The sequence below is a fragment of the Eubalaena glacialis genome, chromosome 6, assembly GCF_028564815.1.
Source record: "Eubalaena glacialis isolate mEubGla1 chromosome 6, mEubGla1.1.hap2.+ XY, whole genome shotgun sequence".
Classification (NCBI taxonomy): Eukaryota; Metazoa; Chordata; class Mammalia; order Artiodactyla; family Balaenidae; genus Eubalaena; species Eubalaena glacialis.
Window position 1 is genome coordinate 10,894,188 of NC_083721.1, and position 72,089 is coordinate 10,966,276.

The following is a 72,089-nucleotide window of genomic DNA, read 5'->3' on the forward strand; positions in this document are numbered from 1 at the left end:
TCAGCATTCCTGGCTTCAGAAGACATGCTGCACCTTTTCCCCTGTATTCTATTGGTTACAAGCAAATGGCCAAGGACAAGATTCTCTCCAGACTCAAGGCGAGAGGAACCAGACCCCATCTCTTGGTGGCAGAGTGGCAAGGCCATGTTGCAGGAGAGTATGCAGGATATGACGTGTGTTGCATCTGTTTTGGTGCAAGGCCTTCTCGAAAAGAACAGCTGATGTCTGTGGAGATGCTGATATATAGGCCTGGCATTACCAGATCTTCTACTTCTTCAGGAGTAGCCTGCAAAAATCTTGATTTTTATCTGAAATCTCTTTTTTTTAATGTTGACAACTAATTCTGAACACTACAAAGCCATTGTCCAATGTCACTTCATATAGTGTCTCCTTTTATCTCCTTATGAAGGTGCCTGTCCCTTCTCTAAGTGGTAGCATTTTTATTTACCACGGTAAAAACAAGTTTTCAACCTTCAGTATGGAATGGGGGGAAAGGTGAGAAGTAGAATGTCACTTAAAGAGTCTGTCACACAGAGTGAAGTAAGTCAGAAAGAGAAAAACAAATACAGTATGCTAACACATATATATGGAATCTAAGGGAAAAAAAAGGTCATGAAGAACCTAGTGGCAAGATGGGAATAAAGACACAGACCCACTAGAGAATGGACTTGAGGATATGGGGAGGGGGAAAGGTAAGATGTGACAAAGTGAGAGAGTGGCATGGACATATATACACTATCAAACGTAAAATAGATAGCTAGTGGGAAGCAGCCACATAGCACAGGGAGATCAGCTCGGTGCTTTGTGACCACCTAGAGGGGTGGGATAGGGAGGGTGGGAGGGAGGGAGATGCAAGAGGGAAGAGATATGGGAACATATGTATATGTATAACTGATTCACTTTGTTATAAAGCAGAAACTAACACACCATTGTAAAGGAATTATACTCCAATAAAGGGGTTAAAAAAACAAAAAAGAGGGATAATGCTGAAGTCAAGAGGAAGATGAAGTTGATGATTCTAGAAAGTAAACCAAAGAAGGACCAGGGTTCTAGAGGAGAGAATAACAAAGCAGGTGAGGTCATCTCTTACGCTCTTCCTTGACTGGAAGAGGGGCCATGTCTTCTTTTCCAAAGGGAAAGAAAGGAGGAGGAAAAAGGAGTGAAGGAAGGCTCATCCCACGTGAAACAACACTTTGCTGAGTGCAGATCACGTTCCAGGCATCGTTCAGGCACTCTTTCAGACCTGGGGGCATCAGGAAGCCCAGTCAGGTGCCTTCGTGGTGCTTATCTTCTCATGGGCTGCCCTGTCTGCTCACAGGGCCCAGGTATGTGCTGAGAATGAGATGGGAGGTGGTGAGGGCACTGAGGGCTCAGAGGAGGCCAAGGGTAGGAGCAGCTGCTGGGGACAGAGGGCCGGGAGCTCTCTGGAGTTGATCACCTGCCCTGCAGAGATTCCCAAGACCACCCTGCAAGCAGGCACCCACGAGTAGGGATCTTCTGAGGCTTGGGAGCAAGAACACGGGAACACTTAACATGATCCTGGGTTGAAGATTAGGGCAGAGGAAGGTCAGTGGAGTGCGGTTTGAGTGGCCTTTAAGTGGTGTGGCTCCAGGGGAGGCCAGTGGAGCCCAGGGTGGGGACGGATGCTCTGGGGCACGGCTCCTCTCAGGAGGCCAGAGGGAACAGCTATGACTGAACCCAGAGGCCACGCCCATCTGCCAGTTCTGCCAAAGGTCAGCAATGTGCCTGTGGCCCTGGCTGGCCGAGTGATGCGTCCACCTAGTCATGAGACAATGGGTGCTTGTATCTCTGAGAAGTTAGCCCCCCAAGTGATCAAATGACACTTTAACATACAGAATTGATGATGCTAACCAACTCTTCATTTAAAAGGAGAAATAAACTGTTCATGTGACCTTTGTATTTATTCCAATTATTAAGGACCCCAAGAAAAATTAAAAGCTGCAATTTAACTGAGCAGAAATACATTCTGCAGCCTTATAACAAGCCAGGGCTTTATTGAAATTCCTGTTTTTCTAAGAGATGAGCAGTTAGAACCAGGCTGTAACAGAACAGGCAGAGATTCACAGGAAAGAATATTAGAAAGCATCACTAGATGAATAAAAAAGGACTAAACATACAATAAAGCTCAAAAGCAAGAGAATAATTTTTCTGAGCCTACAGACGGTGGATAATCAAGTCAGTTCTCTCTTGGATGCCTTATGTAAAAATATTCAGAAAGTTGCTTAGTTTCTGTAAAATGAGGTGTACCTTCCGAAATTTCATTTCCAAACTTAAATTTGAACCTGGAATAAAATTTAATTCCTCACTCTCCATGCTATGCATCTGTTGGAAAAAAAATTTGAAACCAATTTTCTATTGTACAGCAAAATCAATGCCAATTCATCCTGATGTTTCTAATCAACATGTCTTATTTTCTTCTCTGTTCCCATAACTTATAATTATTTGTGGTACTCTCCAAACAAACCCTTCTGTTCTTCTGCTTATGCCTCCTTCTGGCTTGCGATTTATATATGTGGAAGTAATTTGAGGCTGGAGATCACCAATCTATTACTAAGCAATCTGGGGGGTCTTCAAGACCCCCCAGACATTTAAAAATACAGATCTCTGTCTCTTGGTCTCTCATAGTTCAGGTACAGTATTTTAAAGAAAAGGTTAAATCCTTAATCAGAAGGTAAACACAGAGCCATGCAATTTCTTAATTTGGATTTTGAGAAAACTAATCATTGTCTTGGTGCCACCACTGTTCCCTGCTAAAATAATTTCCACAAATGCTGGAGGACTAAAATATTTGATTCTTGCTCAGAAATCTCATCCAATAATTTGACATTGGCACACTCCCACCTGGGCCTTCAGCACAAGGCTGCTTCTTACCCAGCCCTGCCATTCCCCCACTCTTGGTCACTTTGGGGTTGTTTAAAATATATGGGCATATTTTCAGCTTGAAAATATTGAAAGCATTTCCAATAAGTTTTTATAATTACTGAGGCTTGAGTTTTGGAGAGCAAACTTCTTAAGTGGGCATCAGCCCGTGGAACTTCTTGAGAAACCAGCCAGTCTTCATGTACCTAAAATACTGGGGGCAGAGTTGGGCTGACACTAAAAGTTATGTCCATGGCAATCTCCTCCAAATTGAGGGGTGGTGTTTAGGAACTACCACCTGAAGATTTATTTACCCACTTGGGAGATGTCAGGCTTAGCAAATGGACTCACCACTGGAAGGAGGTGCAGATGGAACCTGGTAAGGAGGAAAGGCAAGCTACGTGCTGGGAGCCATATCAGGAATGACTTTGAGGTAAGAAGGAGGCAGGTGGAGGGCGGGGATGGAGTTTTAGGAAAAGAACATTCTTCAAAAATGGAACCATTGTGGTGTTAAGACTATGAAGAGAGTGTTAAAGGATGCTATATCCCTTCTCTTAATTCAGGCCACCCAAAGACCTTTGAGAGGGAGCAAGCTTTGTCAGTCACCCCAAAATGTAGACACATTAAGCCACCCCTTCCCCATATCCTTTCTCCATTATTTTCTTCTGCAGATGGAAATGATTTATAAAGAGAAGTTTTACAAAGAAGTGTTTTAATGCATAGACTATAATTACAGGAAGATCTAATGTGGAAAGCCACTTTATCAAAGAAGACAAAGACAGCACAAGTAGCTTAACTTGAGCAACACTTGCTCTGTGTCACCTTCAAAAGGGTTTCTTGGAGTCTGACTGGTTGGTGCTGACAGCAGGGCAGATATCCCACCAGGATGTACCCAGAAGGCATAGCAACCATAGTCCATTTTAATTGGTTGAAACCAGTCATTAAATATTTGTATTATTGCTATTGTGGCTTCACAGTCTCTTTGAGATGGTGAGGCTTGAAACAAAAGAAAATAAAATGAAGGACATTTGAGTTCCAGGAAGTTGAGTTGGAAGCGCTGTTCCACTACTAACAGTGGAAACTTAAGCTTCAGATTCTTTCCTTCCCCCTTCCTCTTACCCACAGTGATACATAACATCTCAGGTAACTTGAACAATATCAACCAAAAACCTCCTGAACTGAGTGCCAACAGCCTCTCTTGTCCATTGGTCACTTTTCAAGCACTTTTCAAAAAGAAACCAAGCAATAAACATCAATCTAGTAGGGGACGTGTCTCCAGAGGCCTTTACCTTTAAGATAAATTTTCTTAAGTCAACATTTAGATCCCTTTGTTAGCCCACACGGGGCATTGAAGTTGGCAAGGCATTGCTACTCTCATAAAATATACAATGTCATTAATAAGGAGATAATGTAGCTTCCTCTTATGTCTGTTGAGGTATCAATTCTTAACCAGGCATCCAGTTCCCCTTTATATCTTTGCCCTTTCAAGTCTGATAAGGATTGCTCATCAATTATGTACTTCTCCCTCCCAGGGGGAACTCCATTGCCTCCAAGTCCAGAGAAAAATTCACTACCTGAGGTGGGCGGAGATCTCTGTGTTCTCAGGTTAGTTTCTTCCATGTTCTCAAAGAGAATTTTAAAAGTTCAAATTCACAGCCCATTTGCATTGCATGGTGATTTGTATTTTAAGGTGATGTTCCCATGTGATGTTCATATGTATTTGTGTAAAAAGCCCTTTAGATTTCTGGATATAAAAACTTATAAATGCAGGATGTCTGTCTTCACATTTTGAAAGACTTTCTTATTAAAGAGGCATTGGATTTCATCTCTGTTGCTCCAGAAAAAAAGAAATGAAACCAAAGAGCAGAGTCTACAGGAATATAATTCTTTTCAAAAATAAGAATTTTCCTTAATAGTTTAAGGTGTTAAAAATGGAACCACTTGCTTCAGGACAGTGGGGCCAGTTGCTGTTACTGGAAGAAGACACCCCTACCACAGTATTTCAAGAGACTGGAGGCCATTCATGAGGGAAGTAAAACAGGGGTTCAGCACCAAATGTCTATACGGTACCTTCCAACTCAAAAGCCATTGGGAACTCCTAACTGTGAGGGGTCTGTTGACGGTACCGGGAATCGCCCCACTCTCTGGAACATAGCATACTCAGTATCACACTTTCTTTCATGTGTTCAAGTCTTCCTTTACCTCCCTTAGTACAGTTTTATAGTTTATTATTTTATTTGTATAAATACTTGGTTTTTTTGTTTTGTTTGGTTTCTGCTTTCCGAGATTTAAAAGTTACAGTAAAATAAAGGAATAACTTAAACTTCCATATTCCCACAATTTAGAATCAACAAATGTTAACTTTTTTTGTCATATCTACTTTTTGTCAATTTTTAGGAAGAGAAGAAGAAGGAAGAAAGGAAAGAATGAGGGAGGGGGAGGAGAGGGGAGGGGTGAGTCGAGGATGAATGTTAGCTAATGTCCCCTAAGCCACCAACCCCCCCACCCACTCCTCCCCACATTCCCCTGGAGACTAAAGTTGTCATGTATCATTCCATTTCATTAAAAAAATTTTTTCTAGGTAGATATGCATCCATTAAAACACACACACACATACACATTGTATGATTTTGTTTTTTAACTACATATACAAGTACATTATCTGTATATATCCCATAAATCTGCATCTTGCTTTTTATACTCTACCTTAGGTTTTTAACATCTGTTAATGTTGATGTATACCAGCTCTATTTATTATTTTTTTAATTGTTTTATGGTATTTCATCATAGGAAAATACCACATTTTGTTTGTTTATTCCTATATTGAGGGATATTTCAGTCATTTCCTTTTTTTTCTGCTGTTGCAAACAATGCTGTAACAGACATCATTGCATATAGGATGCTTATGAAACTTCTCAGGAGGTTGTCTACTGTGTATCTCAAAGCATAATTTCTAAGACACAGGGCAAGTACATTTTCCTAAATGCACCAAACTTCTCTCCAAGATGTCTTTACCAATTCATATTTCCAGAAACAATTTACCATTTCCCCTACAACCTTGCCAGCAGTTGAGATAGCTTGACTACTTAATCTTACAAATACAATGGCTGGGAAATTGTCTCTCTTTGTTCTTTTTATTTGCCTTCTCTGAATTTCAGCATCTTTTGTTTGTTTGTTTTTTTCTTATTTGTTGACCATTCACATTTCCTCTTTGGATAATTCATTTTTTTCTACTTTTATTTTCCTTATTATGTGTTTTGTGTACTAATTCCTAGTCTATTAAATATGTCTCCCAGTCTGTTTTTTCACCTTTTGCCAACAGAAGTTTATAGGTTTTTCTGTACAGAGTTTTAAAATTTGAAGCAGTTGAATATATCTATCTTTTTCTTTATTGTTTGAGCTTTATAAATTCTTCTTTTAAGGTTTTCTCTAAAATCATATAGATGTTGTTCTTTATTTTCTTTAATAATTTTTCACATGTAGATCTATAATCCATCTGGTGTATGTGTAAAGTATATGGTTTGAGGTAGGGATCTAATTGCATTTATTCTGCTCTTCCCCCTTGCCCCACCTACCACTTCCCAACTTCGTGAGATTTTTCTGAGATAGTTTCTGCCACTCCAGAGTTGACCTGTCACTGTCTTCATGTAATCTTCTCTGGAACACATTTTCTTGTGCATCAGGTGACAAGTTGATACAGTTCCAATTGGTTCACAGTGTGGTACACTTGAGCATATCAAAAGTGGAATGAAGCATGGAATTATAGACAGAGGTCTGCACGTGTCACTCAAGTAGTGTGCACAGGTTTATCTGCCTGGCTGGCACAGACCCTCTCCCACGTGTACCCAGTGTAGAAGTTATGGGCTGAAATATGTCCCTCCACCAAATTCATATGTTGAAGCCCTAACCCCTAGTACCTCAGAATGTGACTAGAAATGGAGCTTTTATAAAGGTAATCAAGTTAAAATTTTCATTGAATTTTAATAAAATTTAAAGGTAAAGGTTAAGGCAAAATTATCTTTAAGTAATTTTAGGGTGGGTCCTAATGTAATCTGACCAGTGTCCTCATAAGAAGAGGAAATTTGGACACAAAGAGACACCAGTGATGTGTGTGCACAGAACAAAGACCATGTGAGGACACAGGGAGAAGGCGGCCGTCTGCAAGCCAAGGAGAGAGGCCTCAGGAGAAACCAACCTGCCAGCCCCTTGCACTTGGACTTCCAACCTCCAGAACTGTGAGAAAATACATTTCTGTTGTTTAAGGCACCCAGTCTGTGGTACTTTGTTTTGACAGTCCTAGAAAACTAATATGGTAGGATAATCCCCCACAAAGATGAATGAAGATCCTTGTGATTAGATACAGATAGATTTAAACTTCTCAACATGGATTTTTCATTTAGCATACTGAAAAGTAGATGAACAATTGATACCATAAGTTCACCCAAACAAAGGAATGCAGCCAAGGAAATTGTATGACGGTCCAGATGGAGCAGTACTGTATTTGTCAATAAGTCAGTCCTCCTTCAAGCTAGCACACAGGATCTGACCAATCACAATAGATGTATTAGTTTCTTATTGTGGCCAAAACAAATTGACACAAACTTAGTGGCTGAGGACAAATTTTTTGTCTCACAATTGAGAAATCCTAAAATCCGAAAATCAAGGCAAGGCCATTCCTTCTGGAGGCTGCAGAAGAGAACATATGTCCTTACCTTTTCCAGCTTCTAGAGGTCACCTAGATTCCTTGGCTTGTAGCCCCTTCCTCCATCTTCAAATTACATCACTCCAACTTTTGTTCCTGTCCTCACAGCTCCTTTTCAGACTCTGACTCTCCTGTCTCCCTCTTACAAGGATCTTTGTAACTACACTAGACCCACTTAATCCAGAATAAAGTCCTCATCTCAAAATCCTCAACTTGATCACATCTACACAGTCCCTTGTGCCATGTAAGGTAACATATTCATCATGTTCCAAGATGTGAACATCTTTGGGAGCCATTATTCTGTCTACCACAGTTGCAAAACAGGTCAGTAAAACAATTTTAAAAGAAAATAATTCTATTATGTTCAAAAGGAGAGGATTTTAAAAGAATGGAAGTATTGAAAGCCTTCCTGCTTTTTAACTCAACAGAAGAGTTTTTAAACTAACTTTTTAAACTGTCTATTAGTACCAGACGTTTTTCAAAATCGTTTTTAAGTCCTTGTTATACTAAAATCGTGTTGTTTCACTTGATTTTTTGTTTGGTTTGAGCCCTCTGTTGAGCTTTTTTCCACATCCGGTTGGATTCCATCTGCCAACGAGCACATGGGCCTGTTTCTACTCAGAAGATCCTCTTCCATGTGCAGCCTCGAGGCAAAAGTGTTCCGAACTACTGAAAATGCTTTCCTACCCTGGATTTCTCTAGGCAGCTTATGCAACGCTGAGTCAAGCTCCAAGTCAGGAGGGCAAAGCTGCGGGGCTGGAGAGAGACAAATGCTCCTCTGGCCCAACATGATTCAGTTCCTTCAGGCCTCCTGTTACTGACCCTCTCAGGCAGCTTCAGGCAGCATGTTCTTGCCACCAAAGACCTCCAGTGTCATGTGGGGGACTTGAGTGTCATCCACTGACAACACTGAATTACAGCCTGCCTTGGGCATTGAAGAAGGGTGAGTGGGAAAGCCCCCTGCAGGCAGACCGGGATGAACACGTGTATGCATCTGCCAGAAACCTATGGGAAGTTTCAGATGCTGGCAGAGCTCATGCAGCTGAGAGAGGAAGGAGGGCTGATTGTTCTGGAAGGCTGTTGCACTCCCAGGGGACATGTGTTAGAACAATTCATGCCCCAGGCGATCGAGAGAGCAGAGCATGTTTTTCAGCAGCTATTGCTTGTTTTCCAGAATGGCAAGCTGCCCTGATCATCTGTGTCTCTGTAGTGGATAGACTCTGCAGGTGTGTGCCACATAGGTGTGCATCTGCATGTGTCTGTCAGTCTGCCTATGTCTGTGCATTTGCTCTTGTATATGCTAGTGTCTCCATGTATAAGTTCTGCTTTTTACTAAGAACCAAGAGCTGCCAGAGGTGGAATCTTCTAACTGCCCTTCCAGCCTCTCTCATCTCTCTTTGATGCTCCCAGAGGTGCAGGCTTTTGACCGACACACCAGCCTTCCCAGAAAGCCACCCCTGCAGCACTTGGGAAGGCAGGAAATGCCCAGTGGCCTCAATTCCTTTCCTGCTCCCCCTCATAACTCTTTGGGGGGAAGTCCCAGGCCTGTGGGGGAAGGTCCAAGCCCCGAAATGCCACTGACCCTGTCTCCCTCCCAAGGCCCATGCTCACTCCCTCAGCCAGGCAGGGACACCCAGAGGTGCAGGCACTTTGGCCTAGACCCTGTGTGTGACTGGGTGGGCTGTTTTTCTCAGGAGGTAAGAGCTACTCCGAAGAAGAAGCTGAGGCATGAACTCATTACACTTTGCAGGCTCTTTTTTCTTTTTTTAATTCATAAACTTTATTTTTTGAGCAGTTTTAGGCTCACCAAAAAATTGAGCAGAAAGTTCGGAGAGTTGCTATATACCCCCTGTCCACACACACACACACACACACACACACACACACACTCATACACACACACACACAGAGCCTCCCCCATTATCCACATTCCCCCACCAGATTGGTGCATTTGTTACATTCAATGAACCGAAATTGACATACCATCATCACCCAAAGTCCACAGTTTACATAAGGTTTGCTCTTGGTGTTGTATATTCTACAGGTTTGGAAAAATGCATGACATATATCCACCAAAATAGTAGCACTGCCCATTATATACAGAATAGTTTCACTGTGCTAAAAATCCTCTGTGCTTTGATTGTTCATCTGTCTCTCCCCTCTAACCCCTGGCATCCCCTGATCTTTTTACTATCTCCACAGTTTTTCCTTTTCCACCATGTTATATAGTTGGAATCATATAGTATTACTCTTTTCAGATTGGCTTATTTCACTCAGTAGTATGCATTTAAGATTTCTCCTTGTCTTTTCACGGCTTGGTAGCTCATTTATTTTTACTGCTGAGTAATATTCCATTGTCTGGATATACCAGTTTGTCTGTCCAGTTCACCTGCTTGGTTGCTTCCAAGTTTGGGCAATTATGAATAAAGCTGTTGTAAACATCCTCGTGTAGGGTTTTTGCATAGGTATGTTTTTTCAACTCCTTTGGCTAAATACTATGGAGCTTGACTGTTGGATCATATGATGAGTGTGTTTAGTTCTGCAAGAAACTGGCAAAGTGTGCAGACTCTTTTTAAATGTACAATTTCTGCCTAACTTTATTTTTCACAAAGCTATTTATTAATATGTAGTAGGCGCTTGAAATCCTCATGGGATGACACTTTTGATTCTTCCAGAATTCCCCAACTCAAGAATGTGGAAGATTTGTACAGGCTCCTGGCATCTTCCCGAATCACATGTCCACTGGGGATTGTGTTTCCTGCACATCCATGCACACCACAGTCTAACTGCCTCTTTGACTTTTACAAAATGTCTAGCTTTTACTTGGTGACCATTTTTTTACACACAAGAAAATTACTTTTGGTTGTTCTATACTTTCAAGAGAATTACTTTGTAGCATTAGGTCAAGGAGAGGAAATCAACCCACCACCCTGGGATGAGGATGCTGGTGACCAGCTAAGGACATTCATGAAGCCACATGATCTGTCCCCAGTACAAGCTTCACTGCGTAGTTGGTTCGTATCGGTGACTCAGCAAAATGACAAAGTGCAACTTGCTGTAGGCCTTCTGAATCGTTCAGGGAAACTCAAAACTTCAAAGAATAGGTCCACAAATCCAGTACAGCTTCTTTTCCAAAAGGTCTTATGAAACAGATTCACATGAGTAACCTGGTCTAATCTGAGGAATATTTCATTAGTCTGTCCTCACATTGCACAGTTAGCGTAATGACAGTATAACATTAAGACTGCTGAGAACAATAAAAAAAACCACTGATCCATTCATTGTAAAAAATGAATTGAGTCCCAGTTCTGTTGGCTTCTCCATTGAGAGATGAGAAGTGGAAATTGGAAGTAGTTACCTATCAATGTCCCTGGCAATATGGTGACAGCGCTCCTAAGTAGACCACTTAACAATGCTGGAGATGATAGTAATTAAAATAATGTTTGTAAAGCACAGCTGAACAAGCATCAGAACAAGAGATTCCTAGGAGGTCAGAAACCTTGAGAAAGCATGAAGCCATGAAGCAGAGCTAAAGTGGAGGCGGCAGTTGCCTATGGGGTCACAGGCCAGTTCTTGGCAGCCTAACTCAGGTTATAAGGGGTCGTGAAGGCACCAGGGACAAGCAGGGTGATGCCTGGAACACCCTCACGTAAAGCCAAGACCACCAAAGTGCAACCCCCTGAAAATTGAACCAGGGTAAAACAGGGGCCTGGAAGAGAATGTTCTGTCTCCTCCTTGGCTCTGGGTGGACCTGGAAAGAATTGTCCCCTCTGAATTTCTAATAGCAAGCCAAAATTCATACTACGTGGGAAGCTCTACCTCTGTTAAAGGTAGGTAGAAAGTATAAAAGTGGTTAAGAGACATGGAGGATAAAGTGAGAATATCTAACATGTTACCAGATCAGAGTTTCACAAACAGATAACAGAAACAATGTGGAAGAGGCAATATTTAAAAAGATAATAAGCATGAATTTTACAGAGCCAATGAAAGATATCAATCCTCAGATTCAGAAAGCCTTAAGAGCAACAAACTAGATCCATAAAAAGAAATCCTCCCTTACATGCATTGGTAGTGAAACTGGGCAACAGGATTCAGCAAATTATGGCCCATGGGTCAAATCCTGCCTGCCATCTAAATAAAGTTTCATTGGAACACAGCCATACCATTTGTTTACACATTGTTTATGGCTGTTTTCATGTTACAATGGCAGAGTTGAGTAGTTGCAACAGAGACTGTGTGGATGGCAAAGCTAGAAACATTTATTATATGGTCCTTTCCTGAAAATGTTTGCCTACCCTTGTTGTAGAACATTAAAGGAAAGAGAAGATATTAAGTGATTATTTAAATTTATGGAGAGTTAGCACAACTAGAATTTTATCTCACATCTCTTGACTAAGGATTCTCAAAGCTGGTCCTAGAACAAGGACCAGCAACATCAGCATCACCTGGAAGCTTGTCAAAAATGCAACTTTTTGAGCCCCACAAGTTGTCCAAAAGACTCCAATGCATGCTAAGTTTGAGAACCACTGCTCTTGACTAATTTACTAGACCAGAGGTTCCCAACCCTGGCTGTACTTTTTTTTTTTTTGGCCGCACCGCACAGTATGCAGGATCTTAGTTTCCCGACCAGGGATCAAACCCGTGCCCCCTGCAGTGGAAACATGGAGTCTTAACCACTGGACCGCCAGGGAAGTCCCCCTGGCTGTACTTTAGAATCACCTGGGAGTTTGTAAAAAATATCACTGCCTGGCCTCACCCCCAAAGATTCCCACTTAATAGGTCTGGAATGGGGCCTGGGTATTGGCATTTTTTCAAAGCTCCCCAGGTGAGTCCAGTCTCCATTCAGGTGAAAACCACTGCATTATAGACTTCTGCCTTCCTTGTTTTATCACTGGTGAAGTAGACACGGAGAAAATTTGACAAACTCCCAAAGCTTTGTCCGTGCAGTGTGTGGTATTCTTGACTATGCAGACTAAATAAGAACACTTGGGGTGGGGAGGACTGTTTTGCTGTCTTATTCGAACCACCTAAATAAGCCAGAGTTAAGTCTTACCCTCCCTTCCTTTCATCCCCTTCATCTCTCTCGGTAGAGGAACTATTAAAAAGTGAAATGACCAAATGTCAAGCCATGTGAGTGGGTGGAGGGTCAAGCTTCATGAACCCTCAGTTCTGTTGTAAACAATTTTAGAATAATGAAGGGTTTTGGTAATGCCCAACTACACCAACAAGGGAAGGAACTGAGAAGAAGGAACTGAGATTTGATGAGTTAAGAAACCAAGGAGTCTTCTGTAGGTATGTGGGTTGGGGAAAGTGGGAGACGGAGCATTCATGCTAAAGTTCTCACAGACGTAGGGGCTAGAAGAGGAAGACTGACAACTTCTTCTCTATTCACCCCCAACAACATTGACTTCTGCTGAAGGACACACCTCCTGGACATGATGTCTACTGAAAGCCTGCCCCACCTGTACCCACCATCTTTACATTGTCACGGCAAGGATAGCCCTCTGGAAGGCAAGCCACAACCTAAGAACTAGATGGCATCAAATCACCACCATCGTCTTAGCTTTTAGGTGAAAGGAGCTATTTGGATCAAGAGCTTCTCTGACAGAGGATAGTGAAATTCAGAGAGAAAGGAAAACGGATTGACATTCCCAAGCTTGGCAAAATTCCATTTGCATAAAATGGAATGCTGAGAATTTATCAAAATTTTAACTTAAAATTTCAAAATAGCATAATGTTGAACCATCATGAAAACAAGTGGTTTTTATAATAGGAAAGCCCACAAAATGGCCACAGTAATTTGCATCTTCATGGTTTACAGGCAAGAAGTCTTCAACTGGAGTTGAGGGAGAAGTAAAATAAATAGCTAGGGTTCTTTTAACCACTCACCAAGATACTTATGCACTTAAGAGACTGATGCTGGAAACCACATTCTCATCTACTCTGAGTTTCCACCCATTCCCTTGGAGCTATATCTGGTGGACATTATTGTAATGCCACTGTGAATATTTGTTTAAAGCTCACCACATATTTATGGGGAACAGATTTGTTTCCCCACGGAAATCTTGGATGAGGCAACTGAGAAAAATGATTTTCATGACTAAGGCTTGGGCAGCAGGGGGAATGAGAGATTTGGGAGAAAACCAGAACCAGAAGACAAGCAGACCCCCAGGGTCAGGGGAAGCCATGGCAAAGTTTCCACTTGGGGTCTCCACATCAGGAGTCAAACTCAAGTCCAGGAGGCCAGGGAACCTGAGTCCAGATAGCTGACCTGAAATTAAGTTTTTTGGGTCTAAGGCAAAGTTCAGGACAGCTGCAGGAATTGTATGGGTCATGCAAGGTTAGGGTTGGGAAATGGCCAGTGTGGGGAGCAGGGTAAAGGGAGAGAGTTTGAAGGTGGGTAAGGAACCTCCTTGCACAAGGCCTGGTCAGGTAGAAGCTGGGGTTGGTTTCCAAGGATCATTGCTGCCAGGGGAGGCCAGTTGCCAGGAAACCTATCCTTGGGAGACTAGGTACTTGCCTTGACAACTCCACCAGGAGTCTGTTCTCTCTGGAGTCCATGGTCAGGGACCTGGTGTTCTCTTAGACTGTTTCTCAAGCACTGGTACATCCTCAAGGCATCTGATGAATACCTGATGGGGAAGAAGACAGGCACAGACTGGGGGTGGGTTAGACCAAGCAATGGACACCATGGAGATGTGGCCACAGGGACTGGCAATTCATTTTCAGAAGTGTATTCCCTGGGAGGCTGGAATACAGACTGACAAGGTTCAATGTTCTCACCCTGGCTGGGCATTAGAATGATACAAGGAAGTTTTTTTAAAAAAAACATTGCAATGCCCTGGCCCTATGCCCAGAGATTCTGACTTAATTGGTCTGGGGAGGGTCTCTGGGATTGATATCTTCGAAACAATCTCTGGGTTATTCTAAGGCTCAGTCCAGGCTGGGTTAGGGGAAGGTGGGGATGGGAAATAGATGACCACTTCCGCACTTGTTACCCACTCTCTCCCTTCTCTTTCTATGGAAACGCCATCTTGTGAATGTCTAGTATTTGACAACCTTTGAGTTTTTATTCATGCTGCCTCTGGAAAGAACAATAACCATTGGGTTTATTTATTACTTTTCCACTAAATTACTTTAAAATGGGAATTTTTAAAGAAGTCTTTTACTTATTTAACAATGACTAATCACTATGTACAAAGTATTGTTCTCCGAGGGAGAGGCACAAAGTGACAGGAGGTGACAGGAATGGGGAGCAGAAATGTTCAGAGCCCAATCGGGGATGCCTGTGTTCTCACCTGCCCACAGATGTGCGGGAGGAGCTGCATCGATCTCAGCCTCATCCAAGATGTCACCCCATCTGTTGAAGGTGGATGTTTCCCCAGGGACTGAACTGTTTGATAATAAGCCACAGCAATGGGCACCATCTGAAATGTTGTAGCTCCAGAGCAGAACTGGAATGACAATGCAAGGAACTCACATCTTTGCCCTGGGCTTGGGCTCCTCAACAAGATACACTTTTGAAGATCTCTAGGGTGCAGACCAGCTGGCCTTTCCCAAGCAACAACTCTTCCTGGATAAATTTCCTTTGTCCGCGACTTCCAAGCCCAGATGGGAAATATCCACAAGTTTCCTCCTCCACCGGATGCTTCATAACCTTGGCTGAAATACGGCAGCACATCCATCACAACCTCTCCAGCTACCAAACCCCTGTCTGCCGTTCTGGGGACTTTAGGCTCACCTGAGTTTTCTCTATTGATCAGGGATACCCAAGGTGACTCCTAAGTCATCCAGAGTGAAAGAAGTCAGACAGAGAAAGACAAATACTGTATGATATCACTTATGTGAGGAATCTAAAAAGGTGGAACTGGGGGCTTCCCTGGTGGCAAATTGGTTAAGAATCTGCCTGCCAATGCAGGGGACACAGGCTCGAGACTTGGTCCGGGAAGACCCCACATGCCGCGGAGCAACTAAGCCCGTGTGCCACAACTACTGAGCCTGCGCTCTAGAGCCCGCGAGCCACAACTACTGAGCCTGAATGCCACAACTACTGAAGCCTGCGTGCCTAGAGCCCGTGCTCCGCAACAAGAGAAGCCACCGCAATGAGAAGCCTGAGTGCCGCAATGAAGAGTAACCCCGGCTCACAGCAACTAGAGAAAAGCCAGCGCGCAGGAACAAAGACCCAATGCAGCCAAAAATAAAAATAAATAAATAAATTTATAAAAAAAATAAAAAGGCGGAACTTGCAGAAACAGAAAGTAGAATGGTGGTTACCAGGGCTTGGGTGCTGGGGTGAATAGGGAGATGTTAGTCAAAGAGTGCAAACTTCCAGGTAGAAGATGACTAAGTTCTGGAAATCTAATGCACAGCAGGGTGATTATAGTTAATAATACTGTATTGTATACTTGAAAGTTGCTAAGAGAGTAGATCTTAAATGTTCTCACCACAAAAATGTAATGTTAATTATGTGACATGATGGAGTTGTTAGCTAACTATGGTGGTAATCATTTTGTACTATATAAACATATCAAATCAAAGCTGTATACCTTAAACTTACACAGTTTTTTATGCCAATTATATCTCAATAAAACTGGAAAAATAATTTTAAAATATAGGTGTCTATTGAAAATATCAGGAACTGTTCTTGAGAATCCTCCTCTTCTACGTTCAGTGCCACTGAATCTATTTGTTGTAATTCTGTCCCAGTTGTACAGTTGGCCCTTTATATTTTTGTATGTGTCTTCTGGTTTTTGAGTCAAATGGATATGCATTTCTATATTTTTTTAATCAGTGGAATTGAGATATATTAAGGTTGAAGAAATGGAATTAATTTTTATGCTTTGTATGATTTATTAAAAATTTCCCATTTTCAACCGTTGGTGAATAAGTATCAGCATTCTTGTTTTGATAGATCAGGGAAATTAAATAAGTCACCCAAGGTCACAGAGCTAGTCAGTGGAAGAGCTACAGTTCAACCAGAGTTAATTTGGTTATTTATACATTAAGTGAATTTTTCTCTGCTTTGTTCAAAAGTAAGCCAAAATAAGTATTTAATTGATTTGTTTTCTTTTATATTGAGGGCTCTATTTTGTTGGTTAGTTTGACTGTTCTTCCTTTATTCCTTTATTAAAAAAAAATTTCTTGGGGACTGTGGTTGGCAGAATAATGGCCTCCCAAAAATGTCCACATCCTAACCCTGGGAACCTATAAAAATGTTGTCTACATGGTAAAAGGGACTTTGCAGATGTGATTACATTAAGGATCTTGAGATAAGGAGATCCTCCAGGATAATCTGGGTGAGCCCAATAGAATCACAAGGGTCCCTATAAGAGGTTGGCAGAAGGATCAGAATGAGAGAGAGAGAGACGATGTAAGGACCGAAGCAGAGTAGAAGGAATACACTTTGAAGGTGGAGGAAACCTCCATGAGCCAAGGTAGGTAGGTGGTCTATAGATGCTGGAAAAGGCAAGGAAACAGATTCTCCCCTGGGGCCTCCAGAAGGAAGGCAGCCCTGCCAACACCTTGATTTTAGCCTAGTGAAACTGATTTCAGATTTCTGAGCTCTTGAACTGTAAGGCAATACATTTGTGTTGTTTTTAAGCCACTAATTTGTGATAACTTGTTACAGCAGCAACAGGAAACTAGTACACTCCCCTCCCCGTCTACACTACGATCTTTTGTTCTTTGACCTAGCCAGTTCCACATTCTACCCCAGGAAAATGTTACTTTTAGGTGTGTAGTGAGCTCACTTTTCCCCTTAATTTTTTCACCATGTCCTAGATCCTAAAAATAACAGTCTTGTTGTTTGGGGTTGGGGCCATGTACAGGGGACTTGGATATTTTCTTGGAATTCCTGGCTTTGGGTTGTACTTGGTGGATCAGGCCAAGTTGTGGGAGGTCCCAACCCTGGCGGATACTTAGGGGAGATCTCTCTGCTCTTCTTCCCCTGCTCCAAGACACACCACCCACACTGGCTGGCTGAATTGTATCTGAGTGTTTGTGCAAAATTCTGGAATGCAGAACTGTTCCAACCACAGAGGTGGTCAGACCCCCCAGATCCTCCCATTCCTGCTACCATTCCATACTTTCTTTTCATTCTTTCATTTATTCATTCATTCATTTATTCAAGTGACACTAAATAGCCACCTTCCAGGGCCCACTGCTGTGGTAGGTACTGGGATAAAACACTGAACAGACACAGCCTCTGTCTCTGTGCGGCAGGGCGATGGATGGTAAGAGTGCGGTCAGTGTGTGCTAAGAGAGATGTATGATACCAGACGAGGGCGATCCACACTGCTGAGAGCTGGTTGGAGTTGGTCTCAAACACAGCCTCTGGGAGGATGGGACCCTTGAGCTAGGTCTTGAGGATCAATAGGGCTCAACAAGCAGGCAGGGAAGAATGGGGGAAGGTGTTGAAGGCAAAAAGTAAGCGCTGCAGCTCTAGAGGCTGGATGTCCTGGACTGGCTTGGCCCAGCTCAGCAATGCAAGTAGTTTGGTGTGGCCACAGCAAAGGGTATAAAGGCAAGTGGAAAAGAGGAGGTGGAGAGGAGGGCCCAGCCCCTTGGAGACTAACAAGAATGTCAAGGGCAGCATTTGTAAAACGGAAGCTTATTTTCCTGCACGTTTGAATTGCACAGCCATGACCCATTTGTTGGATGGTGGAATCGTCTGAGAGCATCTCCTCACTGGATGATGGATACTTGTTGGCTGATTTAACTAATTCAAGGGTTATGTGTGGGATTGTTTCAGGATTCATGTACAGTTAAAGAGGAAAGACGGGGCAGCGTAATGGTTAGACCGTGGGCTTTGGCGTAGAATAAACATGGGCTCTGACTTTCTATCTGTTTCACTTTGGGCCAGTTAAATAACCTTCTGTCCCTGAATTTTCCCCAGTAAAGTTCAAAGGTTGGAGTGAAGATTAAATCAAATAATGCATCTAAAGTGTTCAGCCTTCTACCGAGAATAGAATCAGTGTTCATAAATCATAGTTGTTTATTATCATGTCCCTTTATGTCAATTTAACAATGTGTCACTCTATTTTCCTACCAGAGGAAGATAAGAGGAAGCTGTCAATGGCTTCAAGAAGGGATTTTAATAAGAAGCTGTGAGGAGAATGACAGAAAAGCCAGAAATACAAATCCTACATTATAAGAAGATTCAGGTTGAAAGCAGATGGGATTAACTGAACTGTTAGAAGATTTTAAATTAATTAGGGAAAAGTTTCACGATTCTAGAACAACAGACCTTTCTCTAGTTCCCATCAGGGAAACCAAGACCACAATGGCAGGAATTTGGAGGAAAGATGGTGTTAAGTCATTTTCTGAAAGAACCTTAACTGAGGAAAGTGGGGAAAGAAGAGGAGGAAAGACTTTTAGTCAGCATTTTGACATGACCTTCATGTTTGGTCATCAGGGGAATCTGGGCTCTAGTTCTTTGAGGGCAGGGCTTTGTCTTGGTGTCTGTACCTACAGAGTGTCTGCCACATGGTGGGGAACCCATAAATGTTGAATGGGTGAAGGAAACATTACTAGTTACTTCTTCTTAACCAGCTTCCCTTCCAGTTCAGGCATTATTCACATTTTAATTTGGCACAGATAAGCCAGTAGATGGCTTGAAATAAAAATGACAACTTCTTGTCCCTAGTTTGAAACCCATCTACCATTCAAACTCCTCAAATCGCTCAGACACTTTGTTTTTGCTCATGATCCTGTCAGCACCCGGTAATGCCAAGATCACATGTGGTCACATGCTTGACAGAGTTTCATAAACTGAATTAAACATCATCACTCGTGTCCCATGGAATATGGATTGACAATGAAATGGTACTTAAAATATTTCTTTAGTGAGAGAGAGGTGATTAATAGACGTCATTATTTTTGCAAGTCTTAACTTTATATTTTGTGAAACAACAAAAATTTAGGGATGTTATTTTACTGGCTGTCATGGATTTTTAAAAGTGACTGCCCAAATATGAGAGAACTGAACAGAAGATGTGAGTGTCTGCACTTACTGGGTCTGGACACTCATTGTTCAATCCTTTATACCAACCATGACGAAGTTTTTCTTGAAATTGCACTAGTAAGCTTCTTTTTTCCTGATTTAACAGAATTTTCTTGCAATCTAATCAGAACACACTGATTATTTTTTAAAAATTTATTAAAAACTCACTGAAATACTTTCTCTGGAAGATTTTTGAACAGGTTAAAAATGTTTCCATTTTTAATATGCAGGTACGAGTTTTTATAGCTAACACATCATTTTCAGCAATGGTACTGCGTAGTAATGAAATATTTCCAAATGTCTGTTTTCAAAATGCTTTCTCCATAGCATGATTTACTCTTGAGAATCAGATCAGTAAAGTTCTTATTCAAAGTTAAAATGTCAACTTTACCTTTACAGATTATGTTTATTTATTACTTCAAAAATATCTGCCAGCTAGCAAACCACTGGCAGCCACCTGCCTCAGAAACTGTGAATTTGCAACACTAATCTTATGGTAAAACACTGAATATCCTGGCTCTAAGTTGGAAAACCCTTTAAAGTATTTTATAAAAGATAACCAGGAAATCTCTGTATGATACAAAACATGTTCACAATTACTTCCGCTTCCATTACAAAATACTCGAAAGAGTCCTGCATAATTTAAAGTTTTTTGTGCGTGTTTTATTACTACATTTTTTTTGGAAGTTAGCTTCATCAATGTCATCTTCTAAAACTTTGTGCCCTCCAGCGACAACTTCTTCCTAATGATAGGTTCCCTGTGAGCGGAGTAGTAAATAAAAATCACCCTTGGATCTATCTCTGTAAGGTTACCCTGGGCTTCCTTTTATATTCTGGTCAAATTGGCTGTCACATCAAGGGTTACACTAACACCATTTTCTCATAGAACATTGTTCTTATAACAGAAGTCACTTAGCATTAAAAATATCTTCTCCAGTCCATCTTTCTTTTAGAGGTTCACAAAGAAAGAAGTCCTGGATGTATTTCACCACTGAGCAGAGTTAGAGAATTCCATAGGCTGAGACATGTCAGAAACATCTGTACTTCAACCCAACTGTGTAGTAAACCACCCACACTGTCTCATTTCTCCTAGGACTTGTTTCTTCACATCTTCAGTGATGTTTTTCAAGGCATCTTCCAGAAGTATTTGCTGACAAAGGAATGCATTTTAGTTTAGTCATCAGTTTGTGTTCCATGCATTATCTTCGAGCTGTTGTCACCACAACAGGAATAACAAGTGTTTCCTTCATAGCATGTAGCTTCCCCCATTTATTATTAAGTGAGAAACTTACTATTAAATGTGAAACTTAAACTTTGGAAGTCTCTTAAGGTGCTTCCAAACATTTATCGTCAAATTTATTGTGATTTTTGTAAAGCACTGGATTGAGTAGTGAACAGCTCTGAGCATTTAAAAAAATGTAGAAATTTACTGTCATATTATGGATAATACCTTTTTCAATGTTTGCAAATAGTTAGCTTCATACCAGCTTTAGTGATAACCCAAGTTGCAATACGCATTTACTTGGGCTGCACTGCTAATGGTAGATGATATATATTCATATTTCAAGCAGCTTTTTCGGTCATGTCAATTTTTGTGTGTGTGTATATGACTTGTTGCCAGGACTGAGTAGATTATCATTGTTTTGCCTCATAATGTGACCAAGAAAGAGCTTGCATCAGGAGAAGGGTCGGCCCTGACATCTCTCCAATGGTTCACCACTGTTTTCATTATTAGTATTATCTGTGACCATTAATTTCTCTACAGGTTCTTTAAAGCCCACTTGTCCGCTTTGTGGGTGTTGGTTTTGTTGAAATAAGATGATAGAAACCGTAAACCCACTTAACTAAGCTCATATAATTTGTCATATCGCCCTGAACTCAAGTTAATGGATTCAGGGGTTACTCCATCACCAATTGAACTTCACGTGAGCGAGAAACAAATTTTCAATGGTGTCAAGCCACTAATATTTGAGGTGTCTGTTACAGCAGCCAGTGTTCGCTTAATTAATACATTTCCTTTGTGTGAGACATTTTGACAGATGTTGTAAGGGTTGCAAAGATAAATAGACATCCCTGAGTTCAAGACTATAACTAAGACATGCACGTAGGTAATCATATTATGAATCAGTCCAGAGCACAGGCACCACTATAGTAGCCCAAATTAAGCACGATGGGAGTTTAAGTAAAGAGAACAACCTTTTCAGTTATTGTGGTTAGAAAATGTTCCCTGGAGGAGATCATATTTGTGCCAGACTTTGGGGGAGAAATAAGATTTCAGTAGACAGAGCTGAGAAGGGGTCTTCTCAAAGAAGAGAGATGTGTGTCTCCTGGTGGCACTTTAAATGTCAAGCCAAGGTGTTTGGACTTGATCCTGTAGGCAATGAAGAGCCAATGAGGAATTCTGAGTGGAGGAAGGTACAGTCCCATTGAGGCATTAGGGAGATGACTCTGGGAACAGTGAAGAGGGTCTAGGACTTCCCTGGTGGTCCAGTGGTTAAGACTCTGTGCTCCCAATATCGGCGGCCTGCGTCCAATCCCTGGTCAGGGAACTAGATCCCACATGCATGTCACAACTAAGAGTTCACATGCCGCAACTAAGGAGCCCACCTGCCTCAAATTGAACCCAGCGTAACCAAATAAATAAATAAATAAATATTGACCAAAAAAAAAAAAAAAAAGGTCTAGAGGAAGCACAGGAAAACCTGTGTGTTTTTGAGACTGATTAAGAGGCAACTACAATGGTGAGTCTTGAATCACCACTTCAAAGCTCAGGCTGTGTGGTCAGCAGACTTGTGTGTGAATCCTGGCTCTTCCATTTGTCAACTATACTGACCTTGAGTTACTTAATCAACTAAGCCTCCGTTTCCCCATTTCAAAAAAGGACTCATAATAGAAGGTGCTTCATAGATTTATGTGAAGGTTGAGATAATGCATATAACACATGCAGCAGAGTGCCTGGCAATAATAAACACTTAACAGTCACTATTATTTGTATTCCCAGGGTGAGATTATAAGGACCTGAAATGGGTTTGTTGCAGTGACAACAGAAATGAAGGGCTGAATTCAACATACATGCAAGTAAGGCAGATAAATCCAAAATGACTCAGAAATTTGGTCTCAGTTACTTGGGAGAATGTTCTCCCACTGGAAGGACTGATTGGTTTCATGCAGTTAAAAAAAAAAAAAAAAAGAGCATTTTTAGATAAGCCAAGTTTGAGGTGTGAAGGGAAAGCCAGAGACATTTGTAGACAGGGATGAAGAAGGCAGTAATTTAAAGAGAAGGAGAAAAAATATTTAATGGAATAAATTGTTGGAGAAAGATTCCAAATGAGAAAGGAGATGTGACTGAGACATCATTTAGGGTCTTATCTGTAGCGAGATGAAGATACATGCCCTGCTCCCCTTCCTCTGAGATAAAAGAGAATGAGAGGGAAAAGGGAAGAAAAACTCTAGAAAAGCTATGATATATAGAACAGAAAAATTGAGGTTGCTGGTGGTATGTGGCCTTGGCTTTTTTGGAAAAACTGGTGGTGTGTGGGGTGGAAGTGGGGACAGATGTGTCAGCGGAGGAAGCAATTACCACTCAGCACTCACCATCTCCAAATCCTGTCCACTGAAGACCCTGGGCTCCGTGCTCTGCAGAGAGAATTTTTAAGGGACATTGTTTTTATGGGGATTGTTCAGTGACAAACTTCCCTGGCCCTGCCGGAGGTTTATAAGGTTAGCTAGAGGCTAACAAGAACAAACGCACTCTCACCATCTTGAAGAACTGGATTTAAAGTTAAAGGTCCAAATTGACTTCTTTTGCTCTGATGTTGGGCAGAATCAATGCCAAGGGCATGGCATGTCAAGGTGTTTGCCAACCGAGGCCATGCTGCAGTTTGCTCTCAACCATCCCAGGGAAGCCATTGGGGGACTGGAAGCTGGTTAGTGCATTTGGTGCTACAAATGCTGACTCTATACCCATAGATTCAGCTCCACCTTCCTACACCGACACACCCCTCAGGTCAGGGCCTTATTGACTTCTCATCTTCCAGGCTACCCAGATCCTCCCTTTAACCCGATTTTGTCTTTGGATAACATGACTAAGGACAGAGGGAGATGCCCAGTGTGATGGATAACTCTACAGAGGGCCCTGCCTGGATGTTGGGACCAAGTTTCAGCTGAAGTTGAGTTAGGGCAAGCCAACTTGGAAGCTCATAAGTTTGAAGATCTCCAGCCGGGAGAGGCACCCACCAGAAGTTACCGGTCACATTAGAACCTTCCTAATGAAGCGAAGCCTTGTTTATTTTTCTGTGGTAGAGGTAATTGCATGTGACATTTCGCTGAATCATTTATTTATATTTTTCTCCTTTTTTCAGCATAAGAAACTAAACAGATGGAGAAAACTTACTTAAAGTGTTTTCTTATTACTCCTGGCAGTCTTTGGCTCCAGACAACTGCTTAGCCTCTTTCCCTGGCTAGAAAGAATGCCTGGAAGTGTTTATGCTGCCTTCAGATTCACAGAGGGTGAGCAGGGACCACATTTCCCCCATTTGTTTCCTTCATCAAAGTCTTCTTCCCAGCTCCAGTACAAAGATGTTTGACTGAGGCTCTGGACCCCACTCAGAAGCTTTTTTGTTTAATTTGATTCTTCTTGTTGACATTAGGAGTGCATTTAAGCATGTCTCCGTCCCCATCTTCTAGCTGGAATGCTCCCTGTGAGAAGTTTGGACATGGATGAAAACATCCATGATGGTGAACACAGCTGGGAACATGGGCAACTGAGGGAAGGGCAGATGAGAGGCAGGGGCAAGATTATATGATTAATTTCTGTTATGGGTGGAATTGTGCCTCCATCCCCCCATCAAAATTTAAATGTTAAAGTCCTAACCTCCATACCTTAGAATGTGATCTTACTTGGAAACAGGGTCTTTACAGAAGTAATTAAGTTAAAATTAGGTCATTAGGGTGGACTCTAATCCAATATGACTGATGTCCTTACTGAAAGGGGGAAATTTGGATACAGAGACACACATAGAGGGAAGACAACATAGAGACACAGGGAGAAGAGAGCCATTTCCAAGCCAAGGAGTAAGGCTAGGAGTAGATCTTCTTTCACAGACCTTAGAAGAAACCAATCCTGCCAACACCTTGACCTTTGACTTCTAGCCTCCAGAACTGTGAGGCAATAATTTCTGGTTTTTAAGCCACCCCATCTGTGGTATTTTGTTATGGAACCCCTAGGACACTAATGCAATTTCATTCCAGAAAAGTACAAGGGGTGTGAGATATGTTATAAAAAGAGGCAATGGGTATGATGGGGTTGAGAATAACTGCTTGGTTCAGACTCTCAAACAGAGCTGCTGAATATGGCCTCAAACAGCAATAATAATATAAAAATTTGGTTTGGTTTGGCAAAGGCAATGCCATAACGGGTAATTTCAGTGTCAGAAACAATCAGAGTATTAAATATCTAACAAAAGAAAAGAAAAGTAAACCTCTAACTATGGAGATTTCCTGTGCTTGAGAGGAATTGACCACGAAGCAATTAAAGTTAAAAAAGAAAGAAAACCTTCTATTTCATACTTAGAGAAAACTCTTAAAACTCTTCTTGCTATACACAAATAGCCCCACTTATATTTGTATGGCTTGTCACAGTTTTTGAAGCACTTCATGTACTTGATTCCACTTAATAGTCCCAAGAGATAAACAGGGCAGAACAAATTATCCTTATTTTATAAATGGGAAATTTGTGACTGTTAGAGTGTTTTGTCCAAGGTCAGATAAACTTTAAATTTCTTTCTTGATTAAAATGATTTTGGTTGAAAAACAGCCACCAATTTGAGTAACTTAGACATAAAATCATTTGATAGTAAAGATGCCCCCCACAAAGAAGCTATTCAATATAAGTAACCGGCCATGGGAAGACCAGAACCACAGCTACCCCGAGGCCTTCCCCTGCAAGCGATTGAGAGTCTGGTCCATGAGGTTGCCATGGAGATGATTCACAGCCAACCTCCAAGACTGAGTCTCTGATCATATTCCAAATTCCCAGATGAGAGGATCTGATTGGCTGGTCAGGTGTCTAGCCCTGTGGCAACTAATTGTGGCCAGGGTGGCCAGGTCATGTAGTATCAGCAAGGTGAATGGGGACCCAATCATCATAGATTACGGGGACAGTTTCCAAAGAGAGGGAAATCATAATGTAGCTGAGCAAGTCCCCGGAAGTTCCATCCCTCAGCTGCCCAACACCAACATACATGGACCTTCCTGTGCATCCAGATACGCCCCCTGGGTAACACGATGCAGAACATAGAGGCACAAGCACACATATCCACTCTCCAGTAGAAACAACCAAAAGTCACATCCAGCTCATCAAACTTGATTCCTTTTCTTCCTGGGCTCACAGATTCACTCCATTTCCCAGCCTCCCCTGGCATAAGATGGGCTGTGTGACCAAGTTCTAGCCAGAGGAATGTGAGCAGAAATGTTGGGCATCACTTCTAGGTCTGGACCTCCTTGCTCTTCCCCCTTCAGTGACTTGATGCAGATGCCACAGTGACCTTGGCAGCTTCTGTAAATTGCCTATGGAAAAATTACAATATGCAAGGAGGCTGCGTCCCAAGTCACTTCTTAGAGAAGAGGAACCAGCAGATCAAGAACACATTTGAGATTTTAGAAGAGCAAGAGAGAAAGTCTATGGTGTTTGAGCCCTAACACTTTCTTGGTTTTGGTTTTATAGCAGCTAGTGTTGTCTTAATCACTGCAGAGGGTGATGTTAAAGGCATACTGTTCAGTGTTCCCAAACTCCAACGGGTGTTCACTCCTCCCTTCATTCCATCACAGTCCTTTCTCCCAATTTCACACCTTATGGACGCTTCCATCACCAATGTACATTGTATAAAGGAGTGGGGAGAAGGAAAGAAGAAACAATATGAGATATGAATCGGGAGACTGAGTTGCACACCTGACTCAGTAATGCTACATCTTTTGCTCATGGCAGTTCCCTTTTCTATGGGAACCACAGGAATGGGCTACTGGCAGCCATGTTTATACTGCATGAACTTGACTCCTCAAGGCTGACTGGGGCAAGCAAGGGCATAGCCCTCACCTTAATGGGCCAATCAGTTTCTCTCTCCTGGGAACTTGGAATTTGAATGAAAGTAACAGAGACCAGGAGACGAGAACTAACCACATGAATAGCAAAGTTCTCGAGGAAAGGTCTATTAATTCCTGGGTGGATAGACATCAGTGGAGCAGCCCAGTTCCTATCCTCCTTGAGGTGACTTTTCAACTTCTCCCTGAATTACATGATATGCCAGTAATTCCCCTTTATGCTTAAACTTTAAAAAATTACAACCAAAAAACTCTAATGAAAAAGGTAGTTCCAGAGGAAGGGATTTGATAATCTCCTTGGTACCCAAAGGAGGAGCTCTCCAACTATTCATTCATTCATTTAAAGAATATTTATTGATATCCTACTATGTGCCAGGCATACTCTGCTAGATACTGAAGATTTGATGCCAAACTCAGTCTCTGCCCTCTTGATGCTTACAGAGGGGAGAGGGGTATTAGTCAGGTAATCTCATTCATAAACATGTAATTACAAACTGAGATAAAGACTCTGAAGGAAAGATTCAGGTCTGTGAAAGAGCATAGCAAAGCATCAAACCTTAGACTTGAGGATTTGAAGAAATGACATTTGGGCTGAGTCCTGAATACTGAGTAGGTGTTAACTCACGGAAGAAAGCAATTCTTAGATAAATATTTACAGAACCTTGTGATGTGGGTACACAGGGAGTACCATAGGAGCCCCCCAAAATGTATTTTAATTTCTTTGAAGGAAATGGAAAAGGCTTCTCGTAGTAGGTGACATTTCAGTTGAATACTAATGGATGAAAAGAGATTTGCAAAGAAGAAAAAGGAGGAAGGACATTCCAAGCAGAGGGAACAAAGCATGTGCAGATGCATGAAGGCATCAGAAAGTGAGAACAAATAGCTCTGCATGGTTGTAGCCGTTAGGATCAGGATGTTTGTGAGGGAAACGGTCAGTGAGAAAGCTAGAGGATCAAGTCATAAAGGACCTCATCTAAGTCATGCTAAAGGGGATAGACTGTACCCTGTGGGTAGGGGGAGTCAAAGGAAAATGATCACAGGGAAGTGTTCCAATAAGATTTTTGCTTCAGAGAGTTCTTTCTAGATTTTATGAAGAACAGCTTGGACTTGGAAGAGAATGGAAGCTGAGAGGAAAATTCAGGACCATGAAGCCCCTCTGTGTTAATAGTTATCATCTACGATAGGCTTGAGGCCTACCATAACCTGAGCATTTCTGGGAGAAGGAATAGTTTGAAGTGTTCCTCCCCTCCTACCTGGCTCATCGCTGTGATCTTGCTTGGCTCTATTTGCCTCAGGGGTGACTCGTGCCATAGCAGCAAGTGGGTTCTCTTCCTGCGGCCTTCCATCCCTGTAATCCCTCCTCCACAGTGCCAGCTGGTTACGCTTCCTGGGGCTCACAGCTGATCACATCCCTCTGGCCTAGAGAGTTACTCGTGGCCTACAAGGTCAAGCCATAGCCCTCTCTTGACCATTTCTAGCATCCTTTCTCTTTACTTACTAATACTGACCGTCTGCTCAGCTCTTTACATACATCATCTTTAATTCCCACCCCACCCCAAGGTGAACATTACTGTCCTTATTTTACAGCTTCGGAGGCATCAAGTCAAAGGTCACAAGCCAAAGGTCACAGGCTAATAAATTGTGTGATCACATTTTGAGTCCAGAACTGTCTAACTCCAAAGCGCATACCCTCTCCATCCAGGCATGTTAACTCTAAACCAAGTGGCCTGGGTTAGTCAAGCTATAGTCTCCAAATTATCCACCCCCAAATGCAGTACCCCAAGAACTGAACCAAAGCATTACTTACATAAGATGGGAAAATGCCAATACTATTCTTTTCCCAAACCACAGTAAATAATCCAATTTTCTTAATTTTACATATGTGCCCTCTATAAATTTTTTAAACTCTTTGGTCCCTTCTACCACCATGTAAATTAGAATTTAGTATAGAACACTGACTATGTACTAATTTTATGGTTATTTTAATTGACTTCATCTCTTAAATAAGTTTGAAATCCACTGAGCTAAACTATACGGTTAGTAGGGAAAGAGGGAAATGAGGCTAGAAATCTTGATTGGGGTTTGATACACAGAAGGCTTCGAAAGCCTAGCCCGGTAGTTGTACTCTAAGCAATGGGGAGCCTTAGGTGGCTTCGAGCTGAAGGGATGCCCAATTCCAGCTACACTGTAGGAAGACTTCTCTGACCACAGGGGCCAAAAAGATAAGAGCAGAATTTCTCAAAACATGGTCCCATAGCAGTTGGATCAGAATCCCCCAGGAGCTGATCCCCCAGGAGTTAAAATACAAATTCCCAGGCCCCACCCACAATTAGAATCCTTGGGGCTGGGATCCAAGAATCTACATTTTAACAACCTCCGAGATTTTAACAGACACTGAATTTGAGAATCAGCAGATTAGGAGGAGAGATTCGAGCCATGGAAACCAGTTGGGGGGCTGCAGAGATTCTCCAGAAAGGAGGCAAGAAGGGAATGAGCTGGAGGGGAGGAGAGGAAACTCAGGGGCCGGGAGAGATGGACAGGAGAGGATGTGGAACGGGACTAGTGATTAGATGTAAAGGAAAAAGGAGAGATGGAAGTCGGCTCAGGGTTTCTGACCTGGGTGGCCAGGAGGATGGTGGGGTCATTGGCAGAAACAAGGAGGGCAGGGGAAAAAGCCATGTGGAGGAAGATAATTTATACTTGTGTTGGTCACTTTGAAATTGAGGTGCTGACAGGACATCCTAGCCAGTGTGTAAACAGTATACCATTAGCAGGTCTCTAAGTGGCATTGAAAATCTACGGCCGACTTGCACGGTTGGAAACCTCAGGACACTAATGAGGCTCAGGCCAGGGGACAGACCTTCGGGGAGTCTATTAGCTTTCTCTGCTCATGGCCACAGACGACACCTCATGCCCAATGGCCAGCTGCAGATACAGGCCGTTCATCACACCAAGGTGGGGAGAGCTGGGGAGTGAGGACGAATGGGTTCCTGCAGATCCAGCCTTGCTCTGGGAAAACCAGCTCTAGTTTCCTGTCCTGCCAGGGCTACCTTGTGACAGCACCTTCCAAACTGCACCTTGTTACTGTCACTCGTGCTCTGGTTGGGATCACTCACCAGCGGTGACCTCAAAGGCAGCTTCAAACCCCGCACAGCTGTGTGCTCAATCCGGCCAGTTGTATTCCACTGGAAAGTCAGTGGGGGCCAGAACCTGGGAGTCATCTCAAGGACACCTTTTAAGACCAAAAGAAGGCCTATTAGAGTTGACAGTTTCTGGAGATCCAAGTCACATGGGGGCCTCTCATCTGCACATTAACACATGCGGGCCTCAGGGTCGGGGGCTTGTGTGGAACTCAAACCATCAGGTTTTCTAAAACACACACATTTTCTTGTTTAGCTTCCCGTCTGCTGAGGAGATCATCTGGGGACTATCACCACCGGAAATGCATCTAGAGGTTTTCAATTAAAATAAATTGCCTCAATCTTTGCAAATTATACAAGAAACTATTGGTGTCATACTAGGGCCTCAGACTGTTCACTCTCAGGCGAGCTCCAGGCTGAACTCCTTCGGAGGCCACAAGAAAGAAGGAAAGATCAGCAGACTCACAGCCAATGCCCACACCCCTGCCCTGCATCCCCGCCTCTGCACCTCCCCACGCCCGACCTACCTCAGGCATCGAGCCACAGTGCCCTGTTCTCAGCCCCGGGAAGCTCTCAGCAGAAGCCTCGGAAAACCCACCCTGGTGATCAGTCCCCAGGTCTCCCTGTCTGTCACAGGGACTCCCAAAGCAGCACAGGGTTCAGTGGCCTCCAGACACCCTTTCTCCACCGTCAGCCAAATCCAACTCATCTCAAGGACTGTAAGTGACACAGTACCCCGGCACCTCCCAGGTGCAAGCCTGCCCTGCTCTCTGGTCTTTGTCCCCAAGCAGGGTCTCCGGGACACATAGAAGAGCAAGGCTGCAGTTACCTTGCCTCCACACCAGAGCATAAACTCCTGGGGTGAATGTTTCCTTTCTGGAATTCCCCTCCTAGGGACGCAGTCCACAAGAGCCTGGGAAGAGTGCAAAGTTTAGGTGAACAGCCCTTGTGTTGTTTACAGACCTTTCAGGATGTGATTGTTTAAGACAATTCAGGACTACTTGTGTTGACACACACATATGTCACTGTCTTAGTCTGCTATGGCTGCCATAACCAAGAACTGCAGACTGGGGGCCTTCAACAACAGAAGTTTATCTTCACACAGTTCTGTAGGCCAGAAGTCCAAGGACAAAGTGTCCATGGGGTTGGTTTCTTCTGAGGCCTCTCTGCTTGGCTTGTAGGTGGCTGTCTTCTTCCGGTGTCTTCACATGGCCTTCCCTCTGGTGTCTGTTTTAATCTCTTTGCATAAGGACACCAGTCAGATGGAATTAAGGCCCACCCATATGACTTCATTACCTTAATCACCTCTTTAAAGACGCTATCTACGATACAGTCACATTCTGACGTGTGCTGGTTAGGACTGAAACATACTACTCTTGGAGAAGACACGATTCAGTCTGTGATAGTCACAGAGCACAGCACCCACCCATTCAAGTCTGACCCCTCCTGTTCCTTGCCTACTAGCCAGACTATCCACCACTGCATTCCTTACAAGCTACAGTGAGTCAGAGAAGAAGGAAAGGTCCAAAAAAAGTCACTGGCTTGTAGGTCACAGTTCTGGTAAAAAGGTCATCGGAGGAAGAGTTTGAAATTAGTAACTGTGGGTCCCTGTCCTCATCTATTTAACACCCATCTCTCCTGGTCCTGGGAGGTCACCAAGTGCCTTTAACTGAATGCAGATCAGCTACTCTGGCTTGTAGCCATGACACGCCCTCCCCCCTCCCCCGCGCCCCCCCCCCCCCCAGCCTTCAGAGAAGATTCTTTCCCAAAAGATCCACACACACTCCAGGCAACAGACATCACCTTAGTGCCTGTGGTGCTTTGGCTACTATTGGAAACCCCATCACTAGGTCCAGCCAGCCCTGTGATCTCACAGGATGGAGGAGGCCTCACGGAGGCCTCCACATGCAGATGGGCCATGCCGCCAGCCAGAACATGTTGGAGACTTTAGGCAGCTGTTTGAAGAGAACTGTTTTGATCCTTACAATGGATGAGCTGAAACACTCCGGGAAATCTACTCTAAAAGGAAAAAAAAGACACTGACATTTACCCACACAGAGGCACTGCTGTTAGCATGTACGGCAAGATGGAGCAGCGCGTGGTACAGTCAGAGGAGGGTGAGGCCAGAGGCCTGGGGGAGAAAAGCTGGGGGAGGAGGTGGTGCCAGAGCTGAGCCTGGAAGGGAGAAGCCAACGAGGCTGAGAGCAGGCAGGAGAGAGGCCCCAGAAGTGAGGGCACGGCCTACCTGACCAGATTCAGGTAGGAGCCAGCTGTGCTCAGGGCTGAGACGGGGTGGCAGAGCCCTGTTCTGACCGAAGCAGAGGCAAGTGCTCCAAATGCAGATATGAGGATGCTATGTGAACCGTATACTTTCCAGAAAGAACAGGGAGCTGACGGCAGTGCCTGTGGCCGAAGCAGGCCTGCAGACAGAGGGAGAGGCCAGCCTGTTCTCAGACTCAGCACCTCTTCGGCATCTAAACCAAAGCTCTGCTGCACTTTTTGGCTGGCCCCGAACTCGCTCTCCGCTGTCAGCATTATTGCTTTCCAGGAATCTCCTGTTTTTCAAAGTATTTTTGCCAAGATGAGATGTTTTGCAAGCCCCGCGGCCCATCTCCCTCCTCCCCATCGTCTTCCAGCCCCAAGCAGTCTCGCCCCACCCTGCCCTCGCTCCCCAACTCACCCCAGGATCTGGCTGAGACCCAGGAGTCCCGGAGGCAGAAGACAGGCCCGTCTGTCTCAACCAGAGCTGGCGACACGTAGGGGCTGCGGTATTCTCACTGCCCAGTAAAGACAACTGCTTGTTGGCAGATACTCCCAAGGGGCAGCCCCTGAGTTTTGGCACGAGAGAGGGTAGGACTGTTTCTGAGTATACTGTGACATGAATTAAGGGCAAGGGACCCTTTCTAAAATATTTGCTTCAGGACTGGGTCTTAAACTTATTCCACTGCTCAGTGACTCCTACCCCACATAAATTCATCAGTACAGTAAAATATGTATTCCGATTCCCGTTTACTACACCGAGGGGAACACAAGTTGCCTATGGATAAAGTGTTTCAGGCTTGTCGATCCCTGCAACTGTAAATCATTTTAACCCAGTCTTGCAAATAAACACGGAATTTTACCAGCCCACTACTATACTTCGTCAACGTAGGCAAACCCATCTTCAGGCTGGAGAATATGTTATTAACATTTATCGAACTGTGGGGCTGGCATTATTTTGAAAGTTTCATATGTGTAAATGTACGTAATCCAAAAGAGAATTCCATTTTACCAGGAAAAAAAAATAATAAAATCCCTACATTAGAACCACCTGTGACTCTTCGGCTTGGCATCCATGGTGATACCCATGGTAGTACTTCTCCACCACAAATACTGGAGCGATAACAAACTGTATCTTTAATCCAGGCCTAAAGACTAAATCCAAATTGTTCTACCTCAGCATTCCTTGGAGACCTGCAAGCTTTCAACTAAGTCAGGACTTAAGTTTTTCCTCACCTATATACTGTAGAGCGTTCCCAGCTGCTGGCGGAGACCTTGGTGCAAGCAGCCACCCCAAAGAAATGACCCTGGACCTTTCTGGAAGCCTCACCAAGGCCTAGGAGGGTGAGAGGGTAGGCAGGCTGTTTCATTCCCTGGTTTAGCCAACCCTGGTGCATGGCTTCCCCAGCACCAAGCATGCAGCTTTACGGGAAATAGAAAAGTAATTCAGTAAGAAAACTCTTTAGGAGTTTACAGGGCAAAATGACTGTCACAAGCCCTAAATAGTATTAGCATTAAAGTTCTCTTCAGAAAGGTTACCCTGTCCCTGACTGCTGGTGCGGTAGAGACGTGAAAGATTATAAAGCCATACCATGTCAAAGACGGAAAGGAATTTCAGAGGTTATGTAAGTCTGTGGTTTTAAAACTTGGAACAGAATCTTACATGGAAACCCAGTACACCAAGCAGGTGAGTAGAAGGCCCACTCGCTCCTCCTCTTTACCCCAGACACCTCTTGGCAATAGCGGGAACAAGCTGGGCCACCACCCTCCCGTGGCTTGCCTCCCCACTGTCACTCAAGTGCCAGCCTTGGAAGTAGAGAGGAGTCACACAGCCTTCTAACATGGCAGTTCCACTGAAGAATGATGCCATATCGGCTCTGAGATGAGAGTCTCCCGGTGGCACCAGGCAGCTAGACTCGAAGCTCCTGTGCCTGCATCTGGGGTTCACAGCATCTGGGTAATGGGACGCTGCACGGTCCTTCCTGCCACTCCCTGCTCAGCCCCTCCTGCCAGGAGTTCCTCAGCAGGATAGCCTGCCCCCAAGTGGTTGATACAGATAGTACAATAAAAATCACAGCTGTTGCCAACGTAGGTTCATTAATTGTAACAAATATACCACCAAATACCAAATGGCCAATATTTACTTTATATACATTTCTGTATGTCTGTTACATGTTATAAAAGCTATACTATAAGAGAAGGGTTCTCCTCTTTTTACTGGGGCTTGGAGAGGGAAATTGCCCTAGAGCAGATAACATAGCTAGTAAGTAGCAACGTCCAGCCACAAATCAGGGGCTGCCTCAGCATTTTTCCCTTCCTGTCTTATGCTTTTACCATCACTGCCTCCCCACCCCACTTCCTAATACCCGTGTCAGTCTCTTCATCTCTCAGTACATTCATTCAACAATATTGATCGAGTACCCACTGTATTCCTGGCACTGTTCTGTCACTGGGGATATAACAACTGAACAGCGCATACAGGACCTCCCCCCCATAGAGTACACAGGGTATAAGTAAACAAAGAAACAAGCAATGGAATTACATCTCATGGTAACTGCAATGAAGGAAATAAACAGGATGCTGGGATGGAGAACAACTGATTTCCCACACATAATTTTAGAGCCATAACCCAAACCCAGAGACTATCAAACTCCTGATATGCTCCTGACAGCTGGAGCATTTGGTTACTTCTACTCCCAACCCCTTAAAAGAGATGTTCATGCCCAAGAGGGGGCCCTGGTTCAACCACCCACCCAGCTGTGTGGAGTGGGACAGAAGAGAATGGCGGACCTCGCCAGAGGAAGTACTGAGGGGAAACAGGAAGTGCTGAGGGGGACAGGAAGTGCTGAGGGGGAAGCAGGAAGTCCTGAGGGGGAACAGGAAGTGCTGAGGGGAAACAGGAAGTGCTGAGGGGAAAACAGGAAGTGCTGAGGGGGAACAAGAAGTGCTGAGGGGAAACAGGAAGTGCTGAGGGGAAACAGGAAGTGCTGAGGGGAAAACAGGAAGTGCTGAGGGGAAACAGGAAGTGCTGAGGGGGAACAGGAAGTGCCTAGCAGGAAAAGAAGTGCAAGAAACAGGAGGTAAAGGAAGCACTCATCTCAGGGATCCTCAAGGCAGAAGAATGTCTTCAGCTGGTAAAAGATGAATATTCAGATCTCCTAAGTCCTAACCAAACACACCAGGGAGACGATGGTAAAAGGGGGGCAGAAGAAAATGCTCACGGGGCTTCCTATGAGCCCAAGGCGGGATGAGGTGAAGGGGTATTAAAGGTTCCTCCTCTCTTCCACCCCAAGGGAATATGTGACCCTAATAGGGAGAATTTCAGGCACCCTAGCTAACCTTTGCCAGCTAGGAGAAAATGAAAACCTCAACTAGAACACAGTAACCCGCCAATTTCTTCACCTTCGCCTGGGACAGCACTAACCATGAATAGAAGAAAGTGCAGCCAGGCAGTTGCCAGGGTTCAGAGAAGCTTGCAGGAGGGTGGGATCTCAGAAATATTTGCTGGAGGAAAGGGGGCACAGAATGCAAATATTATATTGAGGCCATGCCTTTACTCATATTACAACTCAGAGCCTCAAAGAAAAGATTCTTTATTTTCTCTATCACTTCATCTGATATTCCTCATGAGCCCACACCCTGCTCAATTCACAATAGATCAGACCTTTCCAATTTAAACGGTCTCCGTTCCATGTAAACACTGAGTCAGTTTATTCAAAGTTCAATTCCCTATAAGGCTGGTCTTAACAGTCTCTTTAGGTCAGCTCAGATTTCCTCACCTGTTGCTCTGTTACTTTCCTATATGGCAGCTAATTGTTTAGAGGAGAGGTGGAGTTTTCATGACTCTGAAGAGACCTGGCATCTCTGAGCCTCCCTACCGGAAAGTTCCCCGAGCCAGATATTACACCTAGCTCCGCCTGCCCCTCCAAGGGTATCCAGGCATTTCTGCTGGTCCCTTCCACACTGCAGCTGATGACAGCTACGGAGGGTCAATCGCTGCTTCTTCCTCTGACCCACTGAGTTGGTGTCTTCCCCAGGCTAGAGCCAGGGCAGCTTGTGAAACAGTCTCTTCCCAGTGTCCTAAACTGTATTTCACTCATTTACCCAGTAGTCCCCATTGACTCTGGGGTTGCGACTGTGAGAGGGGGTATTAGACTGGGGTTTGGTCTCTTGCTTGCCCTGCTATGGTCAGCCCTCCACCAGTCCTTCCGTGCCATTTGGAAGTGGCCAAGAGCAGGGTTTCTCCCGGAGGTCTGAACCTCCCTTTAATACACCCAGGGAAGCATGCCACTAGCCTTGAGGTTTGGGGCTGCCCATGCCTATCTGGATGTTTCTGGTAGCCCCATGGAATAAAGGTGTGTGAGCAAGATCCCTGATACCGAACCCAGCCTTCTTCCTTCTCGATTCTTCTCTGCACCCACAGTTGCAGGTCCAAGCAGGGTAGGCTCAAGCTCTTCTTTCTGTGTATCATATCTTTCCCCTACCCTGCAACAGGGAGCCTCAAAGTCTAGTTGTCACTGGCTGAAGTCTACCTCTTCAGTAATTATAGAAAATTTTCAGGATATGCGTCCTCCAGCCTGGGTTCTTGATATGTTCAGGAATTTTGAAAGTCCTCTCCCTCTCTACAAAGTCCGGTTTTCGAGACTATTGTCTTGCTGCAAAATCCTATTTGGATGTCAGAAACTTGTTTCTCTTTGCCCCCTGACATAACAATTCTGATTCTTTTCCAACCTCCCCCTGAGGGGGAGCGGATGGCTTAACTGTAGAGGAAGAACTGGGAGGAGGCCCTGCCCACGAAAATGTGAGGAACATTAGCTGTTTGCAAAAACAAAACACAGACAAACAAAAACCAAGGAAAAACCTATCTCCATCTCATAAACCTATTACTGAGACTCAATCAAATGCTTGGCCTCAGTCTGATTTGCTCCTATTCTCAAAAGAGTAACACGAATACTTCGGTGGATGAGAATGGGCCCTCCAGAGCCCCAGAGTCTGTTTGGCCTCTTGTCTCTACTCATCCCTACTCTCAGACTCTCGAGTGAGGGACCATGACAGTCACATAACCCCAGAGAACCGGCACTTCTGACTCTGTGGAAACTTCAGGGACAAGTTGATGCCTTTTCGATGTCAGAAAGAGGCAGAGAGAGACAGATGGGGCTGGACTTAATACTTCTACAAAGTTATCAACTTATGGCTGATTTCTTTTTCCCAGTGATGGAAAGGTCTGCTAATTGCCACAACTCTTAGAGACTCTGTTTAGAAGAGAGAAGACAGTTGTATGGATGCCTCGGTGCCCTCTGTATGGAGGATGCAATCAGGAAAATGAGGGAAAACTAAGGAGAAACAGAGCCAAATGCGTGCACATGGACTGTTTCATTCACCAACTTCTTCGGAAGCCACTTTAAACAGAGCCGTTGTTATTTTTGATGATGGCCTGCCTTCCTCTGGCAACTTAATTTTCAAAGGACTATCACATCTATGATCTCCTTTCATCCTCTCAAAGCCCGGTGAGGTGGGTACAAGAGCACAGCCATTGCCTTTGACAGATGCGTCAGCCTCTAGGGCACAAAAAGGTTGTCTGAGATGCTCAAGGTGACCTGCTTCAAATAAAACCCCCTGACGCCTGGGACACGTCCTTTCCCTTGGGTACCAAAGAGAAGCGGGGCATAAATCTTCGGAAAGAGGTGCAGAGCTGAGTGAGGCTGTGGGACAGTGTAGAGGAGACACTGGGTGCTATAGATTCATGCTGGACTTAGACACAGGAATCCTGCTTCTCAAGTTGGATCGGCCACTGAGTGACCATGTGACTCTGAGGACGTCCCTGAACCTTAGCGTCTATTTTTCTTCCCATAAATAGGAATAATAGTGTCACCAGTGAAGCTCATGTATAATTCCCAGGAAATAAAAATAGAATCTGGGTAATAAAATGAAGTCTAACATTTTTTTTCCCTTTGTGCTTAGTCCAGTGTCATAGGGTACCGCTTGCAGAGGCCTGGCACCTGGCCCTTCAGACCGGGCTCCCTGGTGCGAAATGGCCCCGCCCAACACTTCAGCTTAGTGGGCCGTGTGCAGAGACTCTGCATCTGGCGCTGCCATCTGGAGCTCAGAGCAGCACGTCTGCTCCTGATGCTTGAGAATCCCGCCCCCTCCCTCCTGACCGGAACCCTATAAAGCAGCCCGGCCCACGGCCTGTCGAAAGAGCATGTGCTCTAGAGCTGGAGGACCCAACCCACGGGCCGTGGGCTGGTAGTGGTCCGTGGCCTGTTAGGAACCGGGCAGCACAGCAGAAGGTGAGCGGCGGGCGAGCGAACGAAACTTCATCTGCCGCTCCCCATCGCTCCCCATTGCTCCCATTACTGCCTGAACCATCCCACCCCCCACCCCATGTCCGTGGAAATATTGTCTTCCATGAAACTGGTCCCTGGTAACAAAAAGGTCGGGGATCGCTGCTCTAGAGCACTAGCTCCCACCTCTCCATTCTTTGATCAAAGAGTAAAGCTTTCCTTTGCTTCTGAACCAAACTTGGTCTCATTCTACTGGCTCATCTGTTGGCTTGAATGACACAGGGCAGGAGGACCCTTGCTGGAGACTGACTTGAAAGGGTCGGTAACAATAGTAATAATAATATCTGCTCTATTCACCACACAGGATGGTTGAAAGCATCAAAAATAAGCTTTTTTATGTGGATGTATCTCTGAATGTGTCTTTATGGAGGGATATTTTATGACACAACCAGCCTTTGGAGACAGTGCTATGAATACTCAATGCCAATAACTAGAACGTGCCCATGCTCTTGCTTTTTCTAACCCCATTTTGGATATCAACCCCAGCATCTCTGTCTCCTTGTTTTAGGAAAGAAAGGAGGAAAATATTGTGTGCAATCAGGAATATATAGATTAGTCCTTTTATTTTTGCTTACAGATGACTGGAGGAAGGAATATGGTAAAGCGTTGGGTTCTTAGCATTCTTGGTCTGTACATTAGAAGAACACTTTATAAAGCACTTTTATATCTTTTTCTCTTTGGGTCTTCACAACAACCACATAGGTAGGTAAGCAGGATAAATCATATCACCTGGGTACAGAGCCTGAAGAATGGAGCTGACAAGTGACGTGACCATGACCACATGGCACTGACCTGACGTCTCCTAAGCCTCCTACCCTCTCCCCCTCACCCTGGTGCTACATTTGGGGCTGAAACCTTCAGCACTTGAGACAAAAGATTTTTTTTTTAAACATCTTTCTTGGAGTATAATTGCTTTACAATGGTGTGTTAGTTTCTGCTTTATAACAAAGTGAATCAGCTATACATATACATATATCCCCATATACCCTCCCACTTGCATCTCCCTCCCACCCTCCCAATCCCACCCCTCTAGGTGGACACAAAGCACCGAGCTGCTCTCCCTGTGCTATGTGACTGCTTCCCACTAGCTATCTATTTTACATTTGGTAGTGTATATATGTCAATGTTACTCTCTCACGTCGTCCCAGCTTACCCTTCCCCCTCCCCGTGTCCTCAAGTCCATTCTCTACGTCTGTGTCTTTATTCCTGTCCTGTCCCTAGGTTCTTCAGAACCTTTTTTTTTTTTAATTTTTTTTTTAGAGTCCATATATATGTGTTAGCATACGGTATTTGTTTTTCTCTTTCTGACTTACTTCACTCTATATGACAGTCTCTAGGTCCATCCACCTCACTACAAATAACTCAATTTTGTTTCTTTTTATGGCTGAGCAATATTCCATTGTATATATGTGTCACATCTTCTTTATCCATTCATTTGTTGATAGACACTTAGGTGGCTTCCACGTCCTGGCTATTGTAAATAGAGCTGCAATGAACATTGTGGTACATGATTCTTTTTGAATTATAGTCTTCACAGGGTATATGTCCAGTAGTGGGATTGCTGGGTCATATGGTAGTTTTATTTTTAGTTTTTTAAGGAACCTCCATACTGTTCTCCATAGTGGCTGTATCAATTTACATTCCCAACAGCAGTGCAAAAGGGTTCCCTTTTCTCTACACCCTCTCCAGCATTTATTGTTTGTAGATTTTTTGAGGAAGGCCATTCTGACTGGTGTGAGGTGATACCTCATTGTAGTTTTGATTTGCATTTCTCTAATAATTAGTGATGTTGAGCATCCTTTCATGTGTTTGTTGGCAATCTGTATATTTTCTTTGGAGAAATGTCTATTTAGGTCTTCTGCCCATTTTTGGATTGGGTTGTTTTTTTGATATTGAGCTGCATGAGCTGCTTGTATATTTTGGAGACTAATCCTTTGTCAGTTGCTTCATTTGCAAATATTTTCTCCCATTCTGAGGGTTGTCTTTTTATCTTGTTTATGGTTTCCTTTGCCGTGCAAAAGCTTTTAAGTTTCATTAGGTCCCATTTGTTTACATTTGTTTTTATTTCCATTTCTCTAGGAGGTGGGTCAAAAAGGATCTTGCTGTGATTTATGTCATAAAGTGTTCTGCTTATGTTTTCCTCTAAGAGTTTTATAGTGTCTGGCCTTACATTTAGGTCTTTAATCCACTTTGAGTTTATTTTTGTGTGTGGTGTTAGGGAGTGTTCTAATTTCATTCTTTTACGTGCAGCTGTCCAGTTTTCCCAGCACCACTTATTGAAGAGGCTGTCTTTTCTCCACTGTATATTCTTGCCTCCTTTATCAAAGATAAGGTGACCATATGTGTGTGGCTTTATCTCTGGGCTTTCTATCCTGTTCCATTGATCTATATTTCTGTTTTTGTGCCAGTACCATACTGTCTTGATTACTGTAGCTGTGTAGTATAGTCTGAAGTCAGGGAGCCTCATTCCTCCAGCTCTGTTTTTCTTTCTCAAGATTGCTGTGGCTATTCGGGGTCTTTTGTGTTTCCATACAAATTGTGAAATGTTTTGTTCTAGTTCTGTGAAAAATGCCAGTGGTAGTTTGATAGGGATTGCACTGAATCTGTAGATTGCTTTGGGTAGTATAGTCATTTTCACAATGTTGATTCTTCCAATCCAAGAACATGGTATATCTCTCCATCTGCTTGTAACATCTTTAATTTCTTTCATCAGTGTCCTATAGTTTTCTGCATACAATTCTTTTGTCTCCTTAGGTAGGTTTATTCCTAGGTATTTTATTCTTTTTGTTGCAATGGTAAATGGGAGTGTTTCCTTAATTTCTCTTTCAGATTTTTCATCATTAGTGTATAGGAATGCAAGAGCTTTCTATGCATTAATTTTGTATACTGCTACTTTACCAAATTTATTGATTAGCTCAAGTAGTTTTCTGGTAGCATCTTTAGGATTCTCTATGTATAGTATCATGTCATCTGAAAACAGTGACAGTTTTACTTCTTCTTTTCTGATTTGTATTCCTTTTATTTCTTTTTCTTCTCTGATTGCTGTGGCTAAAACTTCCAAAACTATGTTGAATAATAGTGGTGAGAGTGGGTAACCTTTTATTGTTCCTGCTCTTAGTGGAAATGGTTTCAGTTTTTCACCATTGAGAATGATGTTGGCTGTGTGTTTGTCATATATGGCCTTTATTATGTTGAGGGAAGTTCCCTCTATGCCTACTTTCTGGAGAGTTTTTATCATAAATGGGTGCTGAATTTTGTCAAAAGCTTTTTCTGCATCTATTGAGATGATCATATGGTTTTTCTCCTTCAATTTGTTAATATGGTGTATCACATTGATTGATTTGCATATATTGAAGAATCCTTGCATTCCTGGGGTAAACCCCACTTGACCATGGTGTATGATCCTTTTAATGTGCTATTGGATTCTGTTTGCTAGTATTTTGTTGAGGATTTTTGCATCTATGTTCATCAGTGGTATTGGCCTGTAGTTTTCTTTTTTTGTGACATCTTTGTCTGGTTTTGGCATCAGGGTGATGGTGGCCTCATAGAATGAGTTTGGAAGTGTTCCTCCCTCTGCTGTATTTTGGAAGAGTTTGAGAAGGACAGGTGTTAGCTCTTCTCTAAATGTTTGATAGAATTCGCCTGTGAAGCTAGCTGGTCCTGGGCTTTTGTTTGTTGGAAGATTTTTTAATCACAGTTTCAATTTCAGTGCTTGTTATTGGTCTGTTTGTAATTTCTCTTTCTTCCTGGTTCAGTCTCAGAAGGTTGTGCTTTTCTAAGAATTTGTCCATTTCTTCCAGTGAGACAAAAATTTGAGCAACTTGAACAAAGGTTTTTTTTTTTTCCCCTGAAATTCAGCAGTAGTTGTTATTGAGATTCCTTGAACATCTAATAATTATAGAGTGTTATATCAATTTACAGATCTAGGCTGAGCCTCAGCTTTGTGCTGGGACCAAAAAGGATGTGGAAGTGAAGTGGTTGATGGCATCTAAGATGTATGAAGCTATTAGTGGAGAAAAGACAAATTATGAAATAATAATGAATGATTCAGGCCAGAACTACAACTAGTGTGGGGCACGGCACACACTAAGCTCTAAAGGGACACGATGAAGTAACAAGTGATTGAATCAATGCATTAAAAGTAATTAATGAAAAACATACTATTAAGTGCTAGGTTGTATGGTTCACAACGTAAAAGATGCAGGGTTTGGATGGAAAAGAACTCAATGAAAGTGAGTATTGTTAGGGGAAATGTCATGGAGAAGGAGAGATTTAACTGGATGTTCATAGATCAGTAAAGATTCTCTATTTCAGGAAAAAGTGAAGACATGCCAGATAAGAGGTAAAAACAGAAAAATCCCAGCCAGAGGAATATACAAGGTATGTACACAGTGGCATGCTGGTAAATATTCAACTTCCCTCTCTCAGGAAAAAAACAAACAAACCTTATTTGTAGCATTTACCAATTTCCATGGTATAACTACTCCAAACACGGTTGATTTCAAGCTACCAGCATGATGTTACTGAATGTGGAGTTGGGAAGAGATATGCATTAGCTCACCATCATATAGTGTTTCCAGTGTACAATAGACATAAGTAGTCTCAAGAGCACAGATAATAGTAAAATAATTAGGGACTTATGAGTTTTAAGTATTAACTTTTTAAACATACTTTATTTAAGATTATATAAGTTACTTTTTAATAATGGCTGAGTTTAGCAACTGGCTCACAAACTTCCTGGAAATTTACCATCAGCTCTTGTGACCCAGTACAAGACACTATTGCATGTACATAAAACAAAGAAATCAGACCCACAGGAATGGCTCGTGCTGGAGGTTAGAGGGAAATAGAATTCACTTCTTGGAGCCAGGTTTAAAAGACTAGGAAAGACACAGAACCCGGTCCAGTCTGAATGGAGTAGGACATGAGGAGGCACTGAGGATACTCAAGCAAGGGGCCAGCTGCCATAATGTTTGAGGAAGCCTGAGAGGGACAGACAGGACAGAGGGATGTGGGGAAGAGACAGACGTGGGGCTCCAAGGCTGTGAAGTAACAGGGGCTGGAAGCAAGGGTGGCAAATGGAACCCAGATGGCGAGACTAAGGGGAGAGACATTCTGAAGTAAATCCAAGCACAACTTGGTGCCTGGATTTGGGGGTAGGGAGACAGGCCAGACAAAGATGCATGAGGCAGGTCTGGGTGACTTGAGAGGGAAGTTAAAGATGAGAGAACTAGCTGAGCTGAACACACTGGGAAGGAAGATGATTTCTTGAACCTGCCGGATGGGAGGCAACAGCCAGGGGGTGTACAATGGAAATATCTTGTGGACAACTGTGAGGAGATATGGGACTGGAGCTTGGGGGAAAAGAATGTGGTGGAAAATGCCACCACCTTTAAGAGTATCAGTCCAGAAGTAGTAAGAGAAGCTTGAGCAGGGTGAGCTCTCTGAGGAATACACACTGAAAAGAAGGCCTGAGTGTTGGCACACACACCATCACCAGGAAAGTGGGAAGAGGAAGAAGAGCTGCAGATGATTCCAGATTAAGAAGGCACTGGAGGAAGACGCAAGAGGGAAGAGATATGGGAACATATGTATATGTATAACTGATTCACTTTGTTATAAAGCAGAAACTGACACACCATTGTAAATCAATTATACTCCAATAAAGATGTTAAAAAAATAAAATAAAATAAAAGAAGGCACTGGAGAGTAGGAGAACCAGAGGAAGAGGTCAGAGATACCAAGAAGGGGCAGTTTCCAAAAGGGAAGAGTGTATCAAAAGCATTAGGGATGTTGAGCAAACTAAAAGAGAGAAAAATAAGTTTTCAGAAAGAAAAACGGTAATGGAATTTAATTCCATCCCATGAAGAGAAATAAATCCCTCTATCTCAGGCAGAAGCTCTTCTCTCGGCCTGGGTCATCTGGAACTGGCCTCAATAACACACCTCGCTTTGCTTTTGTAGACACAGGCTCTTTGCTTCAAAGATGGAGGTTCCAGTCAGGCAGTAGAAGTGTGGGTTAGGAAATCGCAGCGTGCTAAACAAGCCCTAAAAATAATGGATAACTTCTCAGTAATCAACAGTGATGACAGAGCTGAGATTACAGCAGTTAAATCTTGACTAAGCAGCTAGGGAGGTGGAACACGACACAGGCAGTCTTCTCAAGGGATATGAAGTTACAGTTTGTGAAATAATCTGGTGTCTACATTGATTCCAGTTGCTTCCTTTGAGAAGATCCTCCACGAAACCTAAAAACACAAGTCTTGTCCCTTTAGAGGAAATCGGTTTTAAATATCCAAAAATAATAAAGTATAAATACAGCTGTCCTCTTAAAGGAATGTGCTGTATACGTGCATTGTTTGTTACGGATGCCAGAGATATCCACATACAGCCTTTGGGGACCACTGTATAAATAATGAGCACTCTTAAAAATGCAAAAGCCAATTCAACAGCATATTCATTGCTCTTATTTTGGATTATGGCTATTGAGAGAGATAACAGATCCCAAGCCAAGTAGAGAGAAAGACAATATCCCACATATTGTGTTTAATTTAACAGCAATAACAAAAACAAAGTTACTCTACAGGTTTATTTCCAAAATTTAGTAATTCTGGCAATTCTTTTGCTTCATAAAGAGCTGACATTAACAGCAAGATTATTTACCTTCTCTTTTTGTTTTACAGCATGTGTCGTCATTTTCGCTTTGGTGTCATCTTATTTGTTCTGTTTGTCTCTAACCCTCTAAAAGGGCAACCATGTCCCGACATTTTTTTTCATTTTGAACTTGAATGATAAAATCTTCCTTAGTTTCTTAACACTTTATGATATATATTAAAACCTCCCCTGTATTACTGCACCAGGCTTTAATTAGGGGAAGATTATTTCCTGATCCCATCTCCTTAGCTACATGGGATTGTGCTGCAATCAGGAGAACCACAGGAGAAATGACTAAAAATGACAAAATTGTTTGTTGGCAGGGCTTTGGGGAAGCAGGCACACTAAACTTTGCTGGTGGCACCATAAACTGAAAAAAAAAAAAGTCTTAAAGAGCAATTTTGCAACATGTGACCAGCCATAGTAGTTATTATACTCTTTGACCTGGTAGAGCCTCTTGGGGGAAAATGTCCCCAGGAATCATTCCAAGAAAACAAACATATTTGTAAAAAGATGTTTCTCGTCCTGTCGTATATGAAAATGAATCACCAAGTACCCAACTGTGAGGAGGTGGTTTAGGCAGACTGTGCTCTATTAATACAATGGAATATTAAATTGTCACTAGGAAGGACAATTATAGGGATGATTATGAAATCTGGGAAGTATCATGCAAAAGCATTCTGAGTGGGAAAAGTAGAAAATCGATCAGTGCACAAGAATATAGGTAAAATTTTATGATGTAACTAACTAGTGATATAGGGGTTCAGTTATTGGGATTCCTTAGCTTTCACCTTGGGCCTGTTTGACCTCCTTGTATACGAAATCCTACAACTCTCAACTGGGAGGCTGTATACGCCCCTCAGAGGGGAGCAGAAAAGTCAGAAGAGGGAGGAAAGGAGGAGGTTCACATAGTTTAAAAACAATACAGTGGGCTTCCCTGGTGGCGCAGTGGTTGAGAACCTGCCTGCCAATGCAGGGGACGCGGGTTCGAGCCCTGGTCTGGGAAGATCCCACATGCCGCGGAGCAACTCGGCCCGTGAGCCACAATTACTGATCCTGCGCGTCTGGAGCCTGTGCTCGGCAACGAGAGGCCGCGATAGTGAGAGGCCCGCGCACCGCGATGAAGAGTGGTCCCCGCTTGCCACAACTAGAGAAAGCCCTCGCACAGAAACGAAGACCCAACACAGCCATACATACATACATACATACATACATAAAAAGAATGTAAGCAGACAAGAATAGCATTAAAAAAATAATAATAAAAAATAAATAAATAAAAATTTAAAAAAATAAAAACAATACAGTATTTTGTTCTATTGTTTTCGTGTGTGTGTGTGTGTGTGTGTACATACATATACACATATATGTACATAGGGAGAGAGATTGTGCTTCATTTGAACCTCAAATAATATTTTTAAAGAATGTGAGCATTGTATGTTTATCAAAAATCAAAAGAAGGGCTTAAAAATATCGAGAAATACTAAGTTCCTTCTTACAATTGGTTCTAGGTATTTACTTAACCTATTTAGTGATGGCATTTGAATTGGATCTCCAGATATTCCATGGAAAGTGTTCATTTTGAAGCAGTCTAGCCGCCCACAACTATCCTGAGGGGCAACTATCACACAAAATAATTTCCTGTCCAGCAATTTGCCTAGGAAGAGAGTTTACATGAAATAAACAGGCTGATGGTCTGCTGCACTGAAGTGGCAGTATGGCAGCACACGTAACGCAAATTTTTAAATGCTCAAAAGTGAACTCTATAAAGGGAAGTAGACTAAATGGAGGACCAAATAGTCACTTTGAGTGTATGGTTGAAAAGGTCTCATTATTTTACTATATATTTAAAAAGAACTTCTGCCATGTTGGTAGACAATAGCCTCTCCCAATACCCAGGCTCCGGAACCCAATCCACCATCCCCTGAGAGCCCTACTTAATCAGAGTTCTATCTGTCTCCATCATCTCCACTGCCACCTCTGGTGACTTCTTGCTCTCACTGTCCCCAACCTAAATGAAACTCACTCTGGACACTTCCTTTTCCCTTCAAGCAGCAGTGTGCCAGTAAATGTTTAACAACTGGCTCGATTTATAGCCTTTGCCAATTGCCATGGTGTAAATACTCCTACTGTGGCCAATTTCAGGCTACCCACATGATGTCACTGAACAAAGAGTTGAGAAGAGATAAACAAGAGCACACCATTCACATGAGTGGTGTTTGTTTGGTTTAAATGACCAAACAGATACAATAGACATAAGTAACCTCAAGAGCACTGGTAATAGTAAAATGTGATAAAATAACTAAGAAGTGAAGAGTTTTGAATATTTATTACCTTTGATTTTAAGAAAATGTATTTAATTATAATCTTACACATTTTAATTTTTAAATTTTAATAACAGCTCACAAAAATCCCCCAAAAGTTAACAACCAGCTCTTGCAAGCCACCTCCGGCACACCGATCTAGCACACCAGCCCATCTCTCCATTGACATTTGGATCATAAAACTACTGCGCCATGGTGCATAGGGTTTCACTGCCCTCTTTGAAGCTTTCTCCTACTGTGGTTCTAGAACAACACACTGTTGTAGTTTTCCTTTGACATTTCGGGCACACCTTCTCATCTCTTGTCTTGGTTCCATCTCTTTCACCCACCCCCTTTGCATATTAATATGCCCCAGGATTTCCTCCTTTATCTGTGTCCCTTCTTACCTTCCTTGGGAGATCTCATTCATCACCAGCACATTAAGAACTCCAAAATGATTCCAGCATTTGAACCCCAAATCCTGACTTTTCTCTCAGGTTCAAAAGGGCCCATGAGCACTCCACCTTGCTCCTTATCTTTGTGCCTTCTTTCCTATCTCTTCTTCCAAACTTGATATTTTTCATGCCTTCCTTATCTGGAGATAAGGATATTCCCACTCAATCACTAATTCATTTGCAAATATTGATTATTTAATAGGGGCCAGGCACAGTTTTAGGCTATAGAAATATAATAGAGAGCAAAATTGGCAGACTCCACCAGAAGCTCACTGTCTGGAGGGTGACACAAGACAGTCCATAAGACAAAGAAGCAAACAAAAACCAGATATATTTTATAGTGTCAGATAATAATAAACTGGATGAAGGGCAAGGCATCTTAGAGTTATCCTCTTTTCTTTCTTCCTTTACTCCCTACATCCAATTGGATACTAAGATCTATCCCTTTACTGATTAAATATCCCCGAATGGAACCTTCCCCTCTCTCCAAATTGGCCTTAATTTGGTCATTATGACTTCCACAGTCTCTGACCTGGCCTCCCTGTTCCAGGTTCTTGCCTGATCCATGCTTCACACGTTCTCTGGAGCTTTCCAAAACACCGATCTCATCATCCCCCTCCCCCTTGTTAAATACCTCGGGGGTACTTTAATAACAGTAGGATAAATTCCTTGGCATGTTAAACAAGGAACCTAATTTTGTTAGTTATTTACCATGTGTGAAATGCTCAGTGAACACACTTACATCTGTGTGGACACACAACACATACACACACAATGCATTTACCTCTATGTCCCAAATAGTTACAGAAAGGATTTCATTATCCTTCCAACAACTTGGTGAATTCTCATGATTTTTCACTTTGCACCTGACCCTTTCCCAGTCTGGCCCAAGCTTTCCCTATGAGGTTTCCTCTCCTGCCCTTCCCCACCACACCTGAAACCTGGCCTCACTGCCCTAGGTTCCCATTTGAAGTTAGTTTCACACTTTTGGGCATGTGCTCACCTTGCCCCCTCTGCCAGGGGTGCATGTGCTTCCCTTTCTCTACCCGGTGAGATCCTACAGTTAGATGCTTCCTTCTTAGATGTCTCTTCCCTCTGACCCCCACCACCATACTTTGCCCCAGGAAATTCCTCCCTTCTTAGCAGTTCCACAGCACTTTGCTCATAAGACGCTTTGTTGAGCATCTACTATGTTCTAGGCTCAATTCCAGACACGGGGGATAGAGTGATGAACAAATCTAAGTCCCTGCCCTCATGGGGTTGGTATTCTAGTGGGAGGAAATGGAACACACACACGTAAATAACTTCAAGTAGCAATGAACACTGTGAGAAAAAGCACGGGGTAGTGAGTTGACGGGAAGGAGTTCCAGGTTGTGTCAGGGAGGGACAACCACAGCACATACCACCACATAGTAGAGTTGGTACTGGGTCCTCATTTATCTCCCCCATTAGTCAATGAGGGTAGGGATCATGTCTTATTTCTCTTTGTCCCATGTCACCTAGCATATATGCAGTAAGTATTTATTGAATAAATAAATAAACCAATGGACTTTCACAGGCAATTTGTTTCGGGCGTAGTATCCAATCAATTACCAACGTTTCAAGTTTCCAAACTTCTTTTTTTTTTTTTTTTTATAATTTTAATTTGTCCTTATTTCTTTTTCTAAAATTTATTTATTTATTTATTTATGGCCGTGTTGGGTCTTCGTTTCTGTGTGAGGGCTTTCTCTAGTTGGGGCAAGTGGGGGCCACTCTTCATCGCGGTGCGCGGGCCTCTCACTATCGCGGCCTCTCTTGCTGCGGAGCACAGGCTCCAGACGCGCAGGCTCAGTAATTGTGGCTCACGGGCCTAGTTGCTCCGCGGCATGTGGGATCTTCCCAGACCAGGGCTCGAACCCGTGTCCCCTGCATTGGCAGGCAGATTCTCAACCACTGCGCCACCAGGGAAGCCCCCCAAACTTCTTCTGATGGCTTCGTAGAAAATCCCAGTGACACAATGAGCCTCCTTTTCAAGCTATTCATAGCAAGCCACCTGAGCAGCTCACACTTCCCCCATTTTTCTCCCATGACCATTGCACTACATCCAGCCATCTGACAGGGAGTGTAAAATTGCGTCAGACTTCCCAAATTTGAAAGTACAAGGGTTATTTCTGGCTTGGAAGTAGTTCAGTCCCAGGAATATCAATGCCAGCATCCGTTCTAAAGTTAATCTATTTCTCCATCTGTACCATTCATGAATCTACCCATTTGACCTCACAGGAAAGGGAAGTAGCTAGATGGACTCCACAGCTACAGGAGCTAGTAAGCCGTTAGCTTCCTTTTAGGGAAATGCACAGAGCATCTCCACAAGGAAAGAATTGTGAGATATCACACGTCTTTTTCACACTCTCACAGAACACATGCAGCAGATAGATGGGGGGAAGGCACTGACGATTTTCATCCTTCCACCTTGAAAATAGAATGGTGACTTTGGCAGATCACATATGTGATCACATTTCACGTTATTTGGGGCACGCTAATTAACATTACTTTTTTGTTTGGGTGAGAAAATAGCACATATCCTTTGACCACTAGTACAGGTACAAAAATTACAAGAGGAAATATTATTCCAGGTGGTTTAAACCCCAGTACTTTATCCCTTATATGCTTGCTCTCAATGAATTCAGATTTGCATGGGTGTGTGTGTGCATATATATATATATGAATATTTATACAGCTTACTACATTGATAAAAGAATTTTAGGCAATTTAGAAAATCACTTAAAATATAACAAGATTGTATGACTTAAAAATGGGATAAAATTTTCGCATATGATGTTTACTTGAAACGGGATTGACTTATTGCACTAGACCTTTCTTACTGAGATTTGCTAAAACATAATTAAATCCTTCTGTATAGAAACTTAAGACTCCAAAAGAAATAATGGTGCTAACAGAAGCCCAGGGTAATATCTCTGGGAATGAGGAAGATTATGTTCCTCATTTCAGACACATTTTTGCACAATAGATGAAGGAGAGTCATCTTCTGTGTGGTGAGCAGCTGTGAAGTTCTAAATGCTTTTAGTTTCTCGACCTTGGTGTCAAGACCTCCCAGCTCATGGACTCATACAGCCCAGGATGTCTCCAGGTATTGTTGTGATGGGCAAGAGAGGTGGGGCAGAGGACCAAGAGGTTAAAACGTTCTCTGAAAAAGAAAGTGACTACTTTTTTATTTCATATTGGCCTGCGGGAGGATAGGAGGATGTAGGAGATGCGGAGCAGTTAGAAAAGAAGAGAACTAATAGGGGAAGCCACAACCCAAAACATTGACTACCGTAACACTGAAATGTTGAGAACCCTGCGTCTGCGTAGATGGTGGATTGGGGAGGGAGGATACGGGGTAGGGGTTAAGAGTTTGGGTCTGACACAGGCTGGCCTTGATTCTTCTTCCATCAGCTCTGCTATTTACCAGCTGTGTGACCTTGGGCATGGTCACTTAGCTCTTAGGATCCAACTGTACGACGTGCTCATTATTCTTAGCTCCCTTTTTGAAGTCAAAGAGCCAAACTTGAAGATCTCTTGAGAAAACTCCCGTTCAGTTTTCAGAAGCACAGTGGAATGAAGAGGCTCCCAAGAAGCTGGAGGAGAGGCACGGTCCTGCTGGGGACTGGTCTGGGGAAACTTCACTTGTGTTTTCCTAGGTGGATCTTAGGTGAGTGAAGCCCAGAGTTTGGCCTCCAGGGACCTACCTATCTTCTCCACAAGCATGTCAAGTCTTTACCCTAAAAAGACCATTACTGAAAATGTTAGTGATAAAAGAGTTTGTATATCTTTTTGGAATATCTGCTTTTCCCCCCTTAGTGGTTTATAACACTCCACCCTAAATTCATGGCATCATACCTGTTCTTGTGAAAAACAGAACAATATGTCCTTGAAATGTGACCTTTTTGATGCCCTTTGGTATGTGCCAGTTGCATTGGAACAAAGAGCCCTCACCAATCTTTGTCTTTTTTTTCCTAATTTTCTATTAATTACTATTTTGAGACTTATTAGTAAAGGTTTCTTCACATACAAACTCTCTAGGCCCACATGAAAACTTGAAAACAAGTAATTAAACACATTACCACTAAGAACAATTAAGCACATTTTATTTTACCTCCTGGAAAAGGTTAAAGCAACTTAATTCCAACAGTCAGCTTGAGACAAAGGACTTTGTACCCAGAGCTGCAGAGGGCCCATAGAGGAAGCCCACCATGACACTCACCCTGGGTCTCCAGAAGTCCAGAGAGGACAGGAGACAAGAGCAGAACAGTATCTCCTTAGAGGGTGTGGGTGGGGCTGCCCCGGTAGAATGCCTGGATCCACAAACACATAGACCCTGATGGATTAACAGAAGGACTTAGAACAGGACCCAGTGGGAGGACCTAGCTGGTGGCCACCACACACATTTTCTGTGGATTTCCTCACCCCTGGGCCCTGCGCTCAGCTCTCTGAGACTTGAGGCTCTAATGCAAAGACCAGGCTGAGAAGGTACCCTGGTTGTCGGTCACTCTGCCTTTACATGGTTACTCAGCAGATTATAAACTCAGTAACTATGGATTTCCACTTTATTGAACAATGCTTTGAATGGGTATTAAGTTTTTTCGGGTCTTTATGTTTCTCTCCATACAGAGTGAACAAGCAGAGGCTCAGTAGGTTTTTGTTGATGTAGGTGATAATCAACTCCTTGAAGGCAGTATTTACGGACTCAGCCAATATTTATTGAGCACGTACTACATGCACTGGTCTTGATTTATAGTGGTGAGCATTACAACAGAAAACAAAATGCAACTGAGTGCGTTTCAGAGATCTTATTGACTTTATTCATTGATTCATGAATCAGGCAGCATCAAATCAAGCAGATACAAAGGAGCTCCGAGAAGCTGTGCAAAATGAAAGGCAGAAGGGAGCAGGAGTAAAGAAGTTATACTAGGCAAAAAATCAAATTGGTTATTGCCAGGTTACTTTCCTTTAGAGGATGGCAGGGGTCTACCAGGCAGATTACCTAACGAAAGCTGATCGGGTGATTCCTTATTGACTGATTTAAGATTGCTTTTCTGGGAAAGCTGAAACTGTAATTCAATTAAGTCTTGGTTTGGTGACGTGGGTTTTGCATAAACAACTCCATTGTGGGCCTGTTGTCCTGTTTTTAACAACAGACATGACCTTAACCCTAATGTAAGTTAGAGTCTAGTAGGAGGGACAGGTACCAAATTTACAGTACAACAATAGATATAAAAGTATGCTCTCTTGGGCTTCCCTGGTGGTTAAGAATCTGCCTGCAATGCAGGGGACACGGGTTTGAGACTTGATCCGGGAAGATCCCACATGCTGCGGAGCAACAAAGCCCGTGCGCCACAACTACTGAGCCCATGTGCCACAACTACTGAAGCCCACCTGCCTAGAGCCTGTGCTCCACAACAAGAGAAGCCATCGCAGTGAGAAGCCCACCCACTGCAACAAAGAGTAGCCCCCGCTCGCCGCAACTAGAGAAAGCCTGCACACAGCAAAGAAGACCCAACGCGGTCAAACATAAAAATAATAAATAAATTAAAAAAAAATTTTTTTTAATTAAAAAAAAAGTATGCACTCTCATGTCAGGGGCTATGAGAAAGTATAATGGGGGCTTTAATTAGATTGAGGGGTGTCAGAAAAGGCCTCTTTGAGGAAGTCATCTCAAAGATGAGGAGGCCCTAGCCAGGGGCTGATTTAGAGGAAAGACTGGTGAGGCCAGAGCCCAGGGAGAGGTAGAGATGGGGGAGAGAGAGGAGGCTGGGAGGTTAACAGGGGTTAGATCACACAGGGTCCTGAGGACGTGTGAAAGACTTAGATTCAAAGCCAAGTGCAGGAGGAAACTATTGAAGGGTTTGGGGCAGGGTTTTAAGACAATTTGGTTTTTACTTAGAGGAGATCATTCTGGCTGCAGGAGAGAAAGCTGCAGATGGACACAATTAAATAGTCATGGGGAGACAGGTAGGAGGCTAATGGGTTCTCCAGGTAAGAACTCTTTTTGTGTGTGTGTGATAACATTTACTTATTTATTTATTTATTTTATACTACCAGGTAAGGACTCTTGGTGCTGGACCTGGGATGGGGCAGTGGAGATGGAGGGAAACAGACAGATTGCAGATGTACTCAGAAGGCAGGGTAAACACACTCTGTTTGTGATAAAGGGGAGAGAGTTGGAGGGGCAACTAAGTGGACGGTGGCTCTGTTTCCAGAAGGAGAATACAGTAAAGGAGCAGGTTCAAGGGGAAGGTCACGAGGCTGCTTTGGAAATGTTGAGGTCGAGGAGTCCATGAGAGCTCCAAACCAAGCTGACAAGGAGGCGGAGATGTGACCATCCTGCAACTCAGAAAGGAGGTGGAAGATGATTTCTCCACGCGGCATAGCAAGGCTCCACATCACTAGCCTGGCCTAACAAATGACAACCACAGGACCAAAAACACTCACCTGAATCTGCCATTTACCCAGAGGCCTCCAGAGCCCCAGTCTCAAGAAGGCTTAACAGTCCCTTTTGCAACATATTGAAAACATTGAAATCCAACCACAAACCGGTCAATTGCCAAGGGAGCTCCCAAAGAGTTAAATGTGTAGTAAGTATTACTTTATGTATCCTCCAGCTTCCTCCCATATCACAGTTCATATACTCAAGTCCCAGTATAATAAAATATGGATTAAGCTGTTGTAGAACTTAATGGAGCCAAGTCATGAGGCCAAGTTTCAGTTAATACATTTTAAATGAAAACACACCAGCAAGATTTAGAACAAGGGTCAGGAATCATAAAATAAATACCACAAAATAATTCTCCATTGTGAAATGACGGGCATCGTGCCCCTGGGAGTCTAAAATCTCTTCTGAATTCAACAATCTTTTCACTTGGAGACAATTAGCAAACTGTTGGCAGGCTCTGCTCTTACCTTTAGGGAGGGAAAGAGAAGAAGCAAACTCAGACAAGGCAGCCAGAATCTTGTCTACCTCTATTTCTAAGCTTGGCTTGAGGCATTGTCAAAATATGATTGCTCTGGTTCAAGGGAAGGCACTGACCAACCAACAACTGGGCAGGAGTAGAGGGCTGGGAAAGAAGAACCTGGTTGTGCAAGCTTCTAGAACCTTCTAGACGCTAACGATACCTTTGTTTTCTGAGGGCTGCAGGTGGTGGAGTAAATTAAAACTCTTTCCCATCCATTCCTCTAAAACCAGTCTCATCATGAATCCTGCCAGAGAGCTCGGTTCTACTCTCAGGGAAGGCGATCACTGCTACAAATATTCTTTGCCATGGTGATAGTGAAGGCGGGGGTCTCACTGCCACCTCCGGGGGTGTTTGCCTTTTCTGCGCCCACATCTTTTTCCAACCTCCACAGCACACTGAGTTCCTAGATAATGCTGGGAGAGCGCCAGGCCCTGGAAAGGCTGAGCTGCTGGGCCAACTCTTCAGCTGCTCAGAGCTCTGTGCTGTGACGGGCAGTGCCCTTCAGTCAAGCAAAGGAGAGGCTGGGCGTCACACTTATACTCCAAAGTATTGTCTGTCCGGAAGTGCTGGGAGCCTCCTGGGAAGGCCTGAGTCCTGCATGTTTCTCATAGGGAGACATCCCAGCAGGACCATCCTTTGTTGGGTGCTGCTGTCCTGGGCCTTGGGGAGTCTTTGGCTATCTGCTCAGTCCCTCACGCCAGTGCCCACGGCATGGTAAAGAGCTAAAATGCCCCCCTTGTATTTCCAAATGCCCCCCTAAAGGAGGTAGTACCACCCCATGATGAGAAGCACTGTTGGAGGAAACCCCAGGACAGAAGGAGTTAGGGACCCAGAACAGTGTCTTCTCTGTACCTGTCACATCCAGAACTTGGACAGTCAACAGGATGCTGTTCCCAGCCTCTCTGTCCCCCAAATTAATCCAAGATGTATCCCCCCAAAGGTCATCTGGGTCTTTTGGTGAAACCCATGGCTTTCCCTGGGAGGCCTCTAAGCTGCCTTCCATGCTGCTCTCCCTACCAGCTCTCTCTGAGGTGGCCAGCATTCCTAGGTGGGCTGGGTGGCAAGCCATGTCGCCACCTTCCCCTGCCTCTCATGGGCCTTAGAGACTTGCTGCCCAGTCCCCACGTCACAGCTCTTTCTCCTCCTTACACAATGCAGACACCTGTTCCTTCACACTAGGGCCCAGGAAGAGCCATTATCAATAAATGCTGCAGTGGGTTCTTATGTTTCTTGAATGTGAGGATGCACGAACAGTTTAATTCTGTAAGCAGAGAAGCTAAAATAGTTGCTGGCTGACACAACTGGTTGCTGAACTATGTGGAACAGACACTGCTGCCGCTGGGCCAAGACTGGAGTAAATGTGGCCACACATGTGAATTGGATTTTGACAAGATCCTGTTGCAGACTCTCCTGTGTCAAAAGCAGCAAGGTCTACCACAAAATGGAGGGTTTTGTCCTTGAAAAAGGTGATGTCAAAGAGAGAAGTGATGACCAGCTTGTGAGCTGTATTTAGAAGGCTATTAATACACTGGTCCCCAAACCACAGGTGATCCCAGGTGGTTGAAATGAATGAAGAAAGAGGACACTTCTGAAGGCTTGCATGTCTAAGCAGTTACAAAATTTGAAGTTAACTGATGGGGGCACAGAGTGGAGTCATAGCGCAGCATGGGTGACTCCCAGGCTTACAGTCCAGCAAATGGACCGTGGTGGTCTCCAGGCCAGAACATTAGTATCATTTACCCTAATTAAATCTACTCTGAAGGGGGCCCGAGCAGGGCTGTATGGAGCTGTATGTCTTGTGAGACCTTTGGAAAGGCAAGCAGCTTGTAGCCACCATGTCTGGCTCAGAGCAAATAAACAGCAATCGACATCTTGGCCCAGACTATAAATGTAAACTTTCAGGGGAGTTCTTTTCCAAGGATGGATCCGTGTTTTTCTTCATTATTATATATATATATATATTTTTTTCCATTTTCATGCACATTGCTACTACTGGCCTCCAGCCAGATCTACTCTGCCAAGAGCAAGAAAACTATGAGAAAGGCTTTTTTTATATATAACATTTCTGAACTGACTAGAAACAGAGGTATAAGGAATCTAGGCAGTGGCTGGCAAGGGGAAAAGAAAAAAGGGAGATGCATGCTTGTGGGCCAGAGTAGAGACATTGCAGAAGAAGAATATCTAGCACTCGAGAATGAATTCCAGTGAGATGGGGATGAAGAAAAGAGAAGGAACAATCAAGGGAAAGTCCACAGTTCAAGGCTGGGGTCTGGAAGAATCAATGGAGTTGGGGCATCTGTAACAGGCTGGTGCTTTTAATCACTCCCTCATGCTCATTTTCAGGTTCAAAGGAACACCATGGAAAGGGCTCGTATCAGCATTTTACCAGCTCAGAGTTTTCTCCAGGATATGCTTCCCACCCTCCAAACTCTCCAATCTCTTCTAATCTTGCAAAATTTCATCTTGTTCCCTTTCTCCCTAGATCCTTCCTCCTGTCTCACCTCTGTGAATTGGTGACATTTTGGGGTGTAGCCTGGTAGGCTTTGATCTGTCATCATCTCTATGATCATTTTCTATGATCCCTCTCCCACTCCCACCCCATACACACCATACTCTGCAGCTTTTGACATGTGAAGCCCAACTTTCACCTGGCATAAGATTAGGATACACTGTACACCAGGCTGACTCGAGGTTCTCGTTGCCTGGGCCAAGAGGGGACAAAGGGAAGAGAGAGGAGACAGGAGGGGACCTAACAAGGAGAAATCAAATTTGTTTTCATACATGTAAGTGCAAAGTGATGGTATATCTAAGTGGAGATGACCAGAGGGCACTTGGAAATTGAGTATGGAGTTCAAGAGTTAGGGCTAGGGATGACTTTTGAGAGACATTGGCCTAAAGGTAAAAGTTGAATCTGTGGTGGTGCTTTATTGTAAAAATTTCCAGCCCCACCTACAAATTTATTTACATTTACACTCACACTCACCCTTACACTGTTAGCTCTCATCTCTGTATTCAAGATAAATCTCCCACCTACAGTCATAACCCCATTCCTTATCTCCTTTACTACCAGCTCCTAATCTTCAGTTTACAAACATGTTCAAATCTCCCTTATCATGAGAACAACAACAAATTAACAAACTAAATAAAAAAAAATACCCTCCCATGACCCTGACTCTCCCTCCAGCCTACTGTCTGCTTTGAAATGTTCTTGGCTTTCCCAAGAGGGAAAGTGGTTTGCCTGGGAGGAATAGATGCTGCCTTTACTTCCTCATTTCTCATCAGCTTCTCTCTTTCAGAGGTCACCCTTAATCTCCAGGTCTCCAAACCCAATGAATTTGTTTCAACCCTCATTTTATTGGACACTTCTACAATTTACATTTTTGTTCTTTGGAATTCTCTGCTCCCTTGGCCTCTGTGACTCCTCTTTCTTGGTTTTCCTTATTATTCTCTGATCTTTTTCTTACTGGCCTTCTTAAAGAGCTCCTACTGTGGTACCACCATTCTGGTATGTATTCCCCAAAATTTTAGCCTTGGACCTTCTCTCCTTTCTCTCTGCATGTTCCTCATGGGTGATCTCTTTCATAGATTTCTAATTTAATTCCATTACCATTAGAGAACACATTCCATATGATTTCATTTTTTTCCATCATTGAGAATTATTTTATGACCCAGCCTATAATTGATCTTAATGAATGTTCCATATGCAAACAAAGAGTAAGTATTCTGTTGTTGTCATGGGGAGTTTTTAAACAAATGTCAATTACATCACATTATTGATATATATTCAAGTCTTCTATATGCTTATTGATGTTCTTCTATCAATTATGGAGAAAGGAATGTTGATGTCTTAAACTATAATTGTGGATTTGTCTGTCTCTCCTTTTAGTTATGTTAATTTTGCTTCATATATTTTGAAGCTTGGTTATTGATGAATATATATTTAGAATTTTTGTGTCTTCTTGATAAATTAATTACTTTATTATTATGAATGCTCCCTCTTTATCCTTGGTAATACTCTTTGTTCCAAAGTCTACTCTGTCTGATATAGCCAATTCAGCTTTCACTGCATTGATGTTAGCATGGTATATCTTTATTCACCCTTTTACTTTTAACCTATCTGTATTTTTATATATAAAGAGAGTCTCTTGTATGGTGTGGTCTTTCATTTTTATCCAGTGACAATCCTTGCCTTTTAATTAGGGTGTTTAGACCATTTACATTTAGTTTAATTATCCACGTGGTAGAATTTCCATTTACCATCTTCCTGTTTGTTTTCTATTTGTCCTATCTGTTCTTTAATCTCTTTTTCCTTCTTTTACTTTTTTTGGATTACTTGATAATATTTTATGATTTATTGTATATCCATTACTGGTGAGCAAAGAGATAGAAATAAAATCTGATGAATATGGTGTCATTAAAGTTAACATAAGAAATATCTCAATAAGAAGAGTAATCAACTGTGTTAAATGCCTCTGAGAGCATGAATAAATATAGACAGTAAAATGACCATAGGATTTGACAATGTGGAGGTTGATCTGATGACTTTGATAGAAACAACCATGGTGAAGTAGTGGGGTTATAAATCCAATCTAAATGGGATGCATAAGGAATAAAAAATGAAGAAGTAGAGAGAAATACCATGGACAACTGAAGAAGTTTTACTGTAAAAGGGAGCAGAGAGAATGTGGTAGTGATTGGAAAAGGATGTGGCATCAATAGGGATTGTATTTTAAGAAGAGAAATATAAGACATGTTTGAGTGCTGATGAAAATGATCCCATAAAGATAAAGAGATTGATGTTACAGCAGAGAGATGAAGTAAAGAAAAAGAGAGCCAGTGGGTTCCAGAACACAAGTGGAGAGCGTGAACTTTGATAGGAAAATGTCACTTGTAATTTGTAAAAGGAGAAGCAGCAAAGAAGTGGTAGACATCAAATCAATTGGTGATTTTTTTGACTTTCCAAGTTCCTCTCTCTGTTCCCCATGTTCTCAAAGATAAATAAGCATAGATCACCAGCAGAGAATGAGTGTGTATAAAGTGGTATAACAAAAGGAGTTATCACTGTGCTAGAAGCTTGGAGATGGAAGTTAGTTCCAGATGAAGGAATCAGAGAAATCTTCTTAGAAGTGGTATCGTTCAAGCTGAGTCTTGAAAAATGGGTAGAATTTGAGTAAGTAGACATTCATTCATTGGCAAATATCCATGGAGTGATTGTAACCACCCATGATCTGTGCCACGAACAAGACAGGGTCACTGCCCTCAGGAACTGCTTGCTAAAACTGGGAAATGGTTTTCCAGGAAAAGGAGAGAATAGGAATAAGGGGAGGATAATTGATGAGAAATGAGGGAAAGTGGGCAGGTGGTAGCCAAATTATGGAAGACCATAGTGGAAAGCTTAAGGAATAAGGAATTACTGAAGATTTTCTAGTAGAAAAATGAAAAGATTGATCTTTAAAATGGACTACTCATCAGAGTTGTATATCTCAAGAAGACCAGGAAGCCAGAAGGAAGAGAAGGCAGGGTTTCACATCCATAAAGGGTCTTAAATTGAAACTTTTGACATTATCTCTAAATAAGCTTACATGTATTGTCATAGTAATACATTGATAAAATTGAGAGAAGACAATGTTTATCTGCCTGATTTTTAACTTTTGTCTTTATTGGTCCACACTACCTGTAATGCCTCTGAAATTATACTTTTTATAAATCCTGTAATCATCTTGTGAGACAGTTATGTTAAATTTGTATTTTATATTAAAAACATTAATTTTAAAAATGGAAATATTTTAAAATATTCTACCATTTGGGAAACTCAGTGTGTGTGTGTGTGTGTGTGTGTGTGTGTGTGTGTGGTGTGTGTGTGCATGTGATACAGACCAGAATCTCTAAAAGACTGAAAGTGATAAAGACTCAACCACTGAGAACTTCTGCTTGGCAATACAGCATTGTTACCTTTCATAAACTGTTAGCAGCTGCCTTCTTTCTGCAGTATTTTGCAATATGCTGAGAAGCATCAGATGATCAAACAGATGGTAAATTATTACAGTTCTTTCATTAATGTCAACTCTGGTCTTATCATATTAGCAATGGTCACATATTGTATCTCATTCTGCCTTTGCAGGCACTCTGTACCAATTAGTAGAATTTATTTCCAGTCCATTGACATTTTTAAAAGTTTTTCAAAGTAAACAATTTGATACAATTTAATTACAATGCTTTGAAATTCAGCTATGATTAATGGAGTTAAAGAAGAACACACATAAAATTCTTGACAGACACAAAGTGATTACCAAATGAAACTGTCATGAGAAAATAAGATACTTATTTGAATTTCAATTAGTACTGAGAAATGACCCCTGTAGGCAGACGAAATAAGAACACACATTAAGCAATGCTGAGAGTAAGAACTAATGTCCCCAAAACACATGAATCCATATCCTTCATTGTTTGCCTTCTCCACATGACTAGACTAACGGAGGAACAGAGTAGTTGAGCACCTGTTGGGTATTTTGTGAAGAGAACTACAAATGCACGGATGTTTCCTAAGAAAATCTCCCTCCCCATTCTTCCATTAAAGATTAATATCTTTAGTTAAGTATTACCCTGTTTTTTCTTCTTTTTTAAAATCCAAATACTTCTGGGTATTTGCCTGACCACGAGGAAACACACTCATAACTAAAAGAAAGCAGAACATGTTACTCAGGGTCCTAGACTTGCAGCTGGGGATGGTAACTGTGTGGGCTTTAGGTTGACTCTCTTTGGGAAGAGAGGATGCATAAATATTGTTAAAAGGATGCATATTTTTAACTCTAAATATGAGAAGAAGGATTGGTGTGTGTGCCACGGGACTAAGGGATGTAATGTTGTGGGCATCTGTTGTTTCTGTCTGTTCAACACCCCCATTTCCTCTGTGGAACTGCTCCTCTTCCATATCAATCATGAATTGATACTACAGATGGATCAACAACCCCATCAGCCCAACACCATCTCTCAGCACAGGAGAGAATGACTGACATAGACCCTGATGATCAGAGTCTCCCATTATTCTAACCACAAGTGCTGGTGCAAGTGTAAGTCCTTCCCTGGTATTTTTCTACTTAAGCTGGAATAAAATTATTTAGGAGGTCCGGAGATCCCAGAATGAAATGCAGAATGCAGGGGAATAATGTGCTGACCTAAGTACTGATAACTTTGGAAATGAGTGGAGTCTGTAAGACTAAGGGCCAAAGAAATGGTACATAGGCACAGCACTGCACACTAGCTGATAAAGTTGTTTCCTACAAGTGTACAGGTTAACAACTTTAAAGTCATTATATATGTATACTGGAATTGGACAGTTAAGTAAATGGATCACAGATAGTGAGAGCCAGGTTTCTTACAGTTGGAGGGGGAGGTCACACATAAGAAGTGAGAGGAGGGGGCTTCCCTGGTGGCGCAGTGGTTGAGAATCTGCCTGCCAATGCAGGGGACACAGGTTCGAGCCCTGGTCTGGGAAGATCCCACATGCCACGGAGCAACTAGGCCCGTGAACCACAATTACTGAGCCTGCGCGTCTGGAGCCTGTGCTCCGCAACAGGAGAGGCCACGATAGTGAGAGGCCCACGCACCGCGATGAAGAGTGGCCCCCACTTGCCGCAACTGGAGAAAGCCCTCGCACAGAAACGAAGACCCAACACAGCCAAAAATAAATAAATAAATTAAAAAAAAAAAAAAGAAGTGAGAGGAGGCTAGAATAATCTATGAAGTAATGGGTTAAAGTTGGAGACATCCATATGAACTCATATTTAGCTTAGTATAGATACTGATGGTTACATATAGAAACATTTATAGATATGTGTATATACACAAGTTAGTATACACACATATATCTCTTTACTCTGTCAGCTGAGAAGATCTAAAAGCAGTAACCATCCAGATCTTGGTTTATAATAGCATTCTCCAATAAAGGAGCCAAGCTCCTTGGAGAAATGACTGATTCTAGAACCGGAGCATGAAATATGCAAGATGATCCTGGAGCATCTTCTGGTGCCAGAAAGTAAGAAAGTGCTCAAAACCCCACAAAACCCACATTGATGTGGGTATGTCAAAGGGACCCAGAAGCAAACTGAAAGAGCTGTCAATGGCCAAAGCTAGAATTTTGAGCAAAAAAATCTTTAAAATAGTAGTGGATTATAACTCAATGTATAAAATAAATATCAATCAGCCCATAATGATATAAATAAATAAATTGAGAATAGACAAATCTCCTGTGCAGAGGAATTTCTAGTAATTTATGTAGAATGGAGTACACCCTCAAGGAGATGAAGCATAACTCCTCATTCCTTAAGTGTGGGTTGTACATAGCAACTTCCCTCCAAAAAGGACAGTATGGAAAGGGCAACAAAGAGTAACTTTACAGTGTAGAAATTGACAAACATTACTTTATAACATCAACAGTGATAAGTCATGTTAATAGCATATACTCTTGATATGATGTGATGAAAATGGCACTTTACATGTATGGTCATCTTCCCCCAAACCCATAGCCCAAGTCTAATTATGAGGAAAACCTCCAACAAATCCCAATTGACAGACACTCTACAAAATAGCTGACCAGTTCCCCTTAAAACTGTCAAGGTCATAAAAAGACAAAGTCTGAGAAACTGTGACAACCAAGGGGAGCTTAAAGGGACATAACGACTAAATGTCATGTGGAATCCTGAATGGGATCCCAGAACAGAAAAGAGACATTAGGGGAAAACTGAGAAAATCTGAAGAAAAAGTGTGGACTTTAAAATAATGCATCAATAGTGATTCATGAATCACGACAAATGTACCATATGAATGTTAGATGTTAATAATAGGGGAAACTGGTTGTAGGGAACTCTCTGTGTTATCTTCACAATAATTCTACAATGAGACTTGTTCTAAAATAAAAAGTGTATTAAAATAAAATTAAAAGCTTACTCAAAAAATACCTGCATCAGAGAGCCAGCTCTCTCTCCAGCATCATCAGTGGCTCCCTGGTTCTGGAGGTCCTGGGTCCTCTGTAACTCTTCTTGACCGCCATAGTTTCTATAGACTGCCTGCTTTCTGCCCTGGGTCCCCTAGCTCTGTTCCTTGGATCCTTATGGGGTACCCTTCTTTCACCATCCTTGGTGCTTCACAGGACCCTACTGAGGGTCACTTTTTCCTCCACATCATCATCTGCAGATCCAAGTCAGGCATCCCAAGCAAGATACTAGGTTAATGTGAGTCTTCATTCAACTCCAGTAAATGCTTAGAAATTCTGCCTTGTAACACCGCTGCCTCCACTCCCCTCTGCCCGCTTTAGCAGGGGGAGCTATTTGAAGGCAAATCTACTTTTCTACTTAAGATAATGAGAGAGACTTACCAAAAAAGAAGACCTAGAACATTCTGAGACTCTGAAATTCCAGTGTACTCCTGACCTTCCCTTAAGGCAATGCACAAGACCCTTAGTTGCAAATACCTTTCAAATAGCTGCAAATCATGCATTTGTCCCATAAAACTTGTCCTGGCTCTAGCCTCATATCCTAGAGTTCTCCCTCTGCCTGTTCCCTGTCTCTACTCCCTCACCTCTCTCTACACCCCAAAGCATCAACTTAGTACTACAAAGACCTGAGAGAAAACAGGTAAAGAAGACTTTATCCAGGAGTATGGGCAGAGGGATAAACTGGTGAAGGGGGTAAAGTGCACCACTCCAAAGAAGAATCGTCAAAACGAGCAAGAAAACAGCCAGGGTCTTAAATAGGGCCCACAGCGATGGGTTTGCATTGGGCTGCTTCTGTGAATGCAACAAGTTGGGGTCCCAGGATGCAACAGTCAAGAGAGGGTATGGAGAAATCAGAAAATATGTAAACTTCATTCTGGAAAAACAGTCAAGAGACACCTGGAAAAGAGCCAAAGAAAGGGTGCATAAAAGAAAAAGGAAATAGGATGTATTTAGTTTCCCGCGGCTGCTGTAAAAAATTACCACAAACTTTGTGACCTAAAACAACAGAAATTTATTTTCTTATGCTTGGGTGGGGGGCGCAGGGCAGGCAGAAGTCTGAACTCATGGTGTCAGGAGGGCAATGTTCCCTCCATGGCTCCAGGGAAGAATCCTTCCTTGCCTCTTCCATCTTCTGGCGGCTGCAGGCATTCCTAGGCTTGTGACTGCATCAGTCCAGTCTCTGTCTCCACTTCCACCTAGCCAACCCCTCTTCTCTGTGTCCGTGTCTCCTCTTCTATCTCTTAGAAACTTACTTGTTGTTGGACGTAAAGCCCATCGAGGTAATCCTGGATGACCTCATCTCAAGCTGCCTACCTTTACTTAATTAGAGCCACAAAGATCCTTTTGCCAAATAAGGTCACACTCAGAGGATCTGGGACATGGACACGTTTGGGGTGGGGAAGGGGCACCGTTCAAGCTACTACCTAGAACGTAGGAGGGAGGGTTAGAAGCAACCACCTCTCCTAAGCGTGAAAAAACAAATACTCCCAATGTGGTTGTTGGACGTTTGATGGGGAACAGGTATTTTCATACACTGGGCACAGCAGAGCTGTGAAGCATTTGTGCTTCATTGGACTTCAACCCTGTGCACCTGAAAAAATACAGAATCCCAGGTTCCACCCCATGCTAACTGAATGAGAACCTCTAGGAAGTCGAGCCTGCATATCAGTATTTTTAAAAGCTTCCCACATGATATTAATGTGAGCCAAGGCTAAGAATCACGGCGCTAGATGAGATGGGAAGGGAACAGGCACTGAATTTTTTTTTTTTTTTTTTTTGGTCATCACCAAGCCGCTTGTGCGATCTTAGTTCCTCCACCGGGGAATGAACCCCGGGCCCTCGGCAGTGAAAGAGTGGAGTCCTAACGGCTGGACCACCAGGGAATTCCTCTGATTTTTTTTTAATGAAGCTCCCAGCCCACCCTCAGGACAAACAGAAGCAGAAATGCCACCATGTCCGGTCATCACCCAATATTCAACTGCAAGAGGTATGCCTTGGGACCTGTCCCTCAAGACCAGGGACAGTCAACAACATAATGAAGTAGATTTCTTGGCTTTGTTTGTTGCCAGCATCTGTGCAGTCTCCCAGACACATGTGCATTCCCCCCGCCCCGACCCCACATAATTCCCTGACCACGGTGACTCACGCCTCTTTCCATAGAGACTCACGCCTCTTTCCTCCTCCCCAAATGGGGATATTCCAACTAGCGCATAATGATCCGGGTGGAACAACATAGTTTTCCTAAAGGTGTTCTCCCAGATGAAAACCACATCTTAATCTAATCAAACTGTTTCTTTTCTAATTATTTTGTACAAGAAACACTAGATGAGAAAGATGAGAGTCAACTCATTAAAGTTATCTGATTTATATTGAAGGAAAATTTGATTTGCCTTTACCTAAAACAAACATATTCTCTCAGTCAGATCATGAAATGTGCATCAAACCGTATTTAGAATGGAGTACGAATATGCTTTAATTGTTTTAGTAACAGTCTTTTACACGAGTGACATCAAAGGAAGCACCAGTTAAACAGAAATGAAGCCAAACTGGCTGGCCTTTGAAGGGGAACAAGCAACTCACTATCCTGTAATCGCTACTGAAAGAGTCACTTAAAGAAACTCCCTGGGATCAAAACCAATCAGTCTCAAACCTACAGGCAAAACCTGAGCAGACAGTGCCCCATTGTTGAGAACAAGGAAAAGATGACTGGATATTTCTCCACTTTGTCATTCTGACTTAGCAAAAAAGAAATGTGAAGACAAAATCAAAAATACTCCCAGGTTAAGGCCGATTTTGAGCTGGTGGAAGGAGAGGTATGTCCACAGCAGAGCTGCATGGGACGGAAACACGAGAGTCTAAATGTTCTCAGAGAAGAGCTTTAAACAAAGAACATTACGCTTCTTTTTATTCTCTCAGAATCATTGCCTACCAAAAGATGATCCAAGAATAAATAGTCCATTTACACATAAAAAAATACTAAACCATGATGTGGTAGTCATTAGTTCTGCCTTCTAGATTTTTCTGGATTGTCTCTTGGGACCATGATAGGATTGTAGATCCCTTGCCGGTGAAGTAGGGTGTGACCATGTGACTTGCTTTGGCCAATGAAATGGTGGGAGAAGTGACACGTAACTTGCAGGCCAAAGCGTTTAATGACCTACATATGATTTGCTACTCTTTCTCACTTCCTCATGACCAGCAGTGTTTCAGAAAGTGGTAGCTTCACCAGCCCAGCTCCTACAATAAGGACATGAGGAGAAACATCAACTGGTCAACGCACAGTGGAAATGTAGCATGAGCAAGAAATAAACCTCTGTTGTTATAAGTCACTAAGATTTTTGACATGTTGTAACCATATCTTAACCCAGCCTAATTAGTTTTGTATATATGATATGAAAGAAAAATGTTCAGCTTTGTACAATTCAAGTCAATTAAGAAATAGCATTTTGTAACTTTTGAATTAGCAAAAAAGGAATTAAATGATTAAAATTCATTGCTAAGAATACCAGAAATTTAAAAAAAGCATTATTGATAACTATACAATTTGATGATATAACATTTCTGGAGCACTATCTAGTACTATCTAATGAGACTCAAAAAACATTCACATCATTTAGGATGTGAATTATTGTTTTAGGAAGGGAATTATTATTCTCTTCTGGGAATTTTTTTAAGGAAATAATTCAAAGGAATTGTTGGAAGTTAATTATATAGATTTGTGTACAGTAGCTCTGTTTGTAATGATCAAAAACTGGAAAAATCAAAATGCCCAACTGTTAGGTATGGTTAAGTAAACTATAGCAAGTAAAAACTTTAATATGTAACTTATCAAAATCAATGGAACAGTAAATATGACATAAAGTTCAGTGAAAAAGTAGCACATCTTTGCACCCATACAGACTTATAGTTCCTGTAGAATAAGCAGATTTTCCCACTAGAATATAAACTCTATGTGGGTAGGAATTTTCTGGGTCTTGGTCCCCACATTCCAAGTCCTCAGAACAATGCTTGGCCCATGGAAGACATTTTGTCATGCTTTTTTTGAGTTAATTAGTTAATCTTCATAAAAACCTTCAAAGTCAAGTATAATATTATTGTCCTCAATTTATAAATAGAAAAAAATGTGGTTTTGAGGAATTTTTTGTTTGGTTGGTTTTTGGAGGGTTTTTTTTTTGCATATTTTCTATAACGTTTCAGCATTTTAACTGAGGGGATGCCTAACTCCTCAATTCTCCCTCTCCACACAATCCCTCAAGATGTGTCTCTTCTGTGGTCCCCAAGAGGTGGGAGAGGATCAGAGGTACGCAGGGGTTTAGAAACCAGGCAACACCTGAGGGAGGAGATGAGTCCCAGATGCTCCTCATATTCGGTGTCTATTACGGTGCAATAAATTATCCCAAAACTTAGCTGCTGAAAACAACAAACGTTTATCATTTCACAATTTCTCTCAGTCAGGGATCCAGATATGGTTTAGCTGAGTGTCTCTGACTGAAGGTCTCTCATGAGGTTTCAGTCATGCTATCTTCCAGGGCTGTGGTTTCATCCGAAGGCTTGATGGAAGTGGGATGGATCTATTTTGAAGCTCACTCATTTGATTGTTGAAAGACCTCCCTCTCATCATGTGGATTTCTCCACAGAGCTACCCTACAACACAACAGCTGGCTTCCCCAAATTTGAGTGATCCAAGAGAGAGTGAGCACCTAAGATGGAAGGCACAATCTTTTTATAATTTAATCTCAAGATGGCATCCCATCACTTCTGCCTTATTCAAGAGAGTCAGTATGTCCAGCACACACTCAAGGAGAGGGGATTACACAAGAGAATAAATACAGGAGGCAGGGGTCACTGGGGGAATTCTCGGAGGCTGCCTGCCATCCTCCTTTTCCATGACATTCACTCCATAAATGACAGTGTTGGCCCCTCAGACAGAGGCCATGCCACTTACCAGGCTCAACACACTGCAGATCCAGTCCTGTTCCCCAAACGCTCCACAGTGGCTTAGAAAGTTGGAAATATATCATATCATATCTGCATACAAGGAGATTCACGTAGGAACCCCCAGCCCAGGCTCATGCCACCTCTAACACTGTCTGAGTGCGTTTGGGCTCTTATAACAAAAGTACCATAGACTGGGTGGATCATAAACAACTATTTACTTCTCAGAGTACTGGAGCCTGGGAAGTCCAAGATCAAGGAGTCAGCAGATTTTGTGTCTGATGAAGACGCACTTCCTGGTTTGAAGACAGCCATCTTGTCGCTGTGTCCTCACATGGCAAAATGGTCGAGGGGAATCTCTGGGGTCTCTTTTTAAGAAAAATTTTTTATTGAAGTGTAGTTGATTTACAGTGATTCAGGTGTACAGCAAAGTGATTCATATATATATATATGTATATATATTCTTTTTCAGATTCTTTTCCATTATATGTTATAAGAAGATATTGAAAATAGTTCCCTGGGCTATACAGTAGGTCCTTGTTGGTTATCTGTTTTATATATAGTAGTGTGTATGTGTTAATCCCAAATTCCTAATTTATCACTCCCCCCTCCCCCTTTGGTAAGTTTGTTTTCTATGTCTATGGGTCTATTTATGTCTTGTAAATGAGTTCATTTGTATCTTTTTTATTTCAGATTCCACATATAAACAATATATGATATTTGTCTTTCTCTGTCTGACTGACGTCACTTAGTATGATAATCTCTAGATCCATCCATGTTGCTGCAAATGGTATTATTTCACTCTTTTTATAGCTAAATAATATTCCACTGTGTATATATACCACATCTCTTTATCCATTCATCTGTCAATGGACATTTAGGTTACTGGGGTCTCTTTATAAGAACTAATCCCATTTATGAGGGCTCCACCCTCATGACCTAATCACCTCCCTAAGGCCACCTCCAAATACCATCACATTGGGGATTAGGCTTCAACATGAATTTTGAAGGAACACAAACATTTAATCTGTAGCAAACACACACCAACCTGAAAAAAAATGATTCGTTAAGAAAAATAAAGGATAGTGGTTGAGGATGTACAGGCTGGCACCAGACTATCTGGGCTAGAGTCTTGATTTTGCCACTTAATTATTGTGTGACCTTATCCAAATTTCTCACCTTCTCTGAGTCTTAGCTTTCTCATCTATAAAATGGGACCTATCTCATAGGACTGTACTGAGGATTAAAGAAAACAATAGTTAAAGCTCTTAGAACAGGGTACAGCACACAGTAAACTCTCAATAAATGATAACAGTTGGTTTATGTTTGTTGTTGTAAATAAAAACAGAAGATCTAACTTAGAGAAGGGATAGGACTGATCCTTTTGCCCAAACTTCCCTCTCTGCAGTCATGGACTTCTGAATATGGTGTTCAAGCAGTTTTCAAAAAGGAAAAGATTTTTCCAAGGAAGGCCAGGTTCCATCCACTGCGTGTTAACTCTTGGCTATCATAGCTTGGCTTGGACCACCATGAGCCACGAGAGTGGCAGGAACACAATGGTTTGTTTTCTGTGTGTCTCTCCTAATCTGCAAAACAGATGCAGCCTGGATGGTCTCCACTCTGGGCTGTCTTCAGCAGGAACGAAGCCCCAAACTCTGGCACACGGTTCTGCATTCCCAGTGGATGGGATCCCCATAAATCAGGCCACTGATTCCAACCCCACAACCGGCAGCAGAGGGATTCTTGGCAGAAGCTCCTATTTTGTTAGCCTATGACTTTCTGTCTAACCATTTAGTCCTGTAAAATCCAATTGGTTGCCACTAGAGAAATGATGATTTTAGCTATGATTTCTCGTTCATGCTGAGCATGTGTCTCCTGTCTGCATGCCTTGGTGAGTTCCAAAGCAAGAAGAGCGGATTATAGCATATTCTTCCCAGTGGACTCCAGTCCCGGAGAGGAAGCCAAGGAAATTAGAACAACCAAACCAAGAGCACTTAGGAGCTGGGACAGACACGGGGCACGAGCAGCCTCTCAGCCCTCTCCTATCAGGGAGCCACTTTACCACCAAGCCCTGGGGACCACCTCACCGTGGACTCGCCTCCTCGGGGGAGATGAGCCTGACCCCCAGCCCTCCAGATGCCACACGTCCCAGGGGCTACTGTGCACCCAAAGCTTTGCCTCTTCATCTTTCCAGAAGCATGTTCACTGCCCGTGCTTCTCATTCTCTCCAGGGAATGTGTCCTCTCTTTTGTCCCTGTGTTTGCTGCTCCTCAGACTTGGGTATCTGTAAAACAGCTGGATGGTCTGAAAAAATATCAGTTTGATCCCCATTCCATCTGCTGGCAAAGTGACCTTAGCCAAGTCACTTCACCTCCTTGAACGCTAGTTTTCTTCTCAGTCAAATGAAGAGGAAGGTGGAGCAGTGTGATCCCCGAAATACTTTTTAGCACTGCATTTTCCATCTCTCTGAGTGGATGGTGGTAGGTCAAAAGCAAAGACTCACTGCAGCCCACTGACGAGTGGACATCATCCCTGCAGGAAGAGCTGGCCTGACCCGGTCCTCCCTTCCTCTCGCCCCACAAGCCCAGGGAGTGAGACAGGACAGACCCCCAAACCCCTTGCCCCAGCAATTGGAGGAAAGAGCCTGGTGAGAAGACCCCAGCACGGGGGGAGGCAGCTTGTCACCAAAAAATAAAGGAGTAAATACATTACGATCCTCTTACAGGAAGCACGCTTGGCAATGAAGCTTAAATCTGGGGCAGTGTGGGTTGTGTGTGTGTGTGTGATTGTGTGTGTCTGTGGTGTGTGTGTGTTTGTGTGGTGTGGTATGTGTATGTCTGTGGTGTATGTGTGGTATAGTGTGTGTGTCTGTGGTGTGTGTGTGTGTGTGTGTGTACAGCCAGATCCACCTTTTCAACAACTGTTGACACTAAGAATAATAGGTTTTTACTTGGGCTCAGAAAATTACCATAAAGGACACTTTGGGGAACATTGGTGAAACTTGAATATGGACTGTATATTACATATTAGTATTGTATCAGTGTTAAATTTTCTGAACTTAACACTTATATTGTGATTATAAAAGTGAGAGTCCTTATTCTTAGCCTTCATGGTGTCTGCAACTTATTCTCAAATGGTTCCGTAAATATTGATAATAATATAAGTCTGCATATGGAGAGAGCTAAAAGCACACGTAGCAATGTTAACCATTGATAAATGTAGGTCAAGGGCAGACGGATGTCCATTGTGCTAGTCTCACAACTTTTCTGCAGGCTTGGAAAATTTCAAAATAAAAGGTTAAAGTGAAATTTTAAAATTTAAAAAACAAAGTGTCTAGG